This window comes from Daucus carota, chromosome 1 (assembly GCF_001625215.2).
Source record: "Daucus carota subsp. sativus chromosome 1, DH1 v3.0, whole genome shotgun sequence".
NCBI lineage: Eukaryota > Viridiplantae > Streptophyta > Magnoliopsida > Apiales > Apiaceae > Daucus > Daucus carota.
This window is the reverse complement of record NC_030381.2, coordinates 1601991-1653667: the sequence shown is the minus strand read 5'-3', so window position 1 is coordinate 1653667 and position 51677 is coordinate 1601991. Positions and strand designations below refer to the sequence as shown.

General features: G+C 37.1%; 8 protein-coding genes and 1 non-coding gene across 11 annotated transcripts; 7 read left to right on the top strand and 2 right to left on the bottom strand.

The window, feature by feature from the left end:
• Nucleotides 1–352: 352 nt before the first annotated feature.
• Nucleotides 353–1312, bottom strand: LOC108215948 (NAC domain-containing protein 53-like). The gene has a single exon (XM_017388592.1). The coding sequence runs from the start codon at nucleotides 1310–1312 to the stop codon at nucleotides 353–355; it is 960 nt and encodes a 319-aa protein (XP_017244081.1).
• Nucleotides 1313–3458: 2146 nt separating this feature from the next.
• Nucleotides 3459–5780, top strand: LOC108214437 (uncharacterized). The gene is made up of 4 exons (XM_064089609.1): nucleotides 3459–3727; nucleotides 3921–4000; nucleotides 4157–5378; nucleotides 5456–5780. Exons 1-4 carry the CDS (start codon nucleotides 3650–3652, stop codon nucleotides 5537–5539), a joined length of 1464 nt encoding a protein of 487 aa, XP_063945679.1. The 5' UTR covers nucleotides 3459–3649; the 3' UTR covers nucleotides 5540–5780.
• A 2097-nt stretch (nucleotides 5781–7877) lies between these two features.
• Nucleotides 7878–12064, top strand: LOC108211715 (MDIS1-interacting receptor like kinase 2). The gene is made up of 2 exons (XM_017383390.2): nucleotides 7878–11405; nucleotides 11487–12064. The coding sequence occupies exons 1-2, from the start codon at nucleotides 8111–8113 to the stop codon at nucleotides 11879–11881; spliced, it is 3690 nt and encodes a 1229-aa protein (XP_017238879.1). The 5' UTR covers nucleotides 7878–8110; the 3' UTR covers nucleotides 11882–12064.
• Nucleotides 12065–14828: 2764 nt separating this feature from the next.
• Nucleotides 14829–19935, bottom strand: LOC108215938 (uncharacterized). Its single transcript, XM_064089596.1, has 8 exons — nucleotides 19741–19935; nucleotides 18037–18855; nucleotides 17427–17937; nucleotides 17265–17341; nucleotides 17156–17195; nucleotides 16947–17004; nucleotides 16241–16310; nucleotides 14829–15479 (listed from the first exon to the last, which is right to left on the bottom strand). Exons 2-8 carry the CDS (start codon nucleotides 18766–18768, stop codon nucleotides 15135–15137), a joined length of 1833 nt encoding a protein of 610 aa, XP_063945666.1. The 5' UTR covers nucleotides 18769–18855; nucleotides 19741–19935; the 3' UTR covers nucleotides 14829–15134.
• A 1290-nt stretch (nucleotides 19936–21225) lies between these two features.
• On the top strand, nucleotides 21226–23106 carry LOC108208074 (uncharacterized). The gene has a single exon (XM_064086110.1). It carries the CDS (start codon nucleotides 21226–21228, stop codon nucleotides 23104–23106), a length of 1881 nt encoding a protein of 626 aa, XP_063942180.1.
• A 1099-nt stretch (nucleotides 23107–24205) lies between these two features.
• On the top strand, nucleotides 24206–29003 carry LOC108193546 (uncharacterized). The gene is made up of 3 exons (XM_064089576.1): nucleotides 24206–24369; nucleotides 25051–26570; nucleotides 27356–29003. The coding sequence occupies exons 2-3, from the start codon at nucleotides 25054–25056 to the stop codon at nucleotides 27411–27413; spliced, it is 1575 nt and encodes a 524-aa protein (XP_063945646.1). The 5' UTR covers nucleotides 24206–24369; nucleotides 25051–25053; the 3' UTR covers nucleotides 27414–29003.
• LOC108193555 (uncharacterized) lies at nucleotides 24300–35125 on the top strand. 3 transcript variants are annotated; one of them, XM_064089580.1, is made up of 2 exons: nucleotides 24300–24419; nucleotides 33403–35125. In XM_064089580.1, exon 2 carries the CDS (start codon nucleotides 33406–33408, stop codon nucleotides 34930–34932), a length of 1527 nt encoding a protein of 508 aa, XP_063945650.1. In that variant the 5' UTR covers nucleotides 24300–24419; nucleotides 33403–33405; the 3' UTR covers nucleotides 34933–35125. The 3 variants fall into 3 exon arrangements, with proteins under 3 accessions (XP_063945650.1, XP_063945653.1, XP_017215756.2); XM_064089583.1 differs by lacking the exon at nucleotides 24300–24419 and adding an exon at nucleotides 24443–24607; XM_017360267.2 differs by lacking the exon at nucleotides 24300–24419 and adding an exon at nucleotides 32809–32959.
• On the top strand, nucleotides 27606–28789 carry LOC108215931 (uncharacterized). Its single transcript, XM_017388568.1, has 3 exons — nucleotides 27606–27620; nucleotides 27672–28094; nucleotides 28283–28789. Exons 1-3 carry the CDS (start codon nucleotides 27606–27608, stop codon nucleotides 28787–28789), a joined length of 945 nt encoding a protein of 314 aa, XP_017244057.1.
• Nucleotides 35126–46462: 11337 nt separating the features above from the next.
• Nucleotides 46463–46569, top strand: LOC135150033 (small nucleolar RNA R71). The gene has a single exon (XR_010288387.1). It is a non-coding gene; the product is annotated as a small nucleolar RNA R71 (small nucleolar RNA).
• Nucleotides 46570–51677: the final 5108 nt, after the last annotated feature.

Here is a 51677-nt window from a genome sequence, read left to right as displayed (position 1 = left end):
TTAGACTTTAGAGTTACTGATCCTAAGAGTTCCCGGCCTGTTTCAGAAGATTGAATACCAGACCTAATGATGCTAATCATATGATATCGAGTTTCTGCAAGTTAATATTATCAAGAATATCATACACTGATAAATTGCAGAAGCTTTTGAAATTAAATTTATTCTAAACTCAACAGCTGATTGTTCTGTTCAGAGACCAGTAGACATATCATCTAGATATTCATACTAATTACTCAAAATTTAAGCAACAATAAAAGAATACGACTGATAAATTCAGTAAAGCGTCACAGAATCTGTTAGAGCCTGAAAAATCATGAAAAACCTCATTACTGTATACTTCCATCTGCAGCTGCTAATAACAATTATCAAGACACATCTTCTTAGCCTGGTACGAGTTCTCCTCCGATTCCAATTTTCTGTGCCCAAGATTGGTTGCATTGTCCTGGAATGGCTCCTCGACGTGATTGGAATCAATACAAGCCTTGATCCAATCCGGGTCAAATCCATCTAGACAGTCCCAATAGAAATCCATAGGCATAGCACCTAGGTCGCCTAAACCCAAACCCCTGCCAAAATCACCCGACCCTTGAACACCATTGTTGAATTGAACAATTGCAGGCCAGTCCTTAACGCCACTATCCACCACAGCCAGACTCTCTACAGTCACACTGCCCGTCCCCTCGACATTCTTGCTGTCCTTTTCTTCTTCAAATTGGACTTCTTTACCACTTCTTGAAACATGATCACCAATTCTGCCACCAGGCTTGGGAGAAACCGTGGTTTTCTTAGCAGAATCATAAGTAATCCTACAAAGAACAATAGTATCCTTAAAATTCAAGCCCTCATTCACTCCAGTCAAGCTATACTCATGCATACTATAATATCCATCGCCAATTTCTTCATTACCAACCTCATTGATCACGAAAACCAAATACCTCTTCTCCCCAATCACATTCCCCTCCCCATCCTTAATCTGATCCCTCTTAGTCTTGGCAACCCAAGTTCCACAGCCAGCCCTTTTCGACGTATTTTTCGAGCCACTACTGCTAGATATCTTCGATAACTTCGCAAACACATACATGAACTTCTCACTTGCCTTAACATGAGGTGATCTAAGCCAGAATTTATCATCATTAGGATCAAAAACACTCCAAGGACTACAAAAAGGCCCATAAACCTCCTTATCTCTGACCATATTGCATGGGAGTTTTCCCCCCATAATCTTAGGCTTGAGATAATCAGTAATCAACTCTTCATCAAAAGGGTCGAACCTGAATGCTTTCACAGGCCTAGCTTCATATTGCTCTGCCATGATCATCTTCTTGATAATGTAATGAACAGGTTATTTCTATTTTAATTTGAGAAGTACGATTAACAATTAAAGAGCTTTTTCTTGCATGATTATGAGAAGGGTGTTTATATATACACTAGTAGAATTGTAGAATTACTCTTTTCGATTTAACATAGGATTTGATTTTAGAAGTTTCGTTGTGTGAACACTCGAGACTTGATTTCAAGGTGCAGGAGGATTCGTTTTATTACATGATACCGAGTTTCCTTTTTAGTTTTGTTTAAGTTTAACCTGGTTTTTGTATGTTTTGAAGTATGTAATGGAAAATCAATTGAATTAAGTTTTATATTTTGTTGCTTCAAAAATAAAGTTTTACTTCCTTAAAAAAAAAGAATTACTTTTTTGTATTCAATCTAATCTGTCTACTAATTTAACAATTATAATAAATTTAGTAGTTTATTTTTTTTTTTTTTTTTTTTTGATAAAAAGGAATCAATTCATTAATCAAAAGCCATACGACATCTACAAACACAATCGAAATTGGACAGACGCTGAAGAATATCGCTGTTGAATCCTTCCTTCTTGGAGAGGCAACTAAGCGATTTGAAGATGATTTGAATATATACATTTGTTTCCATCTGATTGGTTTTCACCTGAATGTTCTGAACAATCGACCATAGATGCGATCCCATAATAACCTTCAAACCTGAATCAAACCCATGAAAATCATGCCGATCTATAACCTCGGTCATGGAAAACATCAAAACACACCAAAACAAAACAAACCAACTCTCACAAGATGGAGAGACTAACAAAACCCAAATAAATTGGGAACTTATTGAATGAAAAATAAGATTTCAAAACAAGAAAGTAGAAAAAAAAGAAGAAATCGGGGCTTTCCAACGGTAGAAACCGATGGAAGCCCCTTCAAAAATCTGTGATGGAGGCTAGGGTTTTGAGAGAGAATGAAAGAGGATATATTATTAAAATTTATAAATTTAGTAGTTTATTATTACATGATATTAGTATTAAGGGGTCGTATGATTTGCGTAGTGTTATTAGGTCCAAATGAGAAATCGGTTTAAGGTTATATTGTTTAGGATATCATATCTGATATCATTTGTGTAGTTAGTACTGTAATCAATATATTTAATTTAAAAAATTAAATTATTAATATTAATTGAAAATATTAATAAAATTACTATTATTATATATTTTTGCATCATTAATTATTCTCAATTCAACATTAATATTTAATTATTTAAATATAGATAAAAAATCAAAAATGAAGTTGATTCTCGCATCTCCATCTCGTGCTCGATTTTCCTATCGATATCAAAAATCTGGGGTTAAAAATATGAGTTTAAATATTATTTTTTGCAAGCTAATACGAGTTTGGAATGAACTAAACTCATACATGTTCTCTAATTTCCGTGAAGTAAACAACCGTCTTAAGTGGCCTGAACTCGCAAATCTTTCTTCATAAAATACTAATTAAAACATGTGATTTTTAATCATGGTTATAGAAATCAAGAATGTGAACTTATTCAAACTAATGTCTTATTATGACTCATGGATTAGAGTATGTCGTTTAGTTGTAGTTTACCTTGTTCATGTAGTTTGCAGGCTATTACGCGAGCTCATGGATTTATCTAGTGCAGGTAGCGGCTGTGGGTTCCTACGTAAAAAGACAATAATAAAACGGTTTTTCTATGATGTGCCCATGAGCACATACTAAGCGTGGAAAATTTTGTGCTTAGATTATTTTGATTGGTTCTTCTCTCTTGATAATGGTGGATCCCCCCGCAAATACACCAACCATCCCAATCAAAATCTCCCAAATACAAAAATTTCCGCGCTTAGCATGTGCGCATGGGCACACACTAGACAAACCGATAATAAAATTCTCATATCTTTCCAATTTCCCAAAATCTCGAAAGAGTTTTTTGAATTAATTTCAAATTCTCAAATGATTCATATAATTTAGAATATACATTTAATCAATTTTGTCATATACATATTTTATACAAAGTTAGAGAATGTTCCGGGCCCCTATTATTCTTTTTATTTCTTTAGAATAATAAGAAGAGAATAAATTATTAATGTAAACTAATCTCTATGCATAAGTTATACTAGTGTAACGGTCACAACCCTTTTTAACACACAAAATAAAAAATCCAACGGAGCCAACAATTCAACCAAACCCTACCATATTCATACGCTCCCTCCACATTCATCCCTTTAAAATGATCACAATTTCTCAGTTCTAACCCATCATTATATTACCATAATCAAACACTAAATACCCATTAAATTCTAATTCAAGAAAATCGTAATATTAGTACTATTTTTTATCAAATGGGGGGCTGCTTTCTTGGGTGGTTCTTGAGTTCTAAGCGTCGGAAGCGGAGCAATTCCGGGAGCCCTCGTCGGAAAGTGAGTTTTTCTGATGACCCTTTTGTGGAATTCGTCTGTCTTGTTGATGGAATGTAATGTTGTTTTTTTTGTTTGTAATGTACTAATGTGTGCGTTCTTGAAATTTTGTGTTGATTTTTTATGTAAGTTGAAATTTTGTTTGGTTTTGATTGTGGAAAGTTTTATAATGGGTTTTGCCTTTTTGGTTTTGTAGATAGATGGAGGTAATGTTACTAGTGGTGATCAAGTAGTGCGTGCCCCCGGAAAGGGGACTAATTTAGTTGCAGAATCGAGGTAGATTTTTTTTTCTTTTCTTGTTTCTTTGTGTGTGTGTGTGTGTGAAGATGATGAAATTGGAATGTTTGGAGTTTTATTACGGTTTTGGAAAAAAGTTGAGGTTTAGGAAAAGCTCGGTTTTGTGATTTTTCTATGGTGTTATTTTTAATGCAGTGAGAAGTGTATGGAGAGTCAATTGAGCTTGATTAGGCAGAAGAGGGTTACGTTTGACTCGAATGTTGAGACCTTTGAGCATGTTCCTTTTTGTGGAAGTACTGATTCACTAGTGGAGAGCAACAACGTGGTTGATGATGAGGGGGAGAATGAAGAGGGTATTGGTGATTCAAGTGATTCTATAACATTTTCACTGGGTGATACTACTATTTCCGAGGTTGGATCTTACCCTAAGAACAATGTGGTTGATGATCGGGGAAAGACTGAAGAGGGTATCGGTGATTCGAGTGAATCTATAACGTTTTCTGTGGGTGATGCTACTATTTCCGAGGTTATATCCTACCCCCAGAACAATAGGTATCAAAATTGTGGGGATACTGATGATGATGCTATAGATTCCGAATATGAGGGTAGTGTTGTAAGTGACACAGATGATGATTATGATATTAAGAGTGATGGTGAGGGTATGTTATGTGAAGAAGTTTGGTCGGAGGCTATTACAACTGCATCATTGGAGTCGATAAAAGACATGTCACTGACAGGAGTGGATTTGCAAGAGGTAAATAGTCCTTTGGAATCGAGAACAGACATGTCACTGACGGGAGCGGAAGTGCAAGAGGTGAATAGTCCTGTGGTTTGTTCTGGATATTCTGAGAATGTGATGAGTCCAGTTGAGATTCTTAATCAATGGAAAGCTGCAAATTCAAAGGGGTTGCAACCAATGAAGGCACAAGAGAAGGAGAATTTGGCTGCAGATGGGGAAGCACCTCGTATTTCATTTAGTTCTGGACCAAAAACCAAAGAGTCATTATCTAGTTGTAAGCCTTCGTCAGATCATCCAACTGAGAATCAAAGTAATGATTCAGGTATCGAATCTAGCCTCTCGAATTGGCTGGTTTCACCTGATATAAAGACCAGATCAGGTGAGGAAACTAAGAATAGTATCTCCCGAGGATCACCTTCAGTTAGGAACATAGAAGACAGACCAATATTAGGTGCGTGGACACAAGAGGAGGTCAAGCTTTTTTCAGCATCGCCCTCGCCTAGAAAGTCACCAAGACGAAACCCTGATGATATGCCTATTATAGGCACTGTGGGAACCTATTGGAAACATGAGAATGAAGTCGAGGATTGTGGCTCTGCTACTTCTTGTAAAAAGAAGAATTCTGGTTCTCCTACTTCCTATAAAGGCATACCAAACACAACCAGCAAGTACAGAGAGGTATATATATGTACTGACTACTTACGGCTATCCATTTACAGGCATGTGTGCTAATTCTGTCTGTTCTCAATATGCAGGACAAGAAAGTACGCTGGCATTCCACCCCTTTCGCGAAAAGATTGGAGAAAGCTTTAGACAGCGGTGGTCCTGAAGAAGCTTGATTGATTCAAGTAATTTTGCAGAACGGTTTTTGAGCCTTTATTTTATGCTTCTATAGTCTAATAAGTTCATATACCTGAGTCCGTCGTTTAAGAATTGTAAGAAGGTTTTTGGGGTGGATTGTTCATATATATAGCTAAAAGATCTTAGTTTGCATTAAGCAACATGTGTGCTATCTTTTAGTGCAATTGATAAATATGCAAGAAACACATTGTATGGCGTATGCAACTTATCTTTTGCTGATATGCAACTGCAGTAAACATAATTAGACTGGAGATCTTAATGCTTGCATGCGAATAGAATACTTTATGTTTATTATGGTGAAATTGTTAAATTGGCAAAACTACAATTAGCAACATTGATAGTTGGTATTCCCTTTCGATCACCGAGATGAATAAATTATTCCTGAGATGAGTAAATCATTCCTGCAAATGCTTAGAGTGTGTTTCGGGTATTCACTTTCGATCACTGAGATGAGTAAATTATTCCTGCAAATGCTTAGAGTGTCTTTGGTTCTCGTGGTCCTAACGAGAATGGTAACCTCGTCCTCATGCCTGATTAACTGGAATAGAGTCCGATTAATAGAAATAGTAACCTTGCTACTGAAAAATAAAAATGGAAAACATAAACAAAAAAACTCTTTAATAAGATTGTGGAATTATTACAAATAATTAGGTAATCTCCAAAATTTACGCATTCTGCATTTTTAGAGCAACCCCAATGGTCTTACCTATTTTGAACCCCTAAAATATAATAAAATAATGATTACCTAAAATATAGGTAAGCAAAAACTTGTTTTCCTCCAACGGTATTCCCTATAATCATCCCTATATTTGAAAAAAAAAATATTTTATTAGAACTTTTACTATGATGGGGTATATAAAAAAGGGAGGGAAAATGAAAAATGAAAGAAAATGAGAGAGGAAGATGAGGCGGAAAAAATAGGGGCTTACTTATCTATCCCTTAAAGAAAAGGTTTTGTTTTCTCTCACCTAAAAATTTTAGGTAAGGAGAGTAGGGTTGGAGTGAATAATTTTTACTCAAACCCCTGTTTTTATCCACGTAGGCTGATTATAGGTAAGGGAGATGTTCCGTTGGAGTTGCTCTTAGGCCTTTAAAATAACTATTCCTACGCTCATTGGGCCTTTGGGCCGGACTACCTCTATAACTTTGAGATAAAAAGTGGGTGTTTGGCTAGCTTCTAATAACTTATAAATCACGGTATCCAAACACTTCTAATAACTTAGAAGTTTAAATTAACTTCTCACTTATAATCTACTTATTTACTTTAAGCAATAAATCACTTTTTTTAAGTTTAGCTAAACGGCCCCTTATTATCACTTGTGAAATAAAATCTCATTATATGTTTTCCATCTGAAAAATCAAGAACGAATCTACGTTTTCCACGAGACCACAAGCAGTTATTTCCTTAATTCGAAGACTCCACAGGCCAGAGAATATGACAATTGTGTTTGCAAATTGTGAGAAAAATAATCCTAACAACTCAGAGTAAGACAACATTCCATATATTTTCTAAGCCTTTCTAAACTCAAGTCCAACAAGACCTCACCTATAAGAACTTAGCAGAAATTAATCTCAGAACAAAACAAATAAAGATTCTTCCAAGTCATGGCTTACATCAGGATTTCTATCAAGTAGCAGCCATTAATAATCAATAAATTAATACTACTAAGTAATATTTAATAAATGGATTATTAAGTTTATTCCTTTGAAAAAGAACATGATTTGCAGGCCACAATACCTTAGCTAAGGTGGTCTGATATAATTGCAGAGCTAAGTGCTTGAGCCTCATTTGAATTAAATATTTTAAACTAATCTTGTCATAAAATTATTACCATTTGAAGTTAATTACCCACTATGAATTCATTCAAGATTATCTCGATTAAGCAAGTCATAACTTCGTAATAGTATGATATTGTTTTTTTTAGGCAAATGACTGTTTATTAACTAATAATCTGCTAGTAGTGGGTGTTTAATATTATTTTCTAGGTGTCCTTTATGTAAGGTTATAATTTGGAGTCTATTTCACTATCATATAAATCTAACTCCACTAGATACAGTTTCTGCTCATGTGTGCATCTAACTATACAGCCTTTTTGTAATGTGTTTTGTAAGGGAATTTGCATTTGTTTATGCTACAACACCAACCAATATAATATTATGAGGATGCTAACTCTGACCATATTTGTAATAACTTTTAGGCCACAATGTCAACTCTCCATCTTTTGTGACAGCCAATTGCTAGGTTGGTTTTAGGTTTGTTTATATCAAAGTGCATTGCATTAGGTATGAATCTTTACAAACTTTTTTTAAATAAAAAAAGAAAAATTTGTCCCCCACCTATGATCATATCATTTTTCACAGGACTAGATTCTTGATCTCATCTTGAATTTAGGGCCTGTTTGTTTAAACTTCAAGTCGGGGGCTTAAAGTGATTTTCGACTTTAAGTTATACCTTCTGAATAGTCTTTTTGCTTTTCCTGTGTAGGCAACATGTATATATGTTAGCAGAAGAGGTTTAAGCATCAGAAAACTTGTAATATGACCTACAGATGGGGACATTTCAAAAACCTCTGTTTGTTCTAGTTCATATTCTTTCGCTGTCTTTGTTTTTCTTGAATGTGACAGCATCACCAAGAACAGAAGCACAAGCTCTTGTGCAATGGAAGGAGAGCTTCTCGTCTTCTTCACTCGATTCTTGGTCCCTCTCCAACTTCAGAAACTTCTGTAAGTGGACTGGCATTAGCTGCAACTCTGCAGGAAGTGTGTCCAGGATAAATCTTCATGATGCCAACATCACCGGGAATGTTGCACTATTCAGTTTCAGTTCATTTCCAGATCTCACGCGTCTTGATATCAGCAGCAACCATTTTGATGGTCCACTGCCATCTATTGGTACGAGGTTCTCTATGATCACTTACTTGGACTTGAGTGCCAATACTTTTGAAGGTGGCATACCGCCAGAGATTGGAAATCTGAAAGAGCTCAGATACCTCAGCTTTTATGACAACAGTCTCAACGGTACCATTCCATACCAAGTCAGTAAGCTTCAAAAGTTATGGTACTTGGACCTGGGGTCAAACTACTTGGCAACTCCAGATTGGTCCAAGTTTGCTGCGATGCCTCGGCTGACACACCTCAGCTTTTTCTACAATGTGCTTGACTCAGAATTCCCAGATTTCTTACTTAATTGCAGGAACCTAACTTATCTTGATTTGTCATCAAACCTACTTACAGGTCCTATACCTGAGATGGTCTTCAGCAATCTGGATAATCTTGAATATCTCAATCTAACTGACAATTCATTTCGAGGGGCTCTGTCAGCAAATATATCCAAGATATCCAAGCTAAAGGATCTTCGCTTGGGAAGGAACCAATTCTCAGGTTTTATTCCAAATGCTATAAGTTTGCTTTCTGATCTTCAAATCCTTGAATTGTATAACAATTCATTTGAAGGAAACATTCCTTCTTCGGTTGGTCAACTAAGCGAGCTTCAGCAACTGGATCTCCGAATCAATAAATTGAATTCTACCGTTCCACCTGAGCTTGGCAAGTGTAATAAGCTTACCTACTTGGCTCTAGCTGGGAATTCATTTACTGGGCCCCTGCCTTTGTCCTTCTCCAATTTGACCAAATTATCTGAGCTAGGTTTATCTGAGAATTCCCTCTCTGGTGAGCTCTCTCCAGATTTAATTTCTAACTGGACTGAATTGACATCTTTGCAGCTTCAAAACAATCACTTAACCGGATATATTCCTCCCGCAATTGGTAAATTGACAAATTTATCTTACCTTTTCTTGTATGGTAATAGCCTCTCAGGACCCATCCCTTCAGAGATCGGAAACTTGGCATATCTGGTCGCGTTAGACCTTTCAGCCAATCAGCTTACCGGTCCAATCCCACCAACAATTGGCAATCTTGCCAACATTGGGGTTATTAATCTCTTTTCCAACAAGCTCAGTGGGACAATACCACCTGAGATAGGAAACTTAACAACGCTGGTAACTCTTGATCTAAACACTAACCAGTTGAATGGAGAGCTGCCCAATACCATTGCTGACCTCCAAAATCTAGAGACACTTTCACTGTTTACCAACAAGTTTTCAGGCTCGATTCCGAGTGACCTAGGAAAAAACAGTCTCTTCTTGGCTAATGTTAGCTTTTCCAACAACAGCTTCTCTGGGGAATTACCAAAAGGATTATGCAGCAGTTTTCTTTTCTCTGAATTTACAGTGAACAGAAACAACTTCACTGGACCTTTGCCAGATTGCCTGAAAAATTGCTCAGGACTAACAAGAGTCCGCCTGGAAAGAAATCAGTTTTATGGCAATATTTCAGAAGCATTTGGTGTTCATCCAAATCTTGTTTTCATGTCTCTAAGTTGGAATAAATTTACAGGTGAACTATCATCCAAGTGGGGAAAATTCGAAATGCTCACAAATTTACAGATGTCAGGAAACAAGATCTCTGGTCAGATTCCACCTGAACTAGGCAACTTGACTCAATTGGGTGTTCTGCAGCTGGATTCAAATGCATTAACAGGTGACATACCAAGTGAACTGGGACAGCTAAGTCGATTGTTCAACCTCAATTTGAGCAATAATCATCTGAGCGGTGAGGTCCCTCAGAGTCTTGGCAACTTGACTAAGCTCCAATATCTTGATTTGTCGACAAATAAATTGAGAGGAAGCATACCAAAAGTTTTTGGAAATTGTGTAAACTTATTGAGCTTAAACCTAAGCCACAACAGTCTTATAGAAGCGATCCCATCTGAACTTGGCAGCCTCTCTCACTTGCAATATGTTTTGGACCTCAGTAGCAATTCATTTACAGGAATCATCCCACCAAGCTTAGGAAAGCTATCGTCATTGGAGAATCTCAATCTTTCACATAACAACCTCTCAGGTAGAATTCCTAATGCGCTATCAGACATGATTAGTTTGCAGTTCATTGATGTTTCCTACAATAACTTGAGTGGACCAATACCTTCTGGCAAAGTATTCGAGCAGGCACTGGCGAATGCTTTTACTGGAAACAAAGGATTGTGTGGAAATGCAACAGGATTGCCCTCTTGTAGTGGAACAACTAAAACTGCAAAGGCAGAAAAGTCCAGTAACAAGGTTCGTATTATAGTCATTGTTCCTGTTGTCAGCATCTTAGTTTTGGCAATAATCATTGCACTGTATGTAGTTTTCTATAAGAAAGTCAAGCAACATAACGATGATTCTAAGAGTTCTGATATTACTGACAACTCGGAGTCACTGATTTGGGGAAAAGAAGGAAGATGTACCTTTAGGGATATCATAAAAGCCACTGATGACTTCGATGAGAAGTATTGCATTGGGAGAGGAGGTTTTGGAAGTGTGTATAAGGCTGTTCTGCTGACTGGAGAGACTGTAGCTGTCAAACGTATCGGCATGCCACAATCTACTGATGTTCCAGCAATTAATCGGTGGAGCTTTGAGAATGAGATACGAACACTGACAGAAGTTAGGCACCGGAATATAATCAAGCTCTATGGTTCATGCTCCAAGTTGGGGTGCCTGTACTTGGTTTATGAATACATGGAGAAGGGTAGTATTGGGAACTTACTGTATAGTGAAGACGGGGCTTTTGAGCTAGGCTGGGATACAAGGCTGAGGATCATTCAAGGATTAGGTCATGCACTTTCCTACTTACACCATGATTGTACTCCACCTATTGTGCACAGAGATGTTTCCCCAAATAATATCTTGCTCGAGTCAGACTTAGAACCACGGCTCTCTGATTTTGGCACAGCAAGATTGTTGACCACGGATTCAACTAACTGGACCAGTGTTGCAGGTTCTTATGGCTACATGGCTCCAGGTATTGCTTTGACTTTCTGGACTTGTCTGTGTTATTATTCTTATTAGCAGTCATTCTCATGTTACATTTATCCTTTTGCAGAGCTTGCATTCAGTATGCGAGTAACAGAGAAATGTGATGTTTATAGCTTTGGAGTTGTGGCACTGGAAATTATGATGGGAAAGCATCCTGGAGAGTTGATATCTTCTCTATCAACTAAAACAATGTCGGAAAATGATCTAGACTTTAAGGATGTACTGGACCAGAGGATTTTGCCTCCCACCGGCACATTGGCAGATGAAGTGATGTTTGCAGTAAATGCAGCAGTAGCATGTACACATTCCACACCAGACTCAAGACCTACCATGCGTTTTGTAGCTCAAGAACTGTCTGCCAGAATTCAAACTCGTGAGCCTGAGAAATTTGGTCAGATTAAACTAAGTAAATCACCAAGCCTTCAGAGAGTAAGCCATGGCATTTTCTTAGACAGCGAGTAATGATGGCATGGGGATACAGGTTCTAGACCTAAGAAAGCATGGAGCTTTCGACTTATGTTCATTTAACATACCAGCTTCTATAATGATCTCTAATTTTGTGTTCCACATTACATATATACTAGCCTGTACTAATTTTGTTTCAGTCTGAGAGAAAAGTTTATTATACAGATATTTTTTACTTTATGCTGCCCAAATTGCTCTTATTGCATCATCTAACTCTCTAAAACAAAAAAAATCGTGACAAGTTAAGAACAAATAACCGAGATCAATCAGAATTTGCGCTTAGCTTCTACCTGCAACTCTCCTAAGTCTTCACTATTTAAAGGATAAGATCTTATATTGCAGTAAAATTATCAGAAAGAGCAAGTAATCTGCAGACACGCAGTCTATTGATATCAGACAAAAGTTTACTGTCCACAAGATGAAAATATTATTTCCAACATAATGATAGTTTATATCAAGAACTGGTGTATATATGCCGACGTGCACTCTATTCGAACTCTCAATCTCTGATAAACAGGGCGGGGAGATGCCACTGACTCGTAAAAGTAAATCTATTGTTTTCTTTAAGTAAACTAAAATCCAGTGTTATATGCTTGAATGATGTGTGTTTACATGTGCAATGGAACACCAACAGTATGCATGAATGCTGTGTTTACATGTGCAAGCTAACTGTCTCAATAAGTTACTAATATTAAAAACTCATCATGTATGAATACAATGTACATAAACATACCTAGAGTAAGGCTAACTGCAACAATAATATACACACACCTGATTTTTCTTTTTCCAATGTTCATTCTTTGGAATGTAAGACTATTGTAAATTTTGTGCAAGTTCGTGATCTGCCTGCAAAGTCAAAAAAGATTCAAGTTTGAGGGCATGATAAAACTGTTAGTAGTGGTCAGTGCTTAAATGTTAAAATATAATATATCTAGCCATGATCCCCTCTCTGATCTCGAGTGAGAGGGAGATTTTAGAAGAACCGATAGCTTAACACTAAATCTCGACATAGTTAAATATACTTGTGGTCTAATCCCATTGTTAAAACTTGGGGTCATTATTACATCTAGTCCATCAGCATCAACCTGCATTTACATAAACTACATTATCTTGACCACTTTCAAGTAGTGTTTTCTTTATTGACTTGCAAAGTACTGTGAGTAAATCTTGTCTAGATCTTGTCAAGCAACTAAGTAAACATTACCATGTAAATGTGCCAGACTTGGCAGCAGTGTTGGCAAATATCACACAAACACATATATAGCTATTGTTTTAAATGAGAATTAATAGAACCTAAAAAGCGCAAGAAACAAAAATTTAAAAGTGCTATTTTTTTTTTCATTCTCCTCGTTCTCTATATGTTCTCCAGTAAATTGATTAGAATATTTTAAATAATCTTACCGCATGAGTTGTGATTTATAGTTGGAATTAGCATCTCGAGGTTTTGTTAGATAAATTTTCGACCGCACTTAGGCACCATCATGCAACACTGGTTTTAGTGCCAAGAGATATCATACTTAAGAACTTATAGTCTGGTGTTAGTGCCCAGAGATATCATACTTCAGAACTTAAGCGAAGATAAATGAAAAGGATCGTGATGACAAACAGAAAGATGCTGAGTTTAGGTCCTCAGATTCAAGTTCATGATCATTTTCATAAGACTGTAATCATTTATTTATGTAAAAATATGTGGCTAAAATATTTAAACAAGGAACTCCAGTAATATAACTTACATATGGTGTAATTTCAGAACCTTTCTGTTGTTCTGATTCATATTCCGTTTGTGTCTTTTTTTGCGCTGCATATAACTGTGTCAGCAAGAACAGAAGCACGAACACTTTTGAAATGGAAAAACACCTTCTCATCTCCTTCGCTTGATCCTTGGTCCCTGAGAAACCTTTGTAAATTGATTGGCATTAGCTCTAAGCCTGCACACTGCAGAAACAGTCTCCAGAAATTAATCTCCCTAATGCAAACATCACAGTGACATCTATCTCACCTTTTGATTAATAGTACTAATAAACTCTCCAGACCAGTCCCTGCAGAAATTGGACACTTGATACATCTGGAGACATTGGACCTTTCCGGTAATCAGCTTTTAGGTCCAATCCTACTAACCATTGTAAAATCTTGCCGACCTTAATGTAATCTCCAACAATCTCAATAACACTCCTCAGTACTATTGCTGATCCCCAAAAATCCAACAGCATTTACCAACAGATTCTTAGGCACCATGTCAAGTGAAATAGTAAAGAACATATAAGACTTAGCTAATGTCAGATTATTCAGCAACAGCTTCTCTGAGGAACTACCAATAGGATTATACAGTAGTTTGTTTTCCCAGAATTCACAGTGAAGCTCAGAACTATAAGAGTCTGCCTTATCTTCAAAAATTAGCAAGTGCATATCCATGGCATTGTCAGACTGAACTTAGGACTTGTACCTTCCGAAGCATGGATTTCTGACTTGCAATGTGCCACGTTTCACGTTATGGACCTCCTTTGTATAATGATGTTGTAATCTTCAGGTACCATGTTCCTGTTCCCAGATCATCACCAAACAGTCCCGCTTGCTAGATAAAAGCAGTTTTCAAGTATTTTAACTCTTAAATTAGCGCTTAGAGAAAATATCTGCAGACCAGCTATATATTCAACTTGTTAGAAAATATTGCAAGTTCAAGCCTTTTAATGTAGCAAGAAACAAGTGAGAACTGGACAATTCAACTGCTACGTTATTAAATTTAACAGGAACATGCAAATATTAGGGTCTAATCAGCGACAAAATCATCATCTCTTCTGCATACAGAAACTTTCATGTTAATAAATGACAGTTTGGTATGATAATTCCTGCATGAAGATGTTTATATGAAATTCTTAAGATGAAAGAGTGAAGAGCCTCCCACACTGCAGTTAAAACACAATCATAGGAAAACATCATTCAGATATTCATATGAGTCTATGACTATATATTGATACTTGAAGGGAAGCTAACAATATGTCCTATAATAAACCAAGGATACACAAACTATTGCTGTTCGTCTTCATGCTCTTCACCCTAAAAGGCTGCTAATACAGCAATCAAAACTGAGAACTTGCTTAAAACTCAAAAATAAAAAGATGAACGCCACCAAGACGACTTGTCTAAGACGAAGAGGACTGAGCTTTATAGCTCCCAGACTGTTCAAAACTAACTTTGGTACTTATATCAGGTAAATCTTTTCAATTCAAAAGGGATGAAAATAAAAATGAACTTAGTCGATAAGTATAACATGGTTTTCTGGTTGGACATCACAACCCCCAGTAACATCAGCCCAAGGATCTTTAGAGGTTTCAGTTTCAGGTTCCGTCCTTGCATCTTTGAACTTCTCAGAACCACCTTCTATTACTTCCAACTCCTCATCAACGTCATCTGGGGAAAGCCTTATTACCTGATGCTGCATATGTGTTGTTTTTGGTCCATCCTGGGCGTGGTTGTTTCCAATTCCTACAGTTGACTGTGCAGATGGGTTGTCAGTTCCAGACTCTTGTTGCTTTTCAAACATCATCTTCAAGCACCGTCCTTGTTCTTCTAGCCGCAACTGCAAATTTTTCTGAATCTGAAAGAGCAAATTTTAGACATTTCAAAATAGGGATGACAGCTATAACAATGTACACTAGACTTAGTTACATTTTTAAGAGGATGAGAGCCACTAAAACAAGAGGCGTGTTGAATTTTTCCATAAGGTGAGGGGAAACATTACTTGATGAGCATGAATGTTATATACTTATGTATCATTCCAATAACAGTACAAATATTATAGAAAGAAGTTAACCACCATTTGGAAAATCCATTCCGATCACTTACACACATTGTAAACACAATTCTCTAAAACCACTAGCTCTAGCATGAATTATTTAATGGCAAGAATTGAAGTGAAACTCGGAGAACTAGAACATGACCATAGATTAGTTTTTTTTTTAACATATGTAATAATAATAATTATGTAATTGGTTACGTATTAGAAGTTTACTAAATAAATTAAGGAATCGAGTACTTTTTAATTCATATGATACGACCCTGTTCTTCATTAAAAAAGCCAACAATGAAGAAAACCAAAAACCAGCACCTGTGCTACAAGGTCGAAAAGGATGACAAACATTGTAGGGTAAACTTTAACTTTTAAGTTTTTTTTTTGTGGGTGCATCAGAGGTCCCAACAGAATCAAAGTACATTCGGAAAGAACTATATAGCTTGAGAAGCAAGATTGCTAATAGCTTATAGCCTTGTACTCAATTCATTCAGTAAATTACTTCTGCAATGATCCCGGATGTGTTTGTAACTGAAAAAAAAACTTCTATGTAAAATATGAGTTCACACCTCAAGTTGTTCATGCAATTTCTTTTGAAGTTCCATTTGCATCCGCAGTGTTTCAGTAATCTCAGAATCCCTGATAAAACAGCAGAGAGAGAGCTAATAAATTCAAATGGACTAGTCATTGTCTAGTAGCTCATCAACTGAAAGGAAAACAAAACTAATAGCCTTATACATATAACTGAATATGTTATTAAAAAGATACAGATGTTTAATTTTAGTGTCCTGGTCAAGGTACAAATTTCTAATATCCACAAGGATTGCAATTTGCACGTTCGCAGGGGATCATTCATATAACACCCATTCAGGCCTGTATTTTACATCAAACTCAACTCCTTAAGGTGACAATATTAGATAAAGCGAGAACAACAATGGAATACATATTAATGCAGAACTTTGTGCAGTTTGGGATATAAATATATATAGACTGAACTCCATAAGTTGTAATGAGATCAAGGCATTGCAGCACTTAACTTAAGTCCTATGGAAGCAGTATTACATTTCAATAACCAGAAATAAACTAGAAGCACGCTTACTTGGCATTCCTAAATGTGGTGAATGGTGACGTTTAACGGAAGTGACCAATGCAAGCATAAGACAGTGAGACACCACCATGGGTGACGTATTCATCATTTAAATATTAAAATATTCAAGCATGGAACATCAGCCACAAATGTAAAATTTGAATATTCTTTAATATAGTTAAACTCACTTTTTCAAGTCATGAGATGACATGACTCCTAGAAGATTCTGGTTTTTGTCTGAAGACCCTGCTTTTAAGGAAGAGAAGAGATCAATATGAGAAGTTCTTCTTAATCACTTTACACATGCTAACTCCAAAACATAAGAAAACATCCCATGTGTTAAATATTGGTGAATTGTAATTAAGTCTAAAGCTCGTGATAATACAGGATTAGCTACCTTCTAACGACTCGGGTTTGTATCTTGTTGTTCGATATTTCTGCAAGATAATTGCAAAAATTGGCAAATGGTTCATTGCAAGATATCAAATCAAAGAATCAAAACACACCTGCAAATGGCTCTTAACATGATAAATGGTCAAACCTTCAACCTTCATTTGCTTCAGCACACCCTTGGGAGTAGCTCCTGTGATTTATATATGAAAGCCATATTAATAGCTATCCTACTTTGTCATGCATTGTGGCAGAATATAGAAGGATAAAAAGATTACTTTCGCTTCCACCAAGCTTGTTGACCGCCTCTACAAAAGTTTCATGCATTTCTGAAGTCCAGCGGATACGTGACTTGTTTGACGTGCTACTTGTGGAGGATAATTGGTTACCACTCATGGAAATTTTAGAGGATGCAAGGGGAATCTGACGCTGTACTTGTGATTGCTGGAAAGCTTGGAGCTGCTGTTGTACTTGGGCCAGCTGCAACGTGCAACCCATGGATGGTGTAGTGCATATTTCTTCAGATGCATGGGCAAGCTGTTCATGTATTTGTGATTTGTGGAGCACTAGGGGCTGCTGTTGTACTTGGAGTTGTTGCACTGTGTCACTAGTAGATTGTGTAGTGCAAATTTCTTTAGATGCAGAAGGAAAGTTCTCATATACTTGTGGCTGGTGGAACACTGGGGGTTGCTGATATACCTGTGAATGCTGATGTACCAGAGGCTGCTGATGCACCTGGTGCATCTGCACTGTGTCATCTATAGATATCGCAGGCACATGATATGGAAACTGAAATGAAAAAGTAAAGTACAATTATTTACCCCATATTTACTAATTTCAAAAACTAAAATTAACTTGATCAATATATTTGTTTTCATGCAACCTTACCTGTAACTCTGAATTAGTGAAACAATTATTTTCAAAGTGATCCCAGTTTGAAGTCAGAGCATCGTTGTTGTTCAGTAATTGATCTAACAAATCACTAGACATACTGCAATCCTCAGAAAGCCCAACAGGACTGCTAACTTTTCCACCCTCTGTATAGTTATTTCCCTCAGCTGTCATAGGATAGTCAATAAATTCAGGAAGCATATCAGAACACCAGGAGTCGTTTTCCTTAGTATAGCAAGTTGATGATGTAGACTGTACTCCAGGTACTTGGTGACAAGAATTATGTACTATTACTGATGTCTGAGAAAAGAATGAACCATTTTCTGAATACTTTTCATGGGGCGAAGCATTACAAAATTGAAGATTCTCCGAGATCCCGGCAGATGTATCTTGTACTAGCAGAGATGTTTCAGCATTTGCTGTCTGAGAAATGAAAGTTTCAGAATGCTTTTCATGCGGTGAGGCAATAGAGAAATGACTTTCTTTAGAGAATCCAGAAAATATGTGACCAACAGTCCCATTATTATAAGAAAGAGGTACAAGGTCTGAAGGACTTGACATAAGTTCCCTCTCCACAGAAACTAATTGATTGTTCAGTAACTTGGGATATTTTTCTTCTTGGACGGTGGCCAGAGAAGGTAGACACGAAGATGGAACTCCAATACTTTCATGGTTACTTGATTGCCTACCACCTGATCTATGGAAAGATAAAAAAGGTTGGGCGTCCATTAATGACCACTTCTGAAAAGACCCTGTAGCAATGCTGGTATATATTAGCCAGGTGTTTTTAATGCACCTCTAGGCTATTTTTGCAACCTACAACAATAAAAGGTCAAAAACGTCATGCACTAATGTGGTGAGCATAGATACTGGCAATAATAAATCATACATTGTGTTGATGTAAATTAATCAACTTTTAACAATGAAGTCTACTACAATCATGACAGTTCCTAACTTCATATAGTTTCCTCAAATCTTCAAGTACCTTAAACTTTCTTCCATGACTCAATGTGGTAGGATGTACTACAGTACTACACAGGTGAAGGGTCCTAGAATATTTATTATAATTCAACAACATGGAGAGGTCTAACGGGGAAAGCAATTACAGACTTGCAGTTAATAACACAGCATCATTTGCATTGCATCCACTCTACCACTTTACTTCAATCGATCACTTAATAACACTGCTCATCTAATTTATATCGTCCCACCTCAGTAAATAACTACTGTCTGTTAAGAAGCTCATTACTCTAGTACCCGGGAAAACAAATGTCACAGATTGGCGTATATGAACTAGCAAACTTCAGGCGCCTTTGCAGCCAGCTAAATGGTTAGGCTCCATCAACAAACTTTGAAAGCATACAGTAAAAATAAGAAAAGACACAACAAAAATAGACGACATTTAGTTCTCAAATATCAATCAATTCATTATTAAGCATCAACATTCAATATAGTCCCCCTCTCCCCCATCTCTCTCTCTCTCTCTATCTCTCTCCCCTCCCTCTCTCTCTCTCTTCCTCTCTCCCTCCCTCCCACACAAACCAAACAAAATCAGGTAGTTAGCACTATAATTCTCATACACCGCACAGATAATAGCAAACAAACATGTCACAAAGAAATCAAACCAGCATTAAAAAAGCACCTCACAAGCATCAAAAAGCAAAAACAAGAAAAAGGGTATCAAAAATTAAAACCTCATACCAAAAAGCAAAACCCTACAGACTGGAACAAAGGGGGCATCAAAACTGAATATGCCAAGTCCAGCATTACCCTCGAGTCAAACAGAATCCCAAACCAAAGCAGCTTCTATCTACAAGAGATACAGCGCTGTGTGTATACATGCGACGAACTTGTACATATGTCAGTGTCCGCCTATGTTTGGACACGCGGGCTTAGATTGAGTCTGACATATGGAAGTGCAGAATGATACATATATATACTTGTGTTCTCGTGGATGTCGCAATCAAACATGGCACACAAAAACATAACTCTTGCTTAGGATATTTTATTTAATTATTTATCGTTTAATATGGTCTTAAAAAGAATAGTTACGCTTTTGAGATATATTAAAATATTTTTTTCTTAATATAAAATAATTATATATGTCAACAAAATGTTTTTAACTTCAAAAACAGTATATATATTGAAAACAAATTCATTTTCCGCGGGAACAGATACCATCTTCATAATCTTGTATATTTTATAGTTAAATTGTTAAATTTTTGTTGTCCACATAATATATATTTCAACCCACTTACAAATCATAATTCATACCACATATTAGATTTATTTATGAATAAAAATATTAAAATTCAAGTACATTGGTAAAAGTTATTATTAATCGTATCTAAGTACAAATTGTGTCTACTTGTGAATTGTGAATTTCAATTTAAAATATTATAAGATCTTTATTCCGCTAAATTTTATATGTTTTTCATCGTTGGATGTGTATTTCAATATATTTATAAAATATTATTTCGTAATTATTTATAAATTTTTTTAAAATAAAAATCAAGGATATGTTTTTCTTAAGAAAACAATCTGAAAAATAAATAATAAAACTAATTTTATAAGATTATTAAAATATGTGTATTATCCATTCCCTGTACACACTGTCCGGTAGAAGGATGGATGAGATTATAAAATTAAATAGACTAAATATTAAATAACAGTATTTGATATAAGTGATTTAAGTCAAGTATAAATAAAGCATAAATGATGATTTCGAACTTAAGGTAAATTGAGTGAAACGAGTCCTTAAAATTGAGTTTAAATTTATTTTATTAACAACTTTACTTTTTATAATTTAAAATTCATTCAATTACTTGATTTAATATTTTTAATCCAAATTAAAAGCTTTCAAGTTTAATATATAATATATCTTCTACTCTTCTTCCACATGAAAGATTTTGGTTAAAATATCCAATTTATTTCAAAGTAAGATAATTTTATCACCGAGATATATTTGTAAACAAAAAGCTGATAATAACAATAGTTTAGAATAATAAATAAAAACGATTTATTTGCAACAATATAGTAACAAATCGTCCTTTTCTTCTTTGTATTCGTTGTAACTTTCTCGCTGCTTCTCGAACTCTGTCTATCGCCGTCATCGCCCCATTCACAATCTCCACAGGAACAAAGTTCCCATTTTTCCGGCATCTCCACGTCATCTCTCCGGCGCTGATGTCTCAACCACCGGTCGGTCTAAACGACTGCTTAAAGCTCCTAAAAGGCGAGCGCGACGAGCAAAAACTCGCCGGCCTTCTCCTCGTCACCAAATTCATCAATAACGATGACGTCAGCTCGATATCCGTTATCTACGACGCCGTCGGCGATGTGTTCCTCACGCGCCTGCTCAACACAGGGCTCGGAAAAGGTAAATTACTCAAATCCGGACTTGATAATCGAGACGCTTACTTACAACTTGCTGTTACTCTGCTTGCTTCGTTTTGTCGTGTTCCGAGTATTGCGGCTTCGAATGAGATGTTCTCGAAATTGAATTTGATTTTTGAGGTTTTGTCGAGAGGAGTGTGTTCGTGTGTTGAGGAATGTTGGGAATTTTTGTTGTTAGTAGTTAATGGTAATAATGATAGAATTAGGGCTTTTGTAGAGAATGGAGGATTGAGTTTGTTAGGATCGAGAATCGAGATGTTTGAGGATGGTTCGCGTGTGATTGAAATTGTTATGAGGCTTGTTGAGTTGGTTGTGAGTGATTATGATGCGGAGGTTTTGTTTGGTAAGTATGCGAGTGAGGTGGCAATGATTGTTGTTGGTGTGGCTAGGCAGTTTGCGGTTTTGCATAATAATGTGAAATTCGAGGCACTTCATTTGTTGTCTGCGATTTTGTCGAGTAGATATGGTGGAGATGTTTGTGATGTTTTGAGGGCGAGGGAGAGTGGTGTGTGGGCGGATTATGTGAGGGTTGGTGTTGTGGCGATTTTGCAGAATCGTGTGGCACCTGCTGAGAAACTTCATGCGCTTATTGTGGCGGAGGCTGTTGTGGGTATAGTTGGTAAGGAATGGTTTTTTGGTCCGATGAATTTGCCTGGTGTGGAAGAGGCTGTTGTGCCGGGGGATAGGTGTGTGTTGCTTGTTTTGGAGTCGTCTAGGATTGAGATTGCTGTTCTTCTTAATGACTTGGCTTATTTGAAGTTTGAAGCTTCGAAGAGTTCTTTGGGTGACAATAATGTTGTTTCGAAGGAAAGGAATCTTTGTGTAGCGTTTTCATTGGTGGAAAATATTGTGAAAATGATTGCAAGTGTTGCTGAAGATGAAGGTGGTGTTATTAGCGAAAGTACTTTTATTAAGATTATAAATGGGCTTAATGAGACGACTGGTGTCATCCTTGAGTATATACAAGATGCGAAGGTTCATGGACAAAGGAAAGGAGATGATCTCCTTGCTTCAGTGCGGGTTATTGGGAGTTATCTTGCAGAAACCCCTGATGCATGCAAGGATAAGGTAACATCACTTTTGGATTTTATGCTTTCGATTGAGGGGGAAGACGAGCAAAGTCCTTTCCAGTCTATCTGTTTTTTGCTTCCTATGTTGTGTCAGATAACAATGGAAGTTGATGGATGTCGTGTTGTTGCTTTTTCCGGAGCGCAAAAAGCTATTGTAAGTTGCCTCATTAAGCTGATTAGTCTTAATGGCGATAAAGCAAAGGATGGTAGTTTGATATATCTGGCATGTGATACACTTATGAACGTTCTGTTAAAGAAAGTAGAAGTCCCTATTTCCTTTGATGGAGCTGACGTAGTTGAACTCTTGGCAACTTTGGTTTACTGGTCGGAGAATAGCAGTCACCACTCTGTTGTTATGATGGCTGCAACTATCTCTTCATTGATTCTAGACTTCACATCGGAGGATGCTCTTCGACACCATCCAGGCTTTGATGATGGCAAGTTGGCTGGTCTCTGCCAACTCTTCAAGAGAAGTATGACTGCTAGTAGTGAGGGTGTGTTGTATGAGGAAGCTGAAGCGGATCTCTATGAGATTGTCATTTCAGGATATTCACGCTGGTCTGAGCGTTTTCCTTGCATCAAGGTAGCAGTTGGAAAATAAATTCTAACAAAACGTTCAGTTGTCCTACGTTCAGTTCTTATCCAGGAGGAGTCTTGGATTAAATATATGATGAGACACTTGATAGGAAGCAACCAAGTCTGGTGTAGACTTGATAATAGGAGTTTGTTATTTAGCATAATACAGTAGCATTTAGCAAAGGCATGATGTAATCCTTAGTAATGTTGGCTGCTATATATTTGAAGTTAAGTTTTTTGGTATATGCTTGTTTGTGAAGATCAGTCTTTTACCACTTTGAATTGAATGTCTAATTTCTTACCTTTTTCATACACTTTAATTGACAGTTTTTTGTGCATGGCAGGCCACTACAATCGTGAATAGACAGTAGGGGTCCTGGTCCCTGGCCTACACATGTTAGGGACTTGTTAATCAACACATAACTTTTTGGCTGTTGGAATTTGGATGAATATCTAACTGTTAGGATTATAACAAAAGTTTAAAAAGTTCAGCGCTATATATTTAAAGTTAACTTTTTTGGTATATGCTTGTTTGTGAAGATCAATCTTTTATCCTTTGAATTGAATGCTAGTCTTTTTTACCTTTTTCATACAGTTTCCTTTGTTTGCATATTCAGGCTAAAACATAAGAATGACGGAAGTTGATAGTTTTTGTGCATCGCAGTAATAGATGATAAACTCGAGTATTAAAATAACAAAATAATGAATTTCTATTAATTATATAATTCAAATATATTTATAATGTTAATTAATTGTGACTCAACTAAACTAAATCGATTAAGTTTGAAATTCTATAATTAACTAATTAGGTAAGTTCTAATTAAATAATGAAAAGAAGACTGACTACTTGACTTCTAATTAGATTATGAAAAAAAGACTTTGATTAGTTGAGTTCTAACTAAATTATGAAAAAAAGAGTTTTTTTTGACAATGCAGGCTTATATGCCTTACAAATTAGTATCTGTTCTAACAATTCTCAGGATGAGCCAGAGTCGAACCCGGGTGTCCCGGGACAACAGAGGATAAACCCACCACTGGGCTATCCAATCGTGCTCATGAAAAAAAGAGTTTAATCAGATGGATTATAATAAAATATTGAACAGAAATTTTTAAATAATTATTCAGATTAATAATTAGATTAGTATTAGAATTTTTATCTTTATGTCTCTATATATATCTTTTGATAGATTCATCCATTAGTAAAATTTATTTCAAAGGAGAAGAGAGAGATCAGCGAGAGAAAGAGATTTTTGGTGGCACCTTCTTCCTCATCGATCATAAACATAAGGTATTTGTGAGAATCCTGGTAGAGCCGCAGGTGTTGGTGTTTATATCCCGGTAATTATCTATTTCGGAAGTGTCTTTTATATTTTTGCGTGGATATCACAGTAGATTTCGTTATTTTTTATTTGTTTATATATTTTTGACCGTATTTACTGAGCAAAACCCTCGAAAAGTCCTCTGTTTAGACAAGTAAAATTTTGGATAGGATTTCGATAGCCCAAACCCACACTCAATACTGAGAGGTATTCTATCCATGTTTGAAAAGTTTGTTGTGTTCTTTGCACCAATTATTAATGCTTCTGTTTCCGTGTTTGATCGAATTAAGGATTTACCCCAAGTTATCTTACAGTTCCAAATTAATATTGTTTATGTTAGGGTTAATCGGACTTTTATGTTAATTGTGCAGAATTTTTGTATGGTTGGGTGATTTTTTAAGTTATGTTTGCAATTTATGTACTCCTAGTTTACTTATGTCTACTTGGTGATTGTGACGCTGAATTTAACAAAGACTATAGTCATGTTGTCGAGAAACAAGGCAGTGGTGATGATTAATATTCTTTATATTATTGCGGGGAAATTATCTTACAGTTCAAAATTAATATTGTTTATATTCTTGATACTCTCTTTACTCTCACTTTACTTGCAACCTAAAAGATTTGATTTTTTTTATATATGTATGTGACAGGATATGGATCCAGGTTGTAGCTTTATTACGCAAAGCTTTCGGTTGCTTGGTGATTGTCTAACTCGTGGAGCTATACCTAGTGACGTTGTAGAAAAAGAAGATTATTGTGATGATTATGATTATTGGAGTAATCTTCCCGCTGATATTCTTGAGCTTATCGTGGGGAAGTTTAGTTATCTCCGTGACTATTACAGATTCATTGCTGTCTGCAGATCATGGAGGGATTCACTTAGTCATTTCAAGAAGCCCTGTCTTCCCCTCACCGAATATCCGTTCCTTCTTCTTGCGGAAGATGTTGCTCCAGGAGCTATGCTTGAATATGACCCTAGTCAAGATTATAGTGAAGTAGAAGATAATAACGATGAGGAAGATGATAGTGGTGATGATGGAGGCGACAATGATGTTAGTGGTGGTGATGAAGAAGAAGAAGATAGCAGTGATGATGATGATGGCAGTGGTGATGGTGATGATAATCATGAAGAAGACAATAATGGTGAAAATGAAGACAATGACAAAGTAGATGATACTGAGGAATATGAATATGATCATAATAAAATTTCAGTCGGTAGTAGTCGTGGTTTCTACAGTCTTTTGACGGGAAAAATATACTATATTGATTTGCCGGAAGCTGCTGGAAGACTAATAGTGGGGACCAATAAAGGGTGGCTAGTAACTCTAGGCAGGGATCTGCAAATAAACCTTTTGCATCCTCTCTTAAACTACCAAATCTCGCTTCCACCCATGCTTACCTTTCCTCTGCAAATGCCCTACGATGAAGACTACGGGCCTGAAAATTACTCCGACATGTTTCTTTCAAAAGTTGTTGTATATTCCAGTGTACTCAACATAAATTCAGCTTTCGGATTATATCCTCGTCATGCTTGCCCTTCACCATATGTAATGGCTATATATGGGGACTATTATAAGTTAGGGTTTGCTAGATTGGGAGACAAAGTTTGGACAGATGTGTGCGTTCCAGCGTTCAACTTCAGTGATATTGTTTACCACAAAGGAAATGTTTATGCGGTAAACTGCCATGGGAATATATTTGTGTGTGGTTGTGATGGTGATGAAGAGGGAGGACATATCAGAGGAAGAGAAATTGCATGGCTTGAAAGTAAAGATTGGGAAAAGAAGTACTTAGTTGAACCAACATCAGGATCTGGTCTTCTGCTACTTGTGCGCTACCGTAAGGAATTGCGGCTCAAGTACCGCACTACTCATTTCTCCGTGTGGAGGTTGGATTTGAAATATTCTGATTCTCTTAAGGATATTTCATGTTCTTTGAAACAAGAGAAAGAATTGGGAAACGAGTCAATATTTGTTGGCAATTCTTCATCCACAGCTGTATCATCGTCAGAAATTATAAAGCCAAACTGTATCTATTTTACGGACGACAACAAGGAACCCTACTACCATGAAGGAGGCGGGCATGATATGGGGATTTTCAGCATGGAGCATCACACAATTGAACCTCATTTTCAAGGAAAATCATACCATCCTGTCTCCCCTCCTCTTTGGTACATCTGACAGGCACTTGTTTAGTAGATCTGCAATTTGCGTAGTGAGGCGGAATACTATATCGTCTTTCATTCTGTATAATAGTTGTTATTTTAATTAATTAATTTATTTATTTTCATTTGTCACACTAAATAGTTTCTTGGGGAAGGATATGGCTGTTCTTCATACATTAAGTTTTAATATTGTAGTTTCACAAATTCTCTTGATTGTTGTTCTTAACTTATGCTAAAAAGACTCAGCCTCAGCCCTGACATCAAATTCGATACAATTTATAAATGCACATAACTGATTCTTTATAATGCCTTATAACATCAGGAGCAAAATGTTGAATTTTATATAAACTTTAATTATATTAATGGGACTGTAAACTAGATTATTACTGCAGACGGGAGAAAGTGATCTGTGTTTTAGTTGACAAGACTTGATGTCTGTCTTCATGAATTCTGTTGATTCTGAATTTATTGAACATGATAACCAGATAAAAAAAATCACTGAACATACTGAAAAAAGTTTGTTGATATGATATATTCTTCGCTGATGGATCTATTTTGCTGCTGTGACTTGTCATGCTTCTGTTTGCAGCTAGAGATGGTACTGCTTATTATACATAGTGCTTCTGGGGATGATGTTGCAACTGTGGTGTAAAGCAGTTATTTTGAGCTAGATATAAATATTAACCGATTCAATTTTTCTATTTTTGCTGTTCATATTGGGTTACCATATTAGGGGGAACCGGAGTCTATAAGAATATATATGTAGTATATAATATTTATGTCCTTTGCAGGTTGTGCCTATCAGAACCTTTAACAGTCAGTGTTCATCAGACCTCCAAGGTCAGGTAGCTGCAGCCACAAAAGCTGGTTTTAATGAGATCGGTGAAATCGTGAACAAATATATACACATCTGCAATAGATGTTCATCTGGTCCGGCAAATTGGTGCTCCAGTTGAAATGATGTGTTGATACTGAGATGATTGCCAAGTGGCAAGTACAAGGATGAATTTGCCGAGTTGCTGACATTCAGGGCTGTATTCAATGGGGATTTTGAAGGTTATTTTTTTCATTTATGAAATCTGAGGGTATTCAATTCGGATTTTGCAGAATTGTGTGGCGCCTGCGGAGAAGCTTCACGCGCTTATTGTGGCGGAGGCTGTTGTGGGTATAGTTGGTAAGGAATGTTCTTTTGGTCCAATGAATTTGCCTGGTGTGGAAGAGGCTGTTGTGCCGGGGGATAGATGTGTGTTGCTTGTTTTGGAGTCGTCTAGGATTGAGATTGCTGTTCTTCTTAATGACTTGGCTTATTTGAAGTTTGAAGCTTCAGAGAGTTCTTTGGCTGACAATAATGTTGTTTCGAAGGAAAGGAATCTTTGTGTCGCGCTTTCATTGGTGGAAATTATTGTGAAAATGATTGCAGGTGTTGCTGAAGATGAAGGTGGTGTTATTAACGAAAGTACTTTTATTAAAATTATAAATGGGCTTAATGAGACGACTGGGGTCATCCTTGAGTATATACAAGATGCGAAGGTTCATGGACAAAAAAAGGAGATGATCTCCTTGCTTCAGTACAGCTTCTTGGGAGTTATCTTGCAGAAACCCCTGATGCATGCAAGGATAAGGTAACATCACTTTTGGATTTTATGCTTTCGATTGAAGGGGAAGATAAGCAAAGTCCTTTCCAGTCTATCTGTTTTTTGCTTCCTATGTTGTGTCAGATAACAATGGAAGTTGATGGATGTCGTGTTGTACCTTTTTCCGGAGCGCAAAAAGCTGTTGTAAGTTGCCTCATTAAGCTGATTAGTCTTAATGGTGAGAAAGCAAAGGATGGTAGTTTGGTATATCTGGCATATGATACACTTATGAACGTTCTGTTAAAGAAAGAAGAAGTCCCTATTTCCTTTGATGGCGCTGACGTAGTTGAGCTCTTGGCAACTTTGGTTTACTGGTCGGAGAATAGCAGTCACCACTCTGTTGTTATGATGGCCGCAACTATCTCTTCATTAATTCTAGACTTCACATTGGAGGATGCTCTTCGACAACATCCAGGCTTTGATGATGGCAAGTTGGCTGGTCTCTGTCAACTCTTGAAGAGAAGTATGACTGCTAGTAGTGAGGATGTGTTCTATGAGGAAGCTGAAGCGGATCTCTATGAGATTGTCATTTCAGGATATTCGCGCTGGTCTAAGAGTTTTCCTCGCATCAAGGCAGCAATTGGAAAATAAATCTAAAAAAAACCTTCAGTTGTCCCAGTTCTTATCCAGGAGGAGTCTTGGATTAAATATATGATGAGACACTTGATAGGAAGCAACCGAGTCTGGTGTAGACTTGATAATAGGAGTTTGTTGTTTAGCATAATACAGTAGCTTTTAGCAAAGGCATGATGTAATCCTTAGTAATATTGGCTGCTATATATTTAAAGTTGAGTTTTTTGGAATATGCTTGTTTGCGAAGATCAATCTTTTGTCGCTTTGAATTGAATGTCTAGTTTTTTACCTTTTTCATACACTTTCCTTTGTTTGCATATTCAGGCTAAAACATAAGAATAATAAAATATTTTACCTTTAGCAACTTTTTTTGCATCATTTAAAAGATTCATGGTAGTTACTAGTTAGAAGGAGGAACCTTTTTATCATTCCTAAAATGTGCTACCTTTTTATCACCCTTAAAATGTAGCTAAACCTGTATTATTACGAGTTTTAGATTTGACTACAATTCATCAGTATTTATATTTATCACATCTGATGTGATCTTATGTTTTCAAGTTGACATGTAGATATGTTTTCGAGTTGGCATGTAGAAAGTGATTCGCAAGAATTGTCCAATTATTTTTCACTCCTCTCGACTCTCGTTCATAAAAGCGGGGTCTTCATGCACAAACCATTTTTAATCTGTGACTGATATTTAATGCTGGAATGTTTTCAAATATTTTTCAAAATTGGGTTAAATATCAAGAAGGTCACTCGTTGCAAACTCAAATGAGTCACTCGTATGAAATTTTTTATCAAAAATATCATTTTATCGTTAGCCGAAATTCTTAAAGAATTATATATTGAGTTTTGCACTCTTTTTATGAACGGTATTACATTCAAATGAAAGATTATGAGTTCTAGTATTTTAGATGATATTTTTTAGATTTTTAAAAATTGATATACTATTTATTTTTATTTAAATCAAATAAACAATCAAAAAATTAAAAATAAATAATTGATAAAATTTTAAAAATAACAATATTATCTAAAATACTAGAATTCTGAATTTTTCATTTGGATATAATATCATTCATAAAAAATGTGTGAAACTCAATTTATAATACTTTATGAATTTCGACTAATTATATTGATATTTTCAATAAAAATTTTCAAATAAGTGACTCATTTGAGTCAAATTTGCAGTGAGTGGCCTGCTTGAATTTTTTGAACGTAGTCAGTCACGTACTTGATATTTAACTTCATTTGAGTCAAATAAATGATATACTGACATGCATTGTCTTATTCTCTTATGCTTGCATTGGTCATTTTCGTCAGTTTTATACGACGATCTGCATCCCCTAAACGTTACTTTCTAGTTAAAAGTTTATTATTCAGATACATTCTGGTTTTATATTTATCAAATAATTTTCAATCTGCTTTTTAGCAAATATATCAAATAATTTGTAACCTATTTTTTAGCATAAACTATTATTACAAAGTTACTTTTATTAACAAATATGCCCATTTGATTTTTTTAATGAAATTTTCAACTTTTCATCATATATATACATACATACACACATATATACACACACACACACACACACACACACACACACACACACACACACACATATATATATATATATATATATATATATATATATATATATATATATATACACATTTGTTCAAATACAAACTACACTTATCATACAAACCTAAAAAACTAGTTTCAAAGTTAACAAATATCTCCTCAAACTTTTAAGAACTCACAATATCCCCCCTAACTTTGCCATCAACTTCCAAAAACTTACACTTTCTACCCCCTGCCACGTCAGCATTGGGGTCCACGTCACCCCTACCATGTCACTCTACCACGTCCGGGGTCCCCCACTGCAGACGTGGCACTGCCACGTCATCTGCCACATCAGCACCTACTAACATGGCACTGCCACGTCAGCACTAGAGGGTCCCCACTGCTGACGTGGCAGATGTCGTGGCAGCAGACCTAGGGGTGGCAATTTCGGGTAATGGGTCGGGTTGTCTTACCTGGTCCAGTTTTTGGGTCAACAAGAACCCGACCCGAACCCGAAATGGGTCAAAAATCTCAACCCGAACCCGACCTGTTCAGTACCCGATTGACCCGAAAATGACCCATTTTGACCCGAAATTTATTAAAAATTAATTATTTTAATTATAATTATTAAATATATATTTATAATAATTGAATAAGATTATATGTGACAAAAATATTCTTAATATTATATAAATATATAATAAATATATGTAATTTTAAAATATAAATATATATAATTAATATAATATATTTATATATAAATATTTCGGGTCGGGTTCGGGTTACCCGAACCCGACCCGAGTTTTTCGGGTAAAAAATTACCCGACCCGAACCCAACCCGAAATGTAAAAACCTCGACCCTAATTCGTTTTTTTTCGAGTCGGGTTCGTATCGGGTTTCGGGTCGTGTCGGATTTTGCCACCCCTAAGCAGACCTGCCACGTCACCTGCAGGCCTGCTGCCACGTCAGCGTGGACCCCCTGAAAATTAAAAAAATAAAATAAATTGGAGTGCTCATAGCAAAAATGAGAGTGGAGATAGTGGCTTTTAGGTTTGTATGGTAGCTTGGTTTGTTGTGGAATAGCACCAACCCGCCCTGAATGGGGCAGATCCGCCCCGCTAATACGGGGAATGGGGTAGTGACGGGGAATGATTTTCTGCCCCGTCAAAATATGGGGCAAGTATGGTATTTGTTGAATCTCCGTGGGGATTCCCCGCCCCGCCCCACATATATTTAATATAAATAAATAATTATATTTAATATAATTTATTTATTATATTTAATATTATTATTTTATAATACACAAAACTATAATTTTACAATTATAACATGTCTTTTTGATTTCTAATATATTTAGTTTTTTGCTTTTAATATACATGTCTCGTATATTTTAATTAAATTCTGAAGAAAAAATTATTAGATTTTAAAGTAATTATTAGTATAATATTATAGCAGTGGGGCGAGGCGGGACGAAATTATATTAAATTCCCGGTGGGGCAGGGATGGGGATTAAAAATAAATCCCCGCGGGAATGGGGCGGGGATGGGGCAGGAAAAATATATATATATATATATAACAGCTTTCAACTTATTTTTCAACTTATCAATTTAAATCTCAAAATATAAACTACAATTAAATTGTTGATAACGGTGGATTTAATGATTGGTTTTTGGGTACTGTTTGGTATTGTGATTGGAAACAGCAGTTTTTTGCTGAAAAACAAGTGAAAAACTGTTTGGTAAATCTGAAAACAGGTTTTCTGAACAGCAGCTTTTAGCCCAAAAGCTGCTTTTAGAAAAAAACATGTCCTTTGCAAGAAAAAGTGTTTTTCAATTTTTGCGGCTAATTGTCATAAATTTTACTATCAAAACTCATCAAACATTATTTTTTATATTATAACTTACAATATGTAAATACCAAAAAAACAAAAACAAACAAACAACTATTTGAAATCTACACAACACTCTTTTTACGAGTTTTTTGGTATATGCTTGTTTGTGAAGATCAATCTTTTATCCTTTGAATCGAATGCTAGTCTTTTTTACCTTTTTCATACAGTTTCCTTTGTTTGCATATTCAGGCTAAAACATAAGAATGACGAAATTGACAGTTTTTGTGCATCGCAGTAATAGATGATAAACTCGAGTATTAAAATAACAAAATAATGAATTTCTATTAATTATATAATTCAAATATATTTATAATATTAATTAATTGTGACTCAACTAAACTAAATCGATTAAGTTTGAAATTCTATAATTAACTAATTAGGTAAGTTCTAATTAAATAATGAAAAGAAGACTGACTAGTTGACTTCTAATTAGATTATGAAAAAAAGACTTTGATTAGTTGAGTTCTAATTAAATTATGAAAAAAAGAGTTTAATTAGATGGATTATAATAAAATATTGAACAGAAATTTTTAAATAATTATTAAGATTAATAATCAGATTAGTATTAGGATTTATACCTTTATGTCCCTATATATATCTTTTGACAGATTCATCCATTAGTAAAATTTTATTTCAAAGGAGAAAAGAGAGATCAGCGAGAGAGAGATTTTTGGTGGCACCTTCTTCCTCATCAGCGAGAGATAGAGCTCCTGCTTGTGCAAGAAAGTGAGAGGTATTCTATCCATGTTTAAAAAAAAAATTGTGTTCCTTGCACCAATTATTAATGCTTCTGTTTCCGTGTGTGATCGAATTAAGGATTTACCCCAAGTTATCTTACAGTTCCAAATTAATATTGTTTATGTTGGGGTTAATCGGACTTTTATGTTAATTGTGCAAAGTTTTTGTATGGTTGGCTGATTGTTTAAGTTATGTTTGCAATTTATGTAATCCTAATTTAGTTATGTCTACTTGGTGATTGTGACGCTGAATTTAACAAAGACTATAGTCATGTTGTCGAGAAACAAGGCAGTGGTGATGATTAATATTCTTTATATTATTGCGGGGAAATTATCTTACAGTTCAGAATTAATATTGTTTATATTCTTGATACTCTCTTTACTCTCACTTTACTTGCAACCTAAAAGATTTGATTTTTTATATATATGTATGCGACAGGATATGGAGCCAGGTTGTAGCTTTATTACGCAAAGCTTTCGGTTGCTTGGTGATTGTCTAACTCGTGGAGCTATACCTAGTGATGTTGTAGAAAAAGAAGATTATTGTGATGATTATGATTATTGGAGTAATCTTCCCGCTGATATTCTTGAGCTTATCGTGGGGAAGTTTAGTTATCTCCGTGACTATTACAGATTCATTGCTGTCTGCAGATCATGGAGGGATTCACTTAGTCATTTCAAGAAGCCCTGTCTTCCCCTCACCGAATATCCGTTCCTTCTTCTTGCGGAAGATGTTGCTCCAGGAGCTATGCTTGAATATGACCCTAGTCAAGATTATAGTGAAGTAGAAGATAATAACGATGATGACGATGATAGTGGTGATGATGAAGGCGACAGTGATGTTAGTGGTGGTGATGATGAAGAAGAAGATAGCAGTGATGATGATGATGGCAGTGGTGATGGTGATGATAATCACGAAGAAGACAATAATGGTGATGATGAAGACAATGACAAAGTAGATGATACCGAGGAAGATGAATATGATCATAATAAAATTTCAGTCGGTAGTCGTCGTGGTTTCTACAGTCTTTTGACGGGAAAAACGTACTATATTGATTTGCCGGAAGCTGCTGGAAGACTAATAGTGGGGACCAATAAAGGGTGGCTAGTAACTCTAGGGAGGGATCTGCAAATAAACCTTTTGTATCCTCTCTTAAACTACCAAATCTCGCTTCCACCCATGCTTACCTTTCCTCTGCAAATGCCCTACGATGAAGACTATGGGCCTGAAAATTACTCCGACATGTTTCTTTCAAAAGTTGTTGTATATTCCAGTGTACTCAACATAAATTCAGCTTTAGGATTATATCCTCGCCATGCTTGCCCTTCACCATATGTAATGGCTATATATGGGGACTATTATAAATTAGGGTTTGCTAGATTGGGAGACAAAGTTTGGACAGATGTGTGCGTTCCAGCGTTCAACTTCAGTGATATTGTTTACCACAAAGGAAATGTTTATGCAGTAAACTGCCATGGGAATATATTTGTGTGTGGTTGTGATGGTGATGAAGAGGGACGACACATCAGGGGAAGAGAAATTGCATGGCTTGAAAGTAAAGATTGGGAAAAGAAGTACTTAGTTGAACCAACATCAGGATCTGGTCTTCTGCTACTTGTGCGCTACCATAAGAGATTGCGGTTCAAGTACCGCACTACTCATTTCTCCGTGTGGAGGTTGGATTTGAATTATTCTGATTCTTTTAAAGATATTTCATGTTCTTTGAAACAAGAGAATGACTTGGGGAACGAGTCAATTTTTGTCGGCAATGCTTCATCCACAGCTGTATCATCGTCAGAAATTATAAAGCCAAACTGTATCTATTTTACGGACGACAACAAGGAACCCTACTACCATAAAGGAGGCGGCCATGATATGGGTATTTTCAGCATGGAGCATCACACAATTGAACCTCATTTTCAAGGAAAATCATACCATCCTGTCTCCCCTCCTCTTTGGTACATCTGACAGGCACCTGTTTTGTAGATCTGCAATTTGCGTAGGGAGGCGGAATACTATATCGTCTTTCATTCTATATAATAGTTGTTATTTTAATTAATTTATTTATTTTCATTTGTCACACTAAATAGTTTCTTGGGGAAGGATATGGCTGTTCTTCATACATTAAGTTTTAATATTGTAGTTTCACAAGTTCTCTTAATTGTTGTTCTCAACTTATTCTAAAAAGACTCAGCTTCAGCCCTGACATCAAATTCCATACAACTTATAAATGCATATAACTAATCCTTTATAATGCCTTATAACATCAGGAGCGAAATGTTGAATTGTATATGAACTTTAATTATATTTACTGGACTGTAAACTAGATTATTAATGCAGACGGGAGACAGTGATCTGTGTTTTAGTTGACAAGACTTGATGACTGTTTTCATGAATTCTGTTGATTCTGAATTTATTGAACTTGATAACCAGATTATAAAAAAAAAAAATCATTGATCATACTGAAAAAAGTTTGTTGATATGATATATGTCTTCGCTGATGGATCTATTTTGCTGCTGTGACTTGTCATGCTTCTGTTTGCAGCTGGAGATGGTACTGCTTATTATACATAGTGCTTCTGGGAATGATGTTGCAACTGTGGTGTAAAGCAGTTATTTTGAGCTATATATAAATATCAACCGATTCAATTTATCTATTTTTGCTGTTCATATTGGGTTACCATATTAGGGGGAACCGGAGTCTATAAAATATAATATCTATGTCCTTTGCAGGTTGTGCCTATCAGAACCTTTAACAGGCAGTGTTTATCAGACCTCCAAGGTCAGGTAGCTGCAGCTACAAAAGCTGGATTTAATGAGATCGGTGAAATCGTGAACAAACAAATACACATCTGCAAAAGATGTTCATCGGGTCAGGCAAATTGGTGCTCCAGTTGAAATGATGTGTTGATACTGAGATGATTGCCAAGTACAAGGATGAATTTGCTGAGTTGCTGACATTCAGGGGTGTCTTCAGTGGGGATTTTGAAGGATTTTTTTTTTTTCGTTTATGAAATCCGAGGGTATTCAATTCGTATTTTGCAGAATTGTGTGGCGCCTGCGGAGAAGCTTCACGCGCTTATTGTGGCGGAGGCTGTTGTGGGTATAGTTGGTAAGGAATGGTTTTTCGGTCCGATGAATTTGCCTGGTGTGTAAGAGGCTGTTGTGCCGGGGGATAGGTGTGTGTTGCTTGTTTTGGAGTCGTCTAGGATTGAGATTGCTGTTCTTCTTAATGACTTGGCTTATTTGAAGTTTGAAGCTTCAGAGAGTTCTTTGGCTGACAATAATGTTGTTTCGAAGGAAAGGAATCTTTGTGTCGCGTTTTCATTGGTGGAAATTATTGTGAAAATGATTGCAGGTGTTGCTGAAGATGAAGGTGGTGTTATTAACGAAAGTACTTTTATTAAGATTATAAATGGGCTTAATGAGACGACTGGGGTCATCCTTGAGTATATACAAGACGCGAAGGTTCATGGACAAAGAAAACGAGATGATCTCCTTGCTTCAGTGCGGGTTATTGGGAGTTATCTTGCAAAAACCCCTGATGCATGCAAGGATAAGGTAACATGACTTTTGGATTTTATGCTTTCGATTGAAGGGGAAGATGAGCAAAGTCCTTTCCAGTCTATCTGTTTTTTGCTTCCTATGTTGTGTCAGATAACAATGGAAGTGGATGGATGTCGTGTTCAGTGGCGGAACCAGGAGTAAAAGTTAGGGGGGGCTGAAATATTTTTTCATCTATACTTGCATAAATAGCTTACTCGTTATATATCATCATACTATCATTCAGTCATGCATGTCACATCCTATCACGCTAATAAGTCTTGATTGTTTTATAGCAGAAAAAACTTTCTCAACAATAGCAATGACAACGGGTAAAACTATAGCTAACTCAACCAGAAGATAAACTAAGAGATAAGCAGTGTGTCTGTGTGTCTTAACCGTCATGACAGAAAAATTTCCTATACTTTGAAGTCCAGATTAATCTTTATCCGCTCACACATCATAGATAAACTTGTCTAACTCATTTGATAACAACTCCAGTTGTAGTAAAGAGATATCATTTGGATAAAATTGTGCAAGGCAGAAAATTAATTCCTAAGATCCAAAGAGCAAATATAAAGTAGTAGCTCTATGTTTACTTCTGTAAAACGGTTATCTATCTCTTGGAAAATAAGATCAATAAACTGTTAAATAAAAAGGTAATAATTAGTAAATGTTCGGTGAAATCTACACGCAAGCGCACGTGATCACAAGTAATATATTAAGTTCGATCCCACAGAGACTGGTGAATTAAGAATACGCACCTATGCAACAATGTATGATCAATTTTCACTGCCAAGACAATTAACAAGGATGGTTTCTTTTATACTAATAACTAAAATTACTAATCAAATTCAGAATAGGAAAACACATGGGATTCTAACTTCATTATCGAATTCATCTAGAATTGAAATTACTGATTAACATGTGACTGTTGATCCTAATCAGACAACACGAAAGTAATACATGTCAACTCTCGTTGCACACATATCATACCAATCAAAATCCGCAATTAAGACAGAAATCTCATGGACACCAACAAAGCTCAGACCCTATATCTCTATAGCGGTAGTGTAAGCAGAGAGGTTTAATAGCAAGTCATCTATCGTGATTACACAGGGTGATAAAAATAGTTCAAGTCTACCACAAATTATGTTTCATTCACATAATCCTATGTTTACATGGCATAGTTCTAAATTCAATCATCCACTCTCGCTTCAGAAAGAATTAACAAACAACTTAGAAGTTAGCTACGCTTCTAAGAAGAATAAGTACGGCTCATGCAAAGCAATCAACATATGTCACAAAATCACGTAATTATAATCGTTACTAGACTACATCGATAAATCCATTAGAATCCCATGAAGGCGGTTAGTTCATAATCGAACTAATCGACATCATGGGTTCTAATGAAAGCATGATAAAGAAAAGACGAGAATTAAATAGAATAAAAATGCTTGAATTAATAATAATAAGGATCACACGTTACAGATTTGATGTTCACGATCTCGCTCGAAACTGTCACTTCCTCGCAAGAACGATCCAATACAACTGATAATGTGCTTCGAATAAAACTAAAACTATGATTACGATATTAGACTCTACTCAAACTACGACTATGAGGCTAGGGTTTTTACACACGAGAAATAAAAATGCATTGACTACGTCAACCGGGCCTCGACCGCTGCGAAAATCCATCAGAAAAGCTGTAAAAATCGGCCCGGGGAGTTTCTGCGGAGCGCCACCGCGCTACACTAGCGCGGGCGCGCTAGTGATGCAGGCTGTAGCGCGGGCACGCTACAGGTTAGCGCGGGCGCGCTACTGCCTGTGATGACAGCCTTGATTCTTTGTTTTTCAGCCCGTTCTCGCGTGCATGTCCTTCCTCGTTCCTAGTACCACTTCCGTAGGTGATCACGGTTGCATTTAGCATATGCAACAAGCCCTTTAAACCCCTAGATAGCTCTAGTGGACGAGTGTGTTCTCGTGAGGGTTTGTAGAAGATATACCCACAAAATCCCAAGTCTCGGTGAATCCACAATTCTCTATTCTCGCACAGAATGCACCAAAACCAACCTAAAATGATAGAAAATCACTTCATCACCTCAACTCGTGACCTGCACAGAAAAACAATAAAAACACATCAAAAGACACTACACACTTAAGTACAATCAACCAATTTAAGTGGAAATGAAGGCCTATAAGTGTGTATAAATACCACTTATCACACCCCCAAACTTAAACTGATGCTTGTCCTCAAGCGTCAACGACACTATACAATAATACAATGCAATGCATGAATGCAACTACGTGATGAATGAATAAACTATGAAGTCATTGCCTTGTCAATTTTTAATACCTCAGATTGTGCTAATGTTCTCGACTTTCATCTCTCTCGCTACCAAGTCAATCACTCTTCTATTTACAAGTGTGGAGTGCCCGTGTGTGCAAGCATGCTCTTTTATTGAGACAAGACAAAAACTACTACTCCCACAGAATCCCAATCAAGAATCGTAAAAGTCTAAACTAACACCCCGTCACTCAAGTCCAACTAAAAGCCAAGGTCCCAAAGAATGTCCACACCCTTCTATTTTATTCACTATATTATTTTTTTTCTTTTTTTTCTTTTTTTTTTTTATTGGTGATTAATTGCTTGGTCTAAGGTCAGAGCGCTTCGCAGTGTAAATGCGTTACGAACACCACAAGACTTCACACACCAATTATTCACTTTATTCTAGTGGTTTATTTAACCGTGCAATGGTTGAGATCCCTAAAGATTTATGCACTAGTACCCATGTAGCGAGCGTTGGGTCAACAATCCCAAACCACGAAGGGCTTTAGGTTGTTAGGCACAAAGTCCCCTCAGACTTAATTACTCGAGTACTAATGAGCTCAACCTAGTTAATTCTACCACTTATTTTTTTTTGTGAATTTATTTACTACTATATTTTTTTTTTCTTTTTTCTATATTATTCTTTTTAGAAAGGTATATCTACTCCTCAGTTCCCCCAAACTTAAGATTTACAGACCTAAGCTGAAGGGTGTTCAATTCAATCCTAGAATTCATGGAATTTCGTCTAAATCCTATCTCAAGAACATATGTGAATTACAATTTCCAACACAAGCAATTTCCAAGTACTAACCTAGCATTGCAATTGAAATTACTAATCAAGAACTACGCACATAACTCATCATAGGCAATTAACTTGGCTTAACTTCATAATTCATGCAAATGCTCGTGATACTACTATGACAGTTACTATGCAAAATAAAAATAAAAAAAAACGTGAGTAAAATAAAAAAACGTGAGAAATAATCAAATCAACATAAAATAAACGTGAACTACATGAACTAACTAACACATGCAATAATAATAAAAAAAAAAAAAAAAAAAAAAAAAAAAACTATCTAATAATATGCTCTTCCTTAGATTACCACCCCCAAACTTAAAATTTTCAATGTCCCCATTGAAAGTGATAAAAAGGCTAGAGCACCCACATACCTACTCGGAGTCCGAGTCCTCCCCCTCCTCTGCTGGAGGTGAATCTGGTGGAGGATACTGCATCCCCGCTCCGAATACTGGCCACTGAACTGTGACCCCCTGTGCCTGAAAAGCACTGCCTAGAGCCTGTGTCAAATCAAAAGCAAACCTCTGGTGGATGTCATGCATGGCGTCCATCCGTCTCGCTAATCGGCGATAATGAACATCTCCCATAGGCTCGGAGCTCCTCTCTGTCTGCGACGTACCAGCTCCAGAAGCTCTAGGCTGCTCCCTCCTAACAAACTCGGGACGTCCCCCTGGCATCTCATCATATAAGTACCCGAGACCTCGAGGGTGGGGAACTCCTCCTTCCCACTCCGTCATCCGACTGATCGCCGAATGATCAATAGGTGTCCCTGGCAACTGTAATTGCTCGTTGGATGGCCAACGAACACCACTCGATCGACAGAGCTTGGTAACAATTGTGCCATGGGGAATGGCACCAGTGGTTCCTCCTCGCAAGAACCTCAGAATCCCCTGATGAATAACATGTCCCAGGTCAATATACTTGCCCAAGACAATCCCATAAAGCAGAATCGCTCTCTCCACTATCACCTCATGCCCATGTGACGATGGCATGATGTTGGCACATATGAAGGCGTTCCACGCCTTTGCATACCGGTTCAACGCGGCTGCTGGAAACGAAACATGTGCCGGCAAAGGCGGTGCAGTCATCTTCCAACGTGTATCCGGCACACACATATCATAGATTAGCCGCTCCAAATCAACCGGATCATCATCAAATCGGCGTTTTGCACGCCCAATCCTCTCCACCACCCAATCTTCTTCATCAGGGCGCCTGGCACGCCCCCCAATGACTCTACGGATTGCATCCGCACTGTAATCCACCCGGATTCCCCGAACAACCGTGAATCCATCACGATTCTCCTTGGCATTAGCATAAAATTCTCGAACAATAGCCAAGGGAACCGCCTCCGGAGCCTCGCAAAAAGATTCCCAACCACGTTCTTGACTCATGTTCAAGAGCTCACCATCTTCCGCCGTGGGCAAGAATCCCCTCTCCTTAACTAACGACTTATTCATAAGCCGTTGAAACTCGTTTCTCGCACCATCCGAGGTAAACTCAACCTCGCCCATCGAGGAAGAATCGCTAGATGCGGCGGCTCGGGTGCTCGGTCCTTGTGATCTTCTTGCTCTTTTGGGTGCCATTGGTAGAGATTTAGATTTGTAAGAGGTTTGTGTGTATTGGGTTGGAGAGATTGAATGAAGGTTGTGTGTATGGATGTGTATATATAGGTAGGGTTTAGAGAATTATAATGGGAATTGGAGATATGTTTGTGTTTATATAGGGATTGGAGGGCTGAGTTAGGGTTTTAGAGGGTGTATTTCGGGCTAGGCATGCAAAATTAGGATTGTGGGCTTTTTAAAACGAAAAAAAAACTATTTTTGGGGGAAAAATCCGCCGGTCCGGCAGTCAGTAGCGCGGCCGCGCTAAGTATAGCGCGGGCGCGCTGTGCAACTTAGCGCGGTCGCGCCTGACACTAGCGCGGGCGCGCTAGTGTCTGACACCGGAGGCTGAAATTTTTCGATTTTTGTGTTTTTGAGGTTTACAATGGTACAATGTGGTTCCAATGCGTGGGTTGCCTCCCACGAAGCGCTTGTTTAACGTCGTTAGCTCGACGTGAAGTCCAGAATTAATCCGATTCTGTTTGAAGAATCGTGGTTTGTACCTCACGATTCACATTTCCGCCAAAGTAAGGCTTCAACCGCTGACCATTAACCTTAAATGATTCATCCGGTGATTTTGCATAGATTTCTACCGCACCGTGGGAGAATACCGTCTTGACTGTAAATGGTCCTGACCAGCGTGACTTGAGTTTTCCTGGAAACAGCTTCAACCGAGAGTTATACAATAGCACCAATTGACCAACCACAAACGATTTTTGTATCAGTCGCTGATCATGCAATCTTTTCACCTTTTCTTTGTAGAGTTTGTTATTTTCATAAGCACGGAGGCGGAATTCCTCCAACTCATTGAGTTGAATCATGCGTTTTTCTCCAGCTAGCTGTAAGTCGAAATTCAATTTCTTTAGTGCCCAATAAGCTTTATGTTCCAACTCCACTGGTAAGTGACAAGCCTTCCCAAACACTAACTGAAATGGTGAAGTACCCAATGGTGTTTTGTAAGCTGTTCGATAAGCCCAAGCAGCCTCATCTAATCGTAAGGACCAGTCCTTCCTAGAAGGATTAACCACCTTCTCCAATATGCGTTTGATCTCTCTATTAGACACTTCAGCTTGACCATTCGTTTGAGGATGATAAGCAGTAGCAACCCGGTGATTGATATTATACCTCGTCATTAAGGTTGTGAATTTCCGATTGCAAAAGTGAGAGCCTTCATCACTGATAATGACCCTAGGGACTCCGAACCGGGTAAAGATTTGTTTTTGAAGAAATTGCAAGACCACCTTAGCATCATTTGTAGGTAAAGCTTTTACTTCCACCCATTTAGACACATAATCGACTGCTAATAGAATATACTGGTTGTTGCAAGAAGAAACGAACGGTCCCATAAAGTCAATTCCCCAAACATCAAATATTTCGACCTCCAAAAGCATTTTAAGAGGCATTTCATTCCTCCTAGAAATATTACCTGTACGCTGACAACGATCGCAACCTAATACAAACTGGTGAGCATCTTTAAACAGAGTTGGCCAGTAAAAACCTGCTTGAAGTACCCTCTTTGCTGTCTTTTCTCCGCTGTAATGGCCTCCATAACCAGTGGAATGGCACTCACGCAAAACTCCCTCAACTTCATTATTCGGAATACACCGTCTGAGAATTTGATCTACTCCTTGTTTAAATAAAAAGGGTTCATCCCAAATATACCATTTCACATCGTGAAGGAATTTCTTGCGTTGAGCATAAGAGAATTCTGGAGGAATGATTTTACTCACCAGATAATTTACAATGTCAGCGAACCATGGCTCTTCTGTATCAACTCCAAACAACTGTTCGTCTGGGAAGAATTCATTGATTAGAGTGTTGTCTATAGTTTGTTTGCTGTGATCTTCTAGTCTGGATAAATGATCCGCTACCTGATTTTCTGTGCCCTTGCGATCTTTAATTTCCACATCAAATTCTTGGAGCAATAAAACCCAGCGAATTAGTCTTGGTTTAGAATCTTTCTTTGTGATGAGATATCGAATGGCTGCATGATCAGTATATACCACTACCTTTGTTCCAAGAAGGTAAGACCTGAACTTCTCAAAGCTAAAGACAATGGCTAGAAGTTCTTTTTCTGTAGTAGTGTAGTTCAATTGTGCATCATTTAATGTTTTGCTGGCGTAATAGATAACATGAAACACATTACTTGTACGCTGGCCTAGTACAGCTCCTACAGCATAATCACTGGCATCACACATCAATTCGAATGGTTTACTCCAATCAGGTGCAGTGATGATAGGTGCTGATGTCAACTTCTTTTTCAAGATTTCAAATGCTTTCAAGCACTCTTCATCAAATTTGAATGGAATGTCTTTCTCTAACAGATTGCAAAGAGGTTTAGAAATTTTTGAGAAATCCTTGATGAACCTTCGATAGAAACCTGCATGACCAAGGAAACTTCGGATTCCTTTGACCGAGAGTGGTGGAGGAAGATTTTTAATTGTTTCCACTTTCGCTTTATCAACTTCCAGTCCTTTGGCAGATACCTTATGACCCAATATGATTCCTTCTTGCACCATGAAATGACATTTTTCCCAATTGAGAATCAGATTAGTTTCCACACATCGCTTAAGAACCATTCTCAGATTCGTGAGGCATTCGTCATAAGATGTTCCAAACACAGAAAAGTCGTCCATGAATACCTCCACATTGATGCCGATCATCTCTGAGAATATAGCCATCATGCACCTTTGAAAAGTGGCTGGTGCACCGCATAAGCCAAAAGGTACTCTTCTGAATGCAAATGTACCATAAGGGCATGTAAAGGTTGTCTTTTCCTGATCCTCCGGTGAAATAGCAATCTGATTATAGCCAGAATACCCGTCCAACAGGCAAAAGAATTCATGACCAGCCAACCTGTCAAGCATCTGATCAATAAAAGGCAAAGGGAAGTGATCCTTTCTTGTAGCTTTATTCAGCTTTCGGTAGTCCATGCAAATCCTCCAACCAGTGACAGTTCTAGTTGAGATGAGTTCCCCTTTTTCGTTGGCTACTACTGTCATGCCTCCTTTCTTAGGCACACATTGTACTGGACTCACCCATGAGCTATCTGAGATTGGATATATGATACCTGCATCAAGCCATTTAAGAATCTCTTTCTTGACCACCTCCTTCATGATAGGATTTAGCCTTCTTTGTTGTTCCACTGAAGGTTTGCTTCCTTCTTCAATGAGAATTTTGTGTTGACAGAATGATGGACTGATTCCCTTGATATCAGCTATAGTCCACCCAATTGCTGTTTTGAATTCCCTTAGCACTCTCAATAGTTTTTCCTCTTCCTCACCTGACAAGTTAGATGCAATAATAACAGGAAGAGTAGAACTTTCACCAAGAAATGCATACCTTAAGTGATCCGGTAGTGGTTTAAGTTCGAGTTTAGGTGCTTCGATTACTGATGGTTGTAGTGGTTTGTGATCCTCTTTTTGTTCCTCCAAGCCAAGGGATTCGACAGGTGGTTCAAAATTCCTTCGCCAAGGTGATGAGTTAAGATGATGGATTTCTTCCAATTCTTCTTCACTGCCCCATTCCTCATCATTTGTAAGGATCGCTTCCAATGCATCATCCTGTAAAATCCGCTTGCTCTTAGCTTCTGCTGTAGTATCAATTACATCCATACTGAAACAAGATTCCTCATCGGTTGGTAATTTCATTGCATTGAATACATTGAACGTGACCGTCTGATTTTGTATTCTCATAGTAAGTTCACCTTTTTGGACATCGATCAATGTTTGCCCTGTGGCTAAGAATGGTCTTCCCAAGATGATAGGAATCTTTTTGTCTTCTTCAAAATCAAGAATCACGAAGTCGGCTGGAAATATTAATTGATCAACCTTGACTAGCACATCTTCAATTATACCCCTCGGATATGTGATCGAACGATCAGCCAGCTGTAAAGACATATTTGTTGGCTTGAGCTCTGGCAGGCCAAGTTGTGTGAAGATAGATAGAGGCATAAGATTGATGCTAGCTCCCAAGTCGCACAGACACTTATCAAAAGAGAACTTCCCAATAGTGCAAGGAATAGTAAAGCTTCCCGGATCCTTAAGCTTAGGTGGTAATTTCTGTTGAAGTACAGCACTACATTCCTCCGTTAAAGCCACGGTCTCTAACTCTTCAAGCTTTAGCTTTTTTGAAAGAATACCCTTCATGAACTTGGCATAACTAGGCATTTGCTCGAGTGCTTCCGCAAATGGAATGTTGATGTGAAGCTTTTTGAATACTTCAAGGAATTTACCAAATTGTTTATCCAGCTGCTGTTTTTTTAACCTCCTAGGAAATGGAGGTGGTGGATATACTGGTTTTGACATCGGAGCAGCTGCAGGAATAGTCTTATCCTTTTCAACAGTAGGGTTGGTGCCACTTGTATTTGCAGGAACTTCTGCTGGAATTTCTTGCAGTTCATCACCCTGATCTTGGACTAATGTTGAGGTAGGCCCTGTTGTAGTTTTTCCAGATCTCAGCGTAATGGATTGGACTTGCTCTTTAGGGTCCCTCTTTCCTGGTACCTCTGTATCACTAGGGAGATTCCCCTGTGGTCTGCTTAGTAAGGCATTAGCTAACTGGCCGACTTGTGTCTCCAAGGCTTTTAACGTTACTGCCTGACTCTTGTACATGAGTCTTAGCTCTTCCATGTCAGACCTTTCGTTAGTTGCTTGCCCATGGGTCGGAAATCCCGGAGGGTGATATGGCTGTTTAGGTGCATACTGTTGAGAATTTCCGGCCTGACTATATTGTTTAGGTCCCTGTTGAAATCCTTGTTGGGGCTGATTATAACCCTGATTATTACTCCAGCTGAAATTCGGATGATTTCTGTTGTTAGGATGATAAGTAGCTGGAGCAGGCTGTTGACCTCTCTGAAAGTTGCTCACAAATTGTGCTGATTCACTAGAAATGGCACACTGATCAGTAGCATGAGTACCAGCACATAATTCGCAAATAGAGATTGGCTGTTGAATTCCTTGGTGAGCCAGAGAATCGACTTTCATCGTGAGAGCTTTAAGTTGAGCTGCTATGGCTGTAGACGTGTCAAGATCAAGAATTCCGGCTACCTTCCCTTGAGTAAGCCTTTGAGTAGGGTTCTGATATTCATTAGCAGCCATCATTTCAATGAGATCATAAGCTTCTTCATAACTCTTAGCCCATAGCGCACCTCCAGAAGCAGCATCAAGCATAGGTCTGGATTGAGGTCCAAGACCATTGTAGAAACTGTTTATTTGCATCCAATCCGGCATACCATGATGGGGACACTTCCTTAGCATCTCCTTATATCGTTCCCAGGCTTCACAGAATGTTTCTCCTGATTGTTGAGAGAATTGAGATAGAGCATTTCGTAGTGCAGCAGTCTTTGCCATGGGGAAGAATTTAGTGAGGAATTTCTGAGCTAGATCTTCCCATGTAGTAATCGAACCAGATGGTAAAGAATGTAACCATCCCTTAGCCTTGTCTCTCAGTGAAAATGGGAAAAGCCTTAGCTTCACAGCTTCATCAGAGACATCATTAAATTTGAAAGTGTCACAGATCTCTATAAAATTCCGTATATGCATATTGGGGTCTTCAGTGGGGGAACCCCCATACTGTACCGAGTTCTGGACCATTTGAATAGTTCCTGGTTTGATTTCAAAGGCTTTGGCTGCGATTGCAGGCCTGACGATGCTTGATTGGATGTCATCGATCTTTGGCATAGAGAAATCCTTCAATGCCTTACTGTCTGGTTGTGCTTCAGGTTCCGTCATTGTTTCAGAATCAGAAGAAGATGATGAAGATGAATCAATTGATTTTCTTTTACGGGTTTGAAAACTCGTTAGTAAAAACGCGATCCAAGTACCTGAAAGAAAGAAAAGAAGAAAAGTGAGAAGAGAATAGAATCCTAGTCAGTGAATTTTAATGCACACTGATGACAAGTGCATAAACTAATTAATTAACACCGAGTCCCCGGCAGCGGCGCCAAAAACTTGTTCGGTGAAATCTACACGCAAGCGCACGTGATCACAAGTAATATATTAAGTTCGATCCCACAGAGACTGGTGAATTAAGAATACGCACCTATGCAACAATGTATGATCAATTTTCACTGCCAAGACAATTAACAAGGATGGTTTCTTTTATACTAATAACTAAAATTACTAATCAAATTCAGAATAGGAAAACACATGGGATTCTAACTTCATTATCGAATTCATCTAGAATTGAAATTACTGATTAACATGTGACTGTTGATCCTAATCAGACAACACGAAAGTAATACATGTCAACTCTCGTTGCACACATATCATACCAATCAAAATCCGCAATTAAGACAGAAATCTCATGGACACCAACAAAGCTCAGACCCTATATCTCTATAGCGGTAGTGTAAGCAGAGAGGTTTAATAGCAAGTCATCTATCGTGATTACACAGGGTGATAAAAATAGTTCAAGTCTACCACAAATTATGTTTCATTCACATAATCCTATGTTTACATGGCATAGTTCTAAATTCAATCATCCACTCTCGCTTCAGAAAGAATTAACAAACAACTTAGAAGTTAGCTACGCTTCTAAGAAGAATAAGTACGGCTCATGCAAAGCAATCAACATATGTCACAAAATCACGTAATTATAATCGTTACTAGACTACATCGATAAATCCATTAGAATCCCATGAAGGCGGTTAGTTCATAATCGAACTAATCGACATCATGGGTTCTAATGAAAGCATGATAAAGAAAAGACGAGAATTAAATAGAATAAAAATGCTTGAATTAATAATAATAAGGATCACACGTTACAGATTTGATGTTCACGATCTCGCTCGAAACTGTCACTTCCTCGCAAGAACGATCCAATACAACTGATAATGTGCTTCGAATAAAACTAAAACTATGATTACGATATTAGACTCTACTCAAACTACGACTATGAGGCTAGGGTTTTTACACACGAGAAATAAAAATGCATTGACTACGTCAACCGGGCCTCGACCGCTGCGAAAATCCATCAGAAAAGCTGTAAAAATCGGCCCGGGGAGTTTCTGCGGAGCGCCACCGCGCTACACTAGCGCGGGCGCGCTAGTGATGCAGGCTGTAGCGCGGGCGCGCTACAGGTTAGCGCGGGCGCGCTACTGCCTGTGATGACAGCCTTGATTCTTTGTTTTTCAGCCCGTTCTCGCGTGCATGTCCTTCCTCGTTCCTAGTACCACTTCCGTAGGTGATCACGGTTGCATTTAGCATATGCAACAAGCCCTTTAAACCCCTAGATAGCTCTAGTGGACGAGTGTGTTCTCGTGAGTAGGGGTGAGCAAAAAAAACCGAAAAACCGAAACCGAGCCGAAAAACCGAAAAACCACACCGACAAAAACCGAAACCGACAAAAACCGAAAAAAACCGTAGCCTAACCGAACCGACGGTTAACCGAACCGACGGTTACGGTTTTACCCCAATAACCGAACCGAGAAACCGAACCGCTAATATTATTTTAAAATATTTAATATATATATATATATATATATATTGAAATCATATTATTTTAAAATATTTAATATATATATTTATTTATTCTATATAGATTTATGTGCTACTAACTATATACATTTATATTTTTTTTAATAGATGATCAGTGCATTAGTGATTACTGGTTATCGATTCCCTTGTATCAAGATGGGGTCTGCAGGTCAGGTTTTACCCGATTATTGTCACCATTTGCCAATGTGTGGTAACAAAGCTAATGTGTGGTAACAAAAAATGTAGTCTAGTCCCTGTGTCCTGAGTTTTCAAGTTTTACAAGAAAAAAGTTTGTTCAATCTTGTCATCCTTTTAATGATTTAATATCAATATGTTCACTGCCTTTAATTAATTTTTGCACTGTTAATATGATATTTATAATTTTTATCGATGTTAATATGATATTTATAATTTTTTATTAGCATGATATTTAAGAGAATAAACTATTAAATTTGAAAACCGAAAAAAACCGAAACCGACAAACGGTTAACCGAACCGAGAAAAACCGTTCCGAACGGTTCGGTTACGGTTAATACCTAGAAACCGAACCGAACCGACATACACGGTTTGGTAACGGTTTTTGGTAAAAACCGAACCGAACCGACCCGTGCACACCCCTACTCGTGAGGGTTTGTAGAAGATATACCCACAAAATCCCAAGTCTCGGTGAATCCACAATTCTCTATTCTCGCACAGAATGCACCAAAACCAACCTAAAATGATAGAAAATCACTTCATCACCTCAACTCGTGACCTGCACAGAAAAACAATAAAAACACATCAAAAGACACTACACACTTAAGTACAATCAACCAATTTAAGTGGAAATGAAGGCCTATAAGTGTGTATAAATACCACTTATCAGTAAACAAGTTTTATAACAGTATCACTGAACATCTTCTAAAAATGTCCTCCCATTCTTTTTCTCTTAATATCTGCAATTTAATTTTCATACTTCGAACCATTGTCATAGTATTTATAATATTTCGAGTTCTTTGTTGTAAAGCTTATGACAAATCATTTATAATTGCGAAGAAAACTTTCACCAAAAGAACTCCACTGAGTTAGGGTAGTGTCAATGTGTGCGTATGACTTATGAGAGCATGTCCAAAAGATTCTTCATATGGGCTCTTTAGCCTAAATGTGAAGAATATGGAGATGAAATGAAGTCCAACAAACTCCTAGCAGATATAGATAGAGAGCGCATGTAGGGAATATTGTTGGAGATATTGTGTAATTTACAGCTTCTTAAATAGTTAAGAGTTGATTGTTTATATTAATTTTAGAGAAAGATTAAGGAGTTTGTATAAAATACTTCTCTATGACATTTATAATTCAGCGGGGACTAAAAAAAATTATACTGACATCACACTAATTCAGCGGGGGCTGAAAAAAAAATATACATTGTTTTTTCGAGGTTAGGGGGGCTCTAGCATCCCCTAGCCCCCCTCTGGTTCCGCCACTGGTCGTGTTGTACCTTTTTCTGGAGCGCAAAAAGCTGTTGTAAGTTGCCTCATTAAGCTGATTAGTCTTAATGGCGAGAAAGCAAAGGATGGTAGTTTGGTATATCTGGCATATGATACACTTATGAACATTCTGTTAAAGAAAGTAGAAGTCCCTATTTCCTTTGATGGTGCTGACGTAGTTGAACTCTTGGCAACTTTGGTTTACTGGTCGGAGAATAGTAGTCACCACTCTGTTGTTATGATGGCTGCAACTATCTCTTCATTAATTCTAGACTTCACATCGGAGGATGCTCTTCGACAACATCCAGGCTTTGATGATGGCAAGTTGGCTGGTCTCTGTCAACTCTTCAAGAGAAGTATGACTGCTAGTAGTGAGGATGTGTTCTATGAGGAAGTTGATCTCTATGAGATTGTCATTTCAGGATATTCACGCTGGTCTGAGCATTTTCCTCGCATCAAGGCAGCAGTTGGAAAATAAATCTTGAAAAAACCTTCAGTTGTCATTATATATGATGAGACACTTGATAGGAAGCAACTGAGTCTGGTGTAGACTTGATAATAGGAGTTTGTTGTTTAGCATAATACAGTAGCTTTTGGCAAAGGCATGATGTAATCCTTAGTAATGTTGGCTGCTATATATATTTAAAGTTGAGTTCTTTTGGAATATGCCCGTTTTCCGCGGAAAAGAAAAGTTTCTATCCGCGGAAAATTATAGCGGATATTTTTAAAAAAAAGTTTCAATCTCAACCTTTGAAACCCATATATATATGATTTCTTTACATTTTCTCTGGAACTCTATTTTTAGATCTATAAAACAGCTTTCCACTTATTTTTCAACTTATTAAGTTAAATCTCAAAACATAAACTACAATTAAATGGTTGATAACGGTGGATTTAATGATTCGTTTTTAGGTATTGTTTGGTTTTGTGGTTGGAAACAGCAATAACAAAACAAATAACAAAACAAGTGAAGTGTTGTTTGGCTGAAAAACAAGTGAAAAACTGTTTGGTAAATCTGAAAAGAGGTATTCTGAATAGCAGCTTTTAGCCCAAAAGCTGCTTTAGAAAAAACAGGTCCTCTCATACGTTTGCAAAAAAACTATTTTTCAGTTTTTGCAGCTAATTGTTATAAATTTTACCATCAAAACTCATCAAACATTATTTTTTATATTATAACTTACAATATGTAAATACCAAAAAAAACAAAAACCAAATAACTATCTCATTTCTATACAACACTCTTTTTATGAGATTTTTAACAACACTCCCAAACAGACCTTTAGTTGATTTCATGGTCATTTTTGTGATATTAGTATTGATCCCGCACGAGTACTCATTTTCTTCATTTGCAACCCCTTTCAACTTATTATGCAATTAAAAATAATTTTTAACAGATTTTCTTAATATTGCATTTGTGGTTGCATTGCAAATGAAATCTCCATATTTTTGCAGTTTATTGTAAAAAAATTATAATATGTTTGTAAAAATTCTTTAAAGTTT

Coding starts and splice junctions, on each gene's coding strand:
- LOC108193546 (XM_064089576.1), top strand. CDS start 25,054: ATGGATCCAGGTTGTAGCTTTATTACGCAAAGCTTTCGGTTGCTTGGT. Junction 26,571..27,355: donor CCTGTCTCCCCTCCTCTTTG/GTACATCTGACA, acceptor TGTCCTTTGCAG/GTTGTGCCTATCAGAACCTT.
- LOC108211715 (XM_017383390.2), top strand. CDS start 8,111: ATGGGGACATTTCAAAAACCTCTGTTTGTTCTAGTTCATATTCTTTCG. Junction 11,406..11,486: donor TTATGGCTACATGGCTCCAG/GTATTGCTTTGA, acceptor ATCCTTTTGCAG/AGCTTGCATTCAGTATGCGA.
- LOC108215931 (XM_017388568.1), top strand. Junction 28,095..28,282: donor AGTATATACAAGATGCGAAG/GTTCATGGACAA, acceptor ATGTTGTGTCAG/ATAACAATGGAAGTTGATGG.
- LOC108193555 (XM_064089580.1), top strand. CDS start 33,406: ATGGAGCCAGGTTGTAGCTTTATTACGCAAAGCTTTCGGTTGCTTGGT.
- LOC108215938 (XM_064089596.1), bottom strand. CDS start 18,768: ATGGACGCCCAACCTTTTTTATCTTTCCATAGATCAGGTGGTAGGCAA. Junction 17,196..17,264: donor ATGTTAAGAGCCATTTGCAG/GTGTGTTTTGAT, acceptor ATTATCTTGCAG/AAATATCGAACAACAAGATA. Junction 16,311..16,946: donor TCATCTCATGACTTGAAAAA/GTGAGTTTAACT, acceptor CTGTTTTATCAG/GGATTCTGAGATTACTGAAA.
- LOC108215948 (XM_017388592.1), bottom strand. CDS start 1,312: ATGGCAGAGCAATATGAAGCTAGGCCTGTGAAAGCATTCAGGTTCGAC.
- LOC108208074 (XM_064086110.1), top strand. CDS start 21,226: ATGTCTCAACCACCGGTCGGTCTAAACGACTGCTTAAAGCTCCTAAAA.
- LOC108214437 (XM_064089609.1), top strand. CDS start 3,650: ATGGGGGGCTGCTTTCTTGGGTGGTTCTTGAGTTCTAAGCGTCGGAAG. Junction 4,001..4,156: donor AATTTAGTTGCAGAATCGAG/GTAGATTTTTTT, acceptor TTTTTAATGCAG/TGAGAAGTGTATGGAGAGTC. Junction 5,379..5,455: donor CAACCAGCAAGTACAGAGAG/GTATATATATGT, acceptor CTCAATATGCAG/GACAAGAAAGTACGCTGGCA.